This window comes from Homo sapiens, chromosome 4 (assembly GCF_000001405.40).
Source record: "Homo sapiens chromosome 4, GRCh38.p14 Primary Assembly".
Classification (NCBI taxonomy): Eukaryota; Metazoa; Chordata; class Mammalia; order Primates; family Hominidae; genus Homo; species Homo sapiens.
The window spans coordinates 59,843,468-59,915,556 of record NC_000004.12 but is presented as its reverse complement, the minus strand read 5'-3'; the positions used below and the strand labels follow the sequence as shown (position 1 = coordinate 59,915,556).

The window sequence follows — 72,089 nt, the reverse complement described above, 5'->3', positions numbered from 1 at the left end:
TATATGAGGATATATATGTGTATATATATATATGTACACACACACACATACACACACATACATATATGTATATGTGTGTATATATATACACACATATTTACAAGGTCTCACAATAAGCCATCTGAAAGCTGAGGAGCAAGGAGAGCCAGTCCAAGTCCCAAAACTGAAGAAACTGGAGTCTGATGTTCGAGGGCAGGAAGCAACCAGTGTGGGAGAAACATGTAGGCTGTGGGGCTAGACTAGTCTAGTCTTTTCCCATTTTTCTGCTTGCTTTATATTCTAGCCACACCGGCAGCTGATTAGATGGTGTCCACCGAGAATACAGGTGGGAATGCCTTTCCCAGCCCACTGACTCGAATGTTAATCTCCTTTAGCAACACCCTCACAGACAATCTAGGATCAATACTTTGCATCCTTCAATCCAATCAAGTTGACACTCAGTATTAACCATCACAAGTCCACCCCTTGTCAAAGGGAACCCATACACATCTCTTGAGAGCGTATGTAATCTTCAAATAAAGATGGTAATAAGGTCATAATTACACCTAACATAACACAACTATCCTTCGTACAACTGGAAACACACCAATCTCCAACCCAGATACTATAACCACAAAATTAACAATACCTAAATGCAGATATGAAGTCAATAATCTTATTTCATGTTGTAAAGGAAAAAGGAAATAAAATAAAGATATTTTCTTAGTACAAGTATATACATGCACAAACATGTTTTCAACAAAAGAAGAAGGAAATACTCATGACAATTACAGTCCTCATTTCTGCAGCTGGTCATGTGTTTTTAGCTGGTATTGATGATTACCTTCTTCTACTACTCATTCTGTATTCCCTTTGCCTTCAGCAAGCACTTCAGCAGGTCATGTTTTTTTTTTTTTTTTCCTGGTGGAGTGACCCAAATTTTCATTCCTGAAGGGTCTGGAATTTGTAGTCCTGCCTGGATTGGACTGTTGTAGTTTCTCATTGACTTTAATCACAGGGCATAGAAATACTAGGAGACTTCCTAATGGATCTCCTGTATTCCATGCATACTCTTCCTTAACTCTGTTGTGGGGTAGTAGACTGATTTCATCTTGATAGTCTGGACCAATTACCCCAGCCAAAAATGTAACTCCCTTCTTAGGTTGTTGGCTTAAAGGTAGGAAGAGCCCAAAGTGTCCAGGTGGCAATCGTAACTCCCAGTTTAATGGAATTGTTGTGGTGTCTCCTGGTGGTGGCGTCCCTCCCTCTGGAACTAAGACCTCTAGGCCAAGAGAACATAATGTCATGGAAACAGGAAGCAGAAATTTTGCTTGTGGATCACTAGGGGTGATGGTGTGTGGTGCCACTTCCACCCCTTGATTCCTGGACCCGTGAATCCTGGCTATGGGAGAGAAAGTAGCATTTATTGGATGCTAATTCAGAGCATACATGGCCTTCTGGAGAACTTTGCCCCTTCCCTGAAAAGTATTGTCACCAGTTGGCATTGCAATTGTGACTTCAAAAGGCCATTCCACCATTCTGTCAATCCAGCTGCTTCAGGATGATGGAGAACAAGGTAAGACCAGTGAATTTCATGAGCATGAGCTCACTGCCACACTTCTTTAGCCTTAAAGTGAGTGTCTTAATGAGAGACAATGCTGTGTGAAATACCATGACTGTGGATAAGGCATTCTGTGAGTCCATAAATGGTAGTCTTGGCAGAAACATTGCATTCAGAATAGGCAAACCCATATCTAGAGTGAGTGTCTATTCCAGTGAAGACAAACCTCTGCCCTTTTCATGATTGAAGAGGTCCAATATAATCAACCTGCCACCAGGTAGCTGGCTGATCACCCTGAGGAATTGTGCCATGTAAATGGCTAAGTGTTGCTCTCTGCTGCTGGTAAATTGGGCACTCAGCACTGGCCGTAGCCAGGTCCATCTTGGTGAGTAGAAGTCCATGTTGCTGAGCCCATGCATAACCCCATTCCTGCCACCATGCCACTATGTTCATGAACCCTTGGGTGATGTCAGGGGTGGCTGGGGAAAGAGGCTGTGTGGTGTCCAGCCAAAGAAGGGGTCATCCACATGATTATTAAAATCCTCCTATGCTGAAGTCACCTCTTGGTGAGCAGTCACGTGGGATACAAATATCTTCACAGTTTTTGACCACTCAGAGAGGTCCATCCACATACCTCTTCCCCAAATTACTGTATCACCAATTTTGCAGTCATGCTTCTTCCAAGTCCTTGACCATCCAGCCAAACCATTGGCTACAGCCCATGAATCAGTATATAATTGAACATCTGGTCATTTCTCCTTCCATGCAAAGTGCACAACCAGGTGCACTGCTCAAAGTTCTGTCAACTGGGAAGATTTTCCTTCACCTGCTGTCCTTCAGGGATGTCCTGGAAAGAGTCTGTAGTGCTACAGCTGTTTACTCTTGGGTGGTGCCTGCATCTCATGCAGAACCATCTATAAACCAGGTTCTAGTCTTCTCTTCCTTTGTCAACTGATTATAGGGAACTCCCCATGAGGTCATCAGTGCAGGCTTGGAGAAAGAAGGGAGGGTGGCAGGAATGGAGACCATGGGCATTTGAGCCACTTCCCTTGTAATTTACTTGTGCCTTTAGGATCTGCTTGAGCCCAATCACATATATACCACTTCCATTTAATGATGGAATGCTGCTGTGCATGACCCACTTCATGGCTAGATAGGTCAGAAAACACCCAGTTTATGATAGGCAGTTCAGGTCGCATGGTGACTTGATGGCCCATAGTCAAATGTTTACTTGCTACCAAAGCCCAGTGACAAGCCAAGAGCTATTTCTCAAAAGAAGGGTAGTTAACTGTAGAAGATGGCAGGGCCTTGCTCCAAAATTCTAGAGGCCTTCTCTGTGATTCACCTATGGGTACTTGCCAAAGGCTCCAAACAGCATCCCTGTCTGCCACTGACACCTCAAGCACCATTAGATCTGCTGGGTCATACAACCAAAGTGGCAGAGCAGCTTTCACAGCAGCCTGGACCTGTTGCAGAGACTTCTCCTGCTCTGAACCCCATGCAAAACTGGCAGCCTTTTGGGTCACTCGATAAATAGGCTGGAGTAACACACCTAGATGAAGAATGTGTTGCCTCCAAAATCCAAATAGGTTTACTAGGTGTTGTGCCTCTTTCTTGGTTGTATGAGGAGCCAAATGCAGCAACTTATCCTTCACCTTAGAAGGAATATCTTGACAGGCCCCACACCACTGGATCCTTTGAAATTATACTGAGGTAGAAGGTCCCTGAATTTTAGTCAGATTTATTTCCCATCCTCTGGCATGCAAACGTGTCCCCAATAAGTCCAGTATGTTTGCTACATCTTGCTCACTGGATCCAGTCAGCATAATGTCATCAAGTGTGATATCTTGAGGAAGCAAAAAGCGATTAAGGTCTCTCCAAATAAGATTATGACACAAAGCTGGAGTGTTGATATACCCCTGAGGCAGGACATGAAAGGTTGATTGCTGGCCTTGCCAGCTGAAGGCAAATAGCCTCTGATGAGCCTTGTGAACAGGAATGGGAAAAAAGACATTTGCTAAGTCAATGGCTGCATATTAGGTACCAGGAGATGTGCTAATTTGCTCAAGCAATGAAACCACATCTGGTACAGCAGCTGCAATTGGAGTCACCACTTGGTTAAGCTTATAATAATCCACTGTCATTCTCCAGATCCATCTGTCTTCTGCACAGGCCAAATGGGAGACTAAAATGGGAATATGGTGGGTATCACCACCCCTCTTCTTTCAAGTCCTTGATGGTGACACTAATCTCTGCAATCCCTCCAGGGATGTGATATTGTTCTTGATTTACTATTTTTCTAGATACAGGCAGCTCTCATGGCTCCCATTTGGACTTTCCCACCATCATAGCCCTCACCCTACTAGTCAGGAAGCCAGTGTTGTGGTTCTGCTAGCTGCTAAGTATGTCTATGACAATTATGCATTCTGACACTGAGGAAACAACCACAGGATGAGTCTAGAGACCCACTTTAAGTCAGATCAGACCTAAAATTCCATTAGTTACCTGACCTCCATAAGCCTCTACTTTAATTGGAGGATCACAATGATGTTTTGGGTCTCTGGAATCAGTGTCAGCCCAGAGCCAATGTCCAGTAGTCCCCTAAATGTCTGATCATTTTCCTTTCCCCACTGCATAGTTACCTTGGCAGAAGGCTGGAGGTCTCCTTGGGGAAGAATGAGAGAAATATTAACAGCATAAATTGTTGGTAATGTAGTGGGGTCCTTCCTCAAGGGGACCTGGCTGCCTCTTCATTCAATGGGTCCTGGGTCTGTAAACTGGCTCAAGTTGGGAAATTGATTGAGGGGCCATGATTCTCTGTTTTTATAATTCAAATTAGTCTTTTGTCCAATTGATTTTAAAGTTTTCTGTTTATATATTAAGTAGGAATGCAGTGAGTTTCCTGTCCATTTCACTTCTAGGAACACTGTGATTAATTTAGCTAATGCCATAGCTCTACATGAGTCAGATTGCTGCTTTGCCTCTGCTATGCATTACAATAGCTATGTCCACCTTGTCTTTGACAGTTGAGTGCTGCCATTTGGCTCCTGCCACCTCAGGATCCAATCACTCCCATTGTACTTAAATTATGTAGTTGAGTGATTGCAGTTTCCACTGTTATATCTGACATACAGAGAAGAACAATTACAGGGCTCTTCAATGTTGAGGTACTGCCCTCACAAGTCCGTTTTGCAAGGCATTGGTCAAGGGTATATACTCTGGACACTCCCAGCTGGGTGAGCAGGTCTAAAGTAACTAACCCACTCCACCATCCTAATCTCTCTAAGCCTTTGGATGCCTTCTTCTACATTAAACCAAGGGAGATCAGGCATTTCTAGCCCACTCACAGTGGGCCATCTTTTAATCTGTATTTCAGCTAACCAAGCAAATAAACTATTAGAACCTTTTTTAACTCCCTGAGCTCAATATTAAATAAAGGCTCCCTGTTTAGGGGCCCAAATCAATAAATTCAGTCTGATTCAACTCTGTGTTTCTTTCACCATTATCCCACACCCTTAATATCCATTCCCATGCCTGTTCTCCAGATTTCTGCTTATATAAATTAGAAAACTCAAGCAGTTTTTTTGAGTGTAGCGCACCTCCTCATGGGTCACACTCTCAACCTTACCTCTAGGGGCCCACCAGGACTTTAGTCTAGATATAGGTCTAGAAAAAAAAACAGGAGTATTAGTGGTGGCTCCTGAGAAGAATCAACATTATTTTCTTGGCAACTGCCTCAGGGGAGGCCATCAATTTTGCCTCAGGCAGAGCAGGGTTCATCTTCTCAGACAAAGCGGAAAAGACTGAGGGCAGCATAGGATGGCGAGGAGATATTGGCACTACTGGGGATGGGAAGCTATTTTTTTCTAGCAAGAAAAGTTCACCAGAGTTTACAAACTCAGTGTCCCCAGCTTCAACAGGGTCCTCCCACATGTCCCCAATCCAAGTTGCAGGGTCCCACTTTTTTCCAAATCAATGCCTTCATTTTAACAGTAGACAACTGGCGAGGCTGGGCATGCACCTTTTGTTGCATGTCCACCACTCACATGATAAAAACTTGTGTCTGTTTTTCCACAATTTCAGCTCTTTCTCTATAGGAGATAAGATACCCACTCAGGGCAATCTTAGCAGACTTCAGGCTCAGTATTTTCTTCTGAAGTAGGAGTTAGAATCTCTGAGTTCATCATTTTCTTTCATAACTTTGTTCACTTAACTTAGGAGCAACCAACTTGCTTCATTATGCTCCTTGGTTCTCCACATATATTTGAAGGTATTATGGATAGGGTCACTAAATTCCTGGCCTTTTACAAGCAACGAATCGGGAGTGTCAAATGCATTTATTTTGCATAACACTCTAAACAGTTCACACAAAGGACTATGAGTGATCTTCATACTATTAAAAATAGAGTCCTTAACATTTTTTGGGTCTTATCATATTAAGCAGCCAACTCCAGAATTATATATATATTATTTTATATATATATGTTTATATATATATTAGTTATATAGGTTATATATATATATTAGTTATATATAAATAGGATATATATTATATATGTGTGTGTGTATATATATATATATGTGTATATATATGTATGTATAAAAAGGGGAGTTTTTTGAGTATTAACTCATATGATTACAGGTCCCACAATAGGCAGTCTGCAAGCTGAGAAGCAAGGAGAGCCAGTCTGGGTCCCCAAAACTGAAAAAATTTGGAATCTCATGTTCAAGGGCAGGAAGTATCCAGCACAAGAGAAAGATATAAGCTGGCAGCCTAGGCCAGTCTAGTCTTTTCATATTTTTCTGCCTGCTTTGTATTCTAGATGTGCTGGGAGCTGATTAGATGGTGCCCATCCAGATTAAGGGTGGGTCTGCTTTTCTCAGCTCACTGACTCAAATGTTAATTTCCTTTGGCAACACCCTCACAGACACATCCAGGATCAATATTTTGCATCCTTCAATCCAATCAAGTTGACTCTCAGTATCAACCATCACAAAAATATACCCCCTACTTTCCCAGCCTCTTATTGACCCATGATACATTTTTCTTTGTGCATAAACTTTATAAGCCTCTCCAAACAGAAGAGTCTTCATTTGTCAGTTTGGCCTCTCCAGATAACTTATGTCACACAAAAACTTACAAGTGCATATTTACAGAAACTTTATTCAAAATTGTCAGAAAAACTAGAAACAGCCATGATATCTTTCAACAAGTGAATGGATAAATGTATTGGTACATTTATAAAACAAAATACTGTTTGGCAATAACAAGAATTATTATATGTAAAAAGATATGGATGAATCTTAAATGCATATTGCTAAGTGAAAGAATTATTTTAGAAAATACTATATATTGTATGATTCAAATTATATGACATTCTGGAAAGGCAAAACTCTAGCAACAGTAAAATAATCAGAGATTTCCTGAAGTTAAGGGTGAGGTTATGGTTGACTATGAAATACAGAGGATTTCTTACAGTGGTAAAACTATAGAGTGTGGTGCTTTAATTTTGAATACATGACATTATGCTTTTCTCCAAACCCATAGAAATTTAGAGCACAAATAGTAAATCTTTAGGAATGAAATTTTTAAAGATAATAATTTAGGAGATCTAGGAATCCCAGGATAGAGTACAGAATGTGACAAAGCAATCTCACTGTGGCTTAATACTACTTATACCTATTTTCTTACAACTCAGGGGTCAGAAGTCCAAAATCACTAGCCTAAATTCAAGGTGTTGGTAGGGCTGGTTATTTCTGGAGACTCTGAGGGCATACTTGGTTTCCTTGCTTTCATCGCCTTCTTATGGCTGCCTGTGTTCCCTGTCTAATGGCCTCTTTCTTCAACTTCAAAGTGCATCACTACAGTCTTTACTTCCATTACCACCACATCAGTTTCTCTTCTGACTCTTACTCTTCCTGAAACCCCTTATAGTGTTGTGATTACACAGAGCCCAGCTATATAATTAAGGATAATCTCCTCATTTAAATATGTTTAATTTAATCACATTTGGAAAGTTCCATTTTTCCATATAATATAATATTCATATGCTCTGGGGTAACTCCCAGAACTTGGACATATTTGAGGGTCAATTTTTCACCTTAGTGAAAAATTATATAGAGATCAAAATATATATAGAGAAAAATTATATATAGATCATTATATATAGAAGTATATATATGTATGTATAAATAAAAATTGTTGAAGTTACTAAACGTTGACCACTAATCCTCAATGATAATCTACATCATCACTTTCACTTTTTCCTCATCTCATTAGAGGAGATATACCTCCTACTTTCCTAAACTTTCATTGACCTATGATACCTTTTACTTTGTGAGTAAACTTCATAAGCCTTCCCAAACATAAGACTCTTCATTTGTCAGTTTGACACCTCTAGACAACTTACGTCACACTCAAACCTGCAAATACACATATGAAAGATCTTAGAAGCAATCATATCCCTGTATCAATGGTCATAACTGGCATAGATTTTGGTTTCTAATATCATAATTTTTCAACAAAAGAAATCAAAGATTTTTAGAAAAATGGCTTCTTGTAGGACTGGATTAGGAAATATATAAGAGGAGTCTGGAGCATGCTGTAGTATCAGAAAGTAAGACAGAGAGAGAGAGAGAGTGAAACAAAGACAACAACAACAATAATTTTTATATTTTACGTTGATGTGTGTATGTACAAGGGACACAAGAATCAACTGAAAGAGCTTCCAATATCTGCACCTGGAACAATTGGAGCAACAAATTAAAGTAGTATTGGATTATAAGGCAAAAGATACACTAAATATTTATTAGTCCACACAGATATAAATAAATAATTGAATAAATACATAACTAGGACAAAAAAAGCCACATGTGCAGAAGAACCTCAAATTATTTATATAGATACTCTACTCTCAAGGAAAAGGAAAATAGCTTTTCCCTTCTTAAGAATGGGTTGTACATAGTGATTTTTTTTTCAATGAATATAGCATAGAAGGGGACAGATAACTTTGTGGAGAAAACTGAGAAATATCTCAGTGACCAAGTTTAACATAATAAAAGATAAATCATGTTGATAATGTTACTGGTGGTAAATCTGTAGGGTTCTGCAGCAACCTCAACTTTTGCCTCCTCAGAAGCAAGAATTCTGGAAAGAATTTCCAGAAGGAGAGACTGAGGCAACTTTTAGAGCAGGAGTGAAAGTTTATTAAAAAGTGTTAGAGGCCGGGTGCAGTGGCTCATGCCTGTAATCCCATCACTTTGGGAGGCCGAGGCAGGCGGATCACCTGAGGTCAGGAGTTCGAGACCAGCCTGACCAACACTGTCACTACTAAAAATACAAAATTAGCTAGGCGTGATGGCACATGCCTGTAATACCAGCTACTCAGGAGGCTAAGGCAGGAGAATTGCTTGAACCTGGGAGGCGGAGGTTGCGGTGAGCCAAGATACTGCCATTGTACTCCAGCCTTGGCAACAAGAGTGAAACTCTTTCTCAAAAAAAAAAAAAAAAAAAAGTATTAGAGCAGCACCAAAAGGAAGTAAAGTGTACTTGAGTATACTTGGAAGAGGGCCACACAGGTGACTTCAGATATTCAAATGCACTGTTTGACCTTGACTTGGGGTTTTATGCGTTGGCATGCTTCGAGGGAGATTGTGTTCCTTTTCCCTCAATTCTTCTCTTGGGGTGGGCTGTCCCTATGCACAGTGGCCTGCCAGCACTTGGTAGGGTGTTCCTGCACAGTGTGTTTACTAGAGTTGCATGCGTGCTCACTTGAGGCAATCTTCCCTTACCAGGAGAGTGTTCCTAGAGGAAGATCATATACCAAACTCCATGGTTAAGACCATTTTGCGTCTTAGTACACATTGAGCCCACTCACCCAACTCCTGAGATCTTATTGAGAAGCTGCAGATCACCAATTTCAGATGTTTCTATCTATCGGGAGACTGTCTTTCCCTGGCGCCCACCAGCTGTGAGCAATGACTATTTTAGAGAGACACCTTAAAGACTGCCTGACCATCACCTGATGGTCACCTGACATTCCTGGTTGGAGGGAGGGGCTCTCCTGTCTGCTCCTGTCTGACTAGCTACCTACTGTAACAATGGTATGCATCATTAATGTGATGTAATACAAATGTCACTATTGTCTGTGTTCTTCTCCCAAAACACATAACCCTAGTCTAATCATGAAAAAACTATCAGACAAATCTCAATTGATAGACATTCTACAAAATACCTGACTGGTATTCTCAAAACTCTCAAGGTTTTAAAAACAAGCAAAGTCTGAAAAACTTTCACAGCTTGGAGGCAAAGCTTAAGGAGATATGACAACTAAATAGAATGTGATTACTTCCCTAAATGAGATTCTGGAAGAGTAAAAGAACATTAGATAACAATAAAAAATAATAAAGTATGAATTTAATTAATAATAATAATAAAATAACATTAAAAAGCTCTTTGAACAACACTTTGACTAGGATCTTCAGTTTGGAAAAGCCACAAACAAATTTTGAACTAGGTGTGTTTGTTGTGGTAATAAGGGCATATCTATTTTGACACTATAGCTGTGTGTTGTAGGGTAGAACAAATGAGTCAATATATTGATAATGAAGCCAGGGTCCTAACTGATTTTACACACACACACACACACACACACACACACACACACACATATGTGTATATATATGTATATGTGTGTGTGTATATATATATGTATATATGGTTTTATATATATGTAAGTTCCAGTGAGGACATTTGGAAAGACCATAATGTGTCTGAGGACATTGAGCCTCTAAATTCTGATGTAACATTTGCCAATGAAAGTGACTTCCACCCTGCAGTGGTAGCAACCTCCAGCAGTGGTACTGGCCTCTGCTCCATCTGAGGTTATTAACTCTGCATTGTCTGAGAAAACTAATGGCCCCTGCTGAGGCAGTTGCCATGCAAGACAATACTGATTCTACTCAGGAATCATCCCTATCACCCCTCTTTGCTTCTAGACCTTTAGGTAGATTTAAGTTTCTGCAGGACTGTAAAGATAAGCTACAAAAGGAGACCCATTAGGAAATGTGCTACACTCAAAAGAACTATTTGAATTTATTGGTTTATATAGACAGAAATCCAGGGAACATAGGTGGAAATGGATACTAAGGGTGTGGGGTAAAAGTAAAACCCACATAAAGTTTGATATTTTCCCTCAACCTTATGCTGTCTTGCTCTAGATGGAAAAATGCTTCCCCCAGGAGACACAATAATAACTTATTCGACCAGGAAGGTAAGACTGGCCACTCTGAATCAACGAGCAAAGAAAGGAGTTGCTGTGCTGACTGGGGTGATTGTCCCTGACTACTAAAGGAAAAATTGGACAGCTATGATGGCTACTCTACAATGGAGGTAAGAAAAAGTATGCCTGGAATGTAAGAGATCCCTTAGGGCATCTCTTAGTATCACCCTGCCTTGTGATTTAGGTCAACAGAAAAAAACAACTCAATACAGGTCGGCCCATTAGTGGCCAAGCCCTTTAGGAATGGAGGCTTGCATAACCCTGCCAAGTCAGGAACCACAACCGGCTCCAGTTGAGGTGCTTACCAAAGAAAAAAAGAACACAGAATGGAGAGTGGAAGAAGGTAGTTATTAATAATAGCAGCTACTGTGTGACCAGTTTCAGAAATATCAACTGTAATTATTATTTTCTACTTATTTTGTTATGAATACATTTGTATGTGTCTATTTTTTTCTTATTATCTTATCACATAAGATGTATTGACATATCATTGCATTTACTTATTATTTTACATCATATTATTCAAATTATGGTACACCAAGGAGAAAATTAAACACCACTCAGAAACTTTACCTCCTCTTCTAGGTTAATACATTTTTGGTTGTATGCAGGATAGATGTATTCTGTTAGGCAGAACTGTGACTTGTATATTTTCTTTATTTACAGAGTCATTGTGATTTAAGGAGATGTGTATGAGTGCCAAGTTGACAAGACAAAGCATGAACTTATGATGGTTAATTTACATGTCGTTTTGACAGGACACTGCATAACCAGATTAAAGATTATTTCTGAGTGTGTCTGTGAGATTGTTTCTGGGGGAGTTAGCATTTGAAGCTGTGAACTGAGTAAAGCAGATTTTTCTCCCAAATGTGGGTGGGCAGTGTCCAATTCTTTGAGAGCCTGAATAGAAGAAAAAGGCAGAGGAAGGGGAAATCTGTTCTCTCTGCCTGATCACGTGAGCTGGGACATTAGTCTTCTCCTGTCCCGGCATGAGGCTTGTACCAACAGCCCTCTTGTTCTCAAAAGTACACCACTGGCTTTCCTGGGTCTTGAGTTTACAGATGGAACATTCTGGGACCAGTTAGCCATAATTTCATCAGCCAATTCCTTGCAAAAAATTATATGCTTATATAGTTTCCTTGGTTTTGTTTCTATGGAAAACCCTGACAGACAATAACCATGTTCCTAAGAAATAGCCAGTGAAATATTATAGCATAAAGAGATATACTACTATATGCACTGTATTCTCAAATAGTCCAGAAAAAAATGTGAACATACAAACATATGTAGATATGCACACACATGTGTATATATGATATACATTTGTGATATATGATTATACATACTTATATTCATATAATTATAAACATTTTTGTGTGTTAAAAATTGAGGAATTTGGGAAACCAGGAATAGCTCTTTGAACTGTAACTGCAAGTTTCTGTAACATTGAAATAATTTCAAAATATATTTTAAAAATTAATTTAATTATTTCAGGTAATTTTACAACTGGAAAGTTAAGAAGTAAAAATCAAACCATATTTTTCTTGTTTGGTCCCAAGGCTGTTTCTGCTACACCAGAGTTTCTATGGTGAATTTTATACTATAGAAAAATTAGTCTAGGCGATAACAGCAAAAATGTTCTTAAGGATATTGATTTAATACCAGGTATTGAAGTGAAAAGGTAAGGAAGCTTTTTTAGATAGAACAGGACAAAAATATATTCAGAGTTGTATTGAGGTCAAACACACAGGCAATCTCTTCAAATAAGATGAAATGTATTTTCATGAAATAATAAAGCTCACCGTTGTTGAATTTCCACCTTGTATTTAGAATCTTTTAAATCCATGCAATATTTTTTGAAAAAATTTACCTAGCATAGCCTGAGCTGGCAAGGATGTGACTTGCTTCATGGGTAAGAGCTGAGAGTGAATAATTTACATCTTAAGAATATTATCTGATATAGAAAGTGGCTATGGAAACGAATAGTGATTTTCCAAATAGTTTTAAGATTGCATTTTTTAATTGAAAATCTTTGTATCTAACATTTGATCTTCAGACACCACCTTGTTATTTTGCTTAATGCCTAGTGCACTAGAATAAGAAAATTCCCAGGGTCATAAAATGCTTGATTTTTTATTTCTTTGAACGAAGAAAGCACATTGTTTACTCATTCTGCTAAGGTGGGGTGTAAAGAAGAGAGCAATGAATGGAACACCAAGGAATAGGAATAGAAACACCTGTGTCCTATTCTCAACATAGCTTTAAAAAAATTAGTTTAAGTTCTGCGATACATGTGCAGGACACGCAGGTTTGTTACATAGGTAAAAGTGTGCCATGGTGGTTTGCTGTACCTATCAACCCATCACCTAGGTATTAAACCCCACATGAATTATTTATTTATCCGGATGGTCTCCCTCCCCAAGCCCCACCAAAAGGCCGCAGTGTGTGTTATGCACCTCCCTGTGTCCATGAGTTCTCATTGTTCAAGGCCCACTTACAAGTGAGAACATGCAGTGTTTGGTTTTCTGTTCCTGTGTTAGTTTGCTGAGGATTACAGCTTCCACCTCCACCCATGTCCCTGCAAAGGACATGATCTCATTCCTTTTTATGATTGCATAGTATTCCATGGTGTATATATACCACATTATCTTTATCCAGTCTATCATTGATGGGCATTTGGGTTGATTTCATGTCTTTGCTATTGTGAATGGAGCTGCACTGAACATACATGTACATGTATCATTATAATAGAAAAATTTATATGCCTTTGGGTATATACCGAGTAATGGGATTGCTGGGTCAAATGGTATTTGTGGTTCTAGTTCTTTGAGGAATCACCACACTGTCTTCCACAGTAGTGGGACTAATTTACATTCCACCAGCAGTGTAAAAGTGTTCCTATTACTCCACAGGCTAGCCAGAATCTGTTGTTTCTTGACTTTTTAATAATCTCCATTTTGACTGGTGTGAGATGGTATCTCATCGTGGTTTTGATTTCCTCTTCTCTAATGATCAGTGATATTGAGCTTTTTTTCATATGTTTCTTGGTCACATAACTGTCTTCTTTTGAGAAGTGTCTGTTCATGTCCTTTGCCCACTTTTTAATGGAGCAAAATAAACTATCATCAGAATACACAGACAACCTACAGAATGGTAGAAAATTTTTGCACTCTATCCATCTGACAAAGGTCTCATATCCAGAAAATACGAGGAACTTAAACAAATTTACCAAAAAAAAAAACAAAAAACACACACAGCTTCTTTTACCTGTGAGACCCATGACCACTCAATCTCTTCTTTGAGATTTGCTCATTTAGAAAATAAAATGATAAGACTAAAAATGATCTTGACTGTGCATGTATTTTGTCTCCTCCTCCCTTTTTATTTATGCAAACAATTATACAAGGAAAATGGAGATTAGATTTGCAGTACGTGATCTATTAGAATAAAATGTAATATTCAGCTTTTCACTTGTGATACCTACTTAATTGGGACCCCTAAGAACAAGGATGTTGTTGGTATCTTCATGTGGTTTTTTCTTTTTTTTCCTACATGATGTGATTGATTTTATTAAAATAATTTAGTTGATTTTTATTTTATTCATATGAGTTAGGCAAATATATTATTCTATCTATTTGCATTTTGAGAAGCTGAAATAACAAGGAAGACATTCATGAATCTCTCATAATTAGTGCAGCAGACTTTGTAGTGACTTGAAAGTCATAAGGATGCCATGATATAACATGATGTGTATGTGCACATGCTCGAGTGCACTCCAGTGGATATATATGAAACTGGATATACAATATACATAAAGCTAGCAATCCGACTTCTTTTAGGGCATCATCTTTTAGGGCATGTCATCATTATAACAATGAGCAAAATACATACAATAAAATCATTATAAGCATCATAATGAAAAATAAATAGACTGGTATGAAGTAACTGGAAGTCTGCTTTATTTGGGTGACACTGAAAAATTTTTGTGAGGAGATGCCTTTAATTTAAAACACAATGGGAAAAGAGAATAGCCATGCAAAGATCTGGGTGGTATGGTGGGCAAAGAAGAGCATAATGCTGTATGAAGAGAAAACTGCTAAAATTTAGGTCTTATGGCTAGAATGAATAAACTGAGTAGGGTTAGGAGTGATTCAAGACGAAGGTGAAGAGATAGGTAGATCATGTACCACACTGAAAATTATACAAATTACATAATGTTTTAACTTCAGTATAATAAAAAACTTTTAAAGAGTGTTACTCAGCAGAATATTTTTGTATTCTACAAATATTTATTATTTACTGTATGCTAAACCTTGTTCTGGAAGTCAAGGATAAAAACTGGCCAAAATTAGGCCAAAAATTAAAAGACCTAATTTATGTCCTTAAAAGACTCCCTTGGCTGAGTTATAGCAAATGGATTTTAGGGTATTAAGAATGAAAAAACAAAAGACGTCATTTGAAAGATTTTTCAAAAGGTAAGTTAAGAGAGCCAATGGTGGTCTTCTGGGAGTGGTACAGATAAGAAAGCTTAATAAATGTAACACATATTTTAGATGGATTTGATAGGATTCTCCTTGGAACTCTGGGGAAACACAGCAATACCTTCTTAGATGGTTTGAAGAATGAAGAGACCACTGACTTGCTAGGATCAGTGTATGTTTTTCTTCCTTGCACAGGTAGCAACTTTCTGTCTCTTTCATGCATCAGGGGTTTACTTTTCAAGTTTACTTATTTAAAAGGTTTCTTTCAGATTAAAAAAAGCATAAGGACAAATAAGTTTATATATATACATATCTACATATATGTATATATACATATAAATATCTACATATATGCATATATACATATAAATATATGTATATATGCATATATACATATAAATATATGTATATATGCATATATACACATACATATATGTATGTATATATACACACATATATGTGTATATGTATATATGTATACACACACATACACATATACATGTATACACACATATACATGTACATGTATATACACACATATACATGTACATGTATATACACACGTACATGTATATACACACATATACATGTACATATACATACACATACATGCACATGTATATACACATACAGGTACATGTATATACACATATGCATGTACATGTATATACACATATGCATGTATACGTATATACACGTATGCATGTATACGTATATACACGTATATACATATACACGTGTATATACACGTATATGCGTATATACGTGTATATACACGTGTATACGTGTATATACACGTATATGCGTATACACGTGTATATGTATATACATACCTGTATATATACATATATTTGTATATATATACATATATGTGTATATACACACACACACACACACATATATATATATATATATATATATATATATATATGGAGAGAGAGAGAGAGAGAGTATCATCTACCATTGTGCCTGCATCAAAAGAACTCAAACCCTAAGCTCAAAATAATGGATAACTATCTTTTTCAACATTTTATAGGTAAATATTCCCTTTTATTCTTTCAATCAGAAATACGTGTTTCTTGAATCTTTAAATCGTTACCTTTATTTTCAAATATTTTGAGAACTAACTTCATTTCTCAGTAGAATTAGCTGTTAATTTTAAAGTTTTGTAGAGTTCAACTCTATTTAAATCAATCAGATGCTTTCCTTATTTACCCTACACCCCCTAGCCACCCACACACAACCTGCAGCACACTTCTTTATAGCTTATACAAGCTTATAGCAATTTTTCTCCAGTTTAGGCATAAGTGAACAGGTGTTTATGAATATTAAGTTTCATTCTAAAACATTGTATGTTGCTAAACCCAGATCTCCTTTTTAGACTGAATAAAGATTCCTCCAGCTGCTGAAGTTGGTTGTGGTTATGTCTTCAGCATCAGTCCTCTCTGAAAATTACCTTTGACCTTACAGAGCCCTTGGCTAAGAGTCATGCTGTCTTCTTGGATCAGTCAGCTTAAAATATTCTATCTGTGTAGGACTAGATAAGCTTTGACTACTTGTCCTACTATTTATAAATATCTGCTATGGTATTAATGTTTATCCCCTCCACAACTTATGTTGAGACTCCATTGTCATTATAACAGAACAAAGAGGTTGGGACTTTAAGAGATGATTAGGCCTTTAGGATGCCACCTCTATGGGTGAGTTTAATGACTTAATAAAAAGGTTTTGGGTAATGAGCTGTCTCTCTTGGCCTTTCTGACTTCCTGCCATGTGAGGATCCTCCCATCCAGAGGATGTAGTGTGCAAAGTACAGTCTTGAAAGCAGAGAAACCTAACATGCTGGCACCTTGGCCTTAAGTATCCAGCCTTCAGAACTGTAAGCCAATACATTTCTGTTTATTACATATTACCCAATACTAGATATTCTGTTGTAGCAGCAAAACCAGGCAACGACACCATCTCTATATAAGACCTAAAATGATGACAGGTCTTTAAACTAAAACAGTTCCTAAATGCTAAACTGAGATAGTGCCTCCCCCACATTTGATGCAATTTTGAGTATGAACCATCTGTCAAGACAGAAGTCTCAGTATATTCAGGTTTTATTATTATTATTATTATTATTATTATTATTATTATACGTTAAGTTCTTGGGTACATGTGCACAATGTGCAGGTTTGTTACATATGTATACATGTGCCATGTTGGTGTGCTGCACCCTTTAACTCATCATTTACATTAGGTATATCTCCCAATGCTACCCCTCCCCCACCCCAAACCCAGGACAGGCCCCAGTGTGTGATGTTCCCCACCCTGTGTCCAAGTGTTCTCATTGTTCAATTCCCAACTATGAGTGAGAACATGTGGTGTTTTGTTTTCTGTCCTTGCGATAGTTTGCTGAGAATGATGGTTTCCAGCTTCATCCATGTCCCTACAAAGGACATGAACTCATCCTTTTTTATGGCTACATAGTATTCCATGGTGTATATGTGCCACATTTTCTCATTCCAGTCTATCATTGATGGACATTTGGGTTGGTTCCAAGTTTATGCTATTGTGAATAGTGTGAACAGTGCCACAATAAACATAAGTGTGCATGTGTCTTTATAGCAGCATTACTTATAATCCTTTGGGTATATCCCCAGTAATGGGATGGCTGGGTCAAATGGTATTTCTAGTTCTAGATCCTTGAGGAATCATCACACTGTCTTCCACAATGGTTGAAAAAGTTTACAGTCCCACCAACAGTGTAAAAGTGTTCCTATTTCTCCACATCCTCTCTAGTACCTGTTGTTTCCTGACTTTTTAATGATTGCCATTCTAACTGGTGTGAGATGGTATCTCATTTTGATTTTGATTTGCATTTCTCTGATGACCAGTGATGATGAGCATTTTTTTATGTGTCTGTTGGCTGCATAAATATATTCTTTTGAGAAGTGTCTGTTCATATCCTTCACCTACTTTTGGATGGGGTTGTTTGATTTTTTTCTTGCAAATTTGTTTCTTTGTAGATTCTAGATATTAGCCCTTTGTCAGATGTGTAGATTGTGAAAATTTTCTCCTATTCTGTAGGTTGCCTGTTCACTCTGATGGTAGTTTCTTTTGCTGTGCAGAAGCCCTTTAGTTTGATTGGATCCCATTTCTCAATTTTGGCTTTTGTTGCCATTGCTTTTGGTGTTTTGGTCATGTAGTCCTTGCCCATGCCTATGGCCTGAATGGTATTGCTTATGTTTTCTTCTAGGGTTTTTATGGTGTAGGTCTAACATTTAAGTCTTTAATCCATCTTGAATTAATTTTTGTATAAGGTGTAAGAAAGGGATCCCATTTCAGCTTTCTACAAATGGCTAGCCAGTTTTCCCAGCACCATTTATTAAATAGGGTATCCTTTCCCAGTTGCTTGTTTTTGTAAGGTTTGTCAAAGATCAGATGGTTGTAGATGTGTGGTATTATTTCTGAGGGCTCTGTTCTGTTCCGTTGGTCTATATCTGTGTTTTGGTATCAGTACCATGCTGTTTTGGTTACTGTAGCCTTGTAGTATAGTATGAAGTCAGGTAACGTGATGCCTCCATCTTTGTTCTTTTGGGTTAGGATTGTCTTGGCAATGTGGGCTCTTTTTTGGTTCCATATGAACTTTAAAGTAGATTTTTCCAATCCTGTGAAGAAAGTCATTGGTAGCTTGATGGGGATGGCATTGAATCTATAAATTACTTTGGGCAGTATGGCCATTTTCACGATATTGATTCTTCCTATCCATGAGCATGGAATGTTCTTCCATTTGTTTGTGTCCTCTTTTATTTCGTTGAACAGTGGATTGTAGTTCTCCTTGAAGAGATCCTTGACATCCCTTGTAAGTTGGTTTCCTAAGTATTTTATTCTCTTTAAAGCAATTGTGAATGGGAGTTCACTCATGATTTGGCTCTCTGTTTGTCTGTTTTTGGTGTATAGGAATGCTTGCTATTTTTGCACATTGATTTTGCATCCTGAGAGTTTGATGAAGTTCCTTTTCAGCTTAAGGAGATTTTGGGCTGAGATGATGGGGTTTTCTAACTATACAATCATGTCATCTGCCAACAGGGACAATTTGACTTCCTCTTTTCCTAATTGAATACCCTTTATTTCTTTCTCCTGCCTGATTGCCCTGACCAGAACTTCCAACACTATGTTGAATAAGAGTGGTGAGAGAGGGCATCCCTGTCTTATGCCACTTTTCAAAGGGAATGCTTCCCAGTTTTGCCCATTCAGTATGATATTGGCTGTGGGTTTGTCATAAATAGTTCTCATTATTTTGAGATACGTCCCATCAATACCTAGTTTATTAAGAGTTCTTAGCATAAAGGGCTGTTGAATTTTGTCAAAGGCCTTTTCTGCATCTATTGAGATAATCATGTGGTTTTTATCTTTGGTTCTGTTTATATGATGGATTACATTTATTGATTTGCATATGTTGAACCAGCCTTGCATCCCAGGGATGAAGCCAAGTTGATTGTGGTGGATAAGTTTTGTGCTGTGCTGCTGGATTTGGTTTGCCAGTATTTTATTGAGGATATTTGCATCAATGTTCATCAGGAATATTGGTCTAAAATTCTCTGTTTTTTGTTGTGTCTCTGCCAGACTTTGGTATCAGGATGATACTGGCCTCATAAAATGACTTAGGGAGAAGTCCCTCTTTTTCTATTGATTGGAATAGTTTCAGAAGGAAGGGTACCAGCTCCTCTTTGTACCTCTGGTAGAAATCGACTGTGAATCTCTCAGGCCCTGGACTTTTTTGGTTGGTAGGCTATTAATTATTGCCTCCATTTCAGACCCTGTTATTGATCTACTCAGGGATTCAATTTCTTCCTGGTTTAGTCTTGGGAGGGTGTGTGTGTCCAGGAATTTATCTAATTTTTTAGATTTTCTAGTTTATTTGTGTAGAAGTGTTTATAGTATTCTCTGATGGTAGTTTGTATTCCTGTGGGATCGGTGGTGATATCCCCTTTATCATTTTTTATTGCATCTATTTGATTCTTCTCTTTTTTCTTCTTTATTAGTCCTGCTAGCAGTGTATGAATTTTGTTGATCTTTTCAAAAAAACGGCTCCTGGATTCATTGATTTTTTGAAGGGTTTTTTGTGCCTCTATCTCCTTCAGTTCTGCTCTGATCTTAGTTGTTTCTTGCCTTCTGCTAGCTTTTGAATGTGTTTACTTTTGCTTCTCTAGTTCTTTTAATTGTGATGTTAGTGTGTCAAATTTAGATCTTTCCTGCTTTCTCTTGTGGGCATTTAGTGCTAAAACTTTCCCTCTACACATTGCTTTAAATGTGTCCCAGATGATTCTGGTATGTTGTGACTTTGTTCTCATTGGTTTCAAAGAACATCTTTATTTCTGCCTTCATTTCGTTATTTACCCCATAGTCATTAAGGAGCAGGTTGTTCATTTTCCATGTAGTTGAGTTGTTTTGAGTGAGTTTCTTAATCCTGAGTTCTAGTTTGATTGCACTGTGGTCTAAGAGACAGTTTGTTATAATTTCTGTTCTTTTACATTTTCTGAGGAGTGCTTTACTTCCAACCATGTGGTCAATTTTGGAATAAGTGCATTGTGGTGCTGAGAAGAATGTATATTCTGTTGATTTGGGGTGGAGAGTTCTGTAGATATCTATTAGGTCCGCTTGCTGCAGAGCTGAGTTGAATTCCTGGAAATCCTTGTTAACTTTCAGTCTCATTGATCTGTCTAATGTTGACAGTGGGGTGTTAAAATCTCCCATCATTATTGTGTGGGAGTCTAAATCTCTTTGTAGGTCTCTAAGGACTTGCTTTATGAATCTGGTGCTCCTGTATTGAGTGCCTATATATTTAGGATAGTTAGCTCTTCTTGTTGAATTGATCCCTTTACCATTATGTAATGGCTTTCTTTGTCTCTTTTGATCTTTGTTGGTTTGAAGTCTGTTTTATCAGAGATTAGGATTGCAACTCCTGCTTTTTTGTTTTGTTTTGTTTTCCATTTTCTTGTTAGATCTTCCTTCATCCCTTTATTTTAAGCCTATATGTGTCTCTGTATGTGAGATGGGTTTCCTGAATACAGCACACTGATGGGTCTTGACTCTTTATGCAGTTTGCCAGTCTGTGTCTTTTAATTGGAGCATTTTGCCCATTTACATTTAAGATTAATATTGTTATGTGTGAATCTGATCCTGTTATTATGATGTTAGCTGGATATTTTGCTCATTAGCTGATGCAGGTTTTTCCTAGCATCAATGGTCTTTACTATTTGGCATGTTTTTGCAGTGGCTCGTACTGGTTGTTCCTTTCCATGTTTAGTGCTTCCTTCAGGAGCTCTTGTAGGGCAGGCCTGGTGGTGACAAAAATCTCTCAGCATTTATTTGTCTGTAAAGGATTTTATTTCTCCTTCACTTATGAAGATTAGTTTGGCTGGATATGAAATTCTGGGTTGAAAATTCTTTTCTTTAAGAATGTTGAATATTGGCCCCCACTCTCTTCTTGCTTGTAGAGTTTCTGCCAAGAGCTCCACTGTTAGTCTGATGGGCTTTCCTATGTGGGTAACTTGACCTTTCTCTCTGGCTGCCCTTAACATTTTTTCCTTCATTTCAACTTTGGTGAATCTGAAAATTATGTGTCTTGGAGTTGCTCTTCTTGAGGAGTATCTTTGTGGCGTTCTCTGTATTTCCTGAATTTGAACATTGGCCTGCCTTGCTAGGTTAGGGAAGTTCTCCTGGATAATATCCTGAAGAGTGTTTTCTAACTTGGTTCTATTCTCCCCGTCACTTTCAGGTACACCAATCAGACATGGATTTGGCCTTTTCACATAGTCCCATATTTCTTGGAGGCTTTGTTCATTTCTTTTTACTTTTTTCTCTAAACTTCTCTTCTCGCTTCATTTCATTCATTTGATCTTCAATCACTGATACCCTTTCTTCCACTTGATCAAATTGGCTACTGAAGCTTCTGCATGCATCACAAAGTTCTTGTGCCATGGTTTTCAGCTCTATCAGGTCATTTAAGGACTTCTCTACACTGGTTTTTCTAGTTAGCCATTCGTCTAATCATTTTTCAAAGTTTTTAGCTTCTTTGCGATGGGTTTGAACATCCTTCTTTAGCTCGGAGTAGTTTGTTATTACCAGTCTTCTGAAGCCTTCTTCTCTCAACTCGTCAAAGTCATTCTCCATCCAGCTTTGTTCTGCTCCTGGTGAGGAGCTGCATTCCTTTGTAGGAGAAGAGGCACTCTGATTTTTAGAATTTTCAGCTTTTCTGCTCTGGTTTTTCCCCATCTTTGTGGTTTTATCTACCTTTGGTCTTTGATGATGGTGACATACAGATGGGGTTTTGGTGTGAATGTCCTTTCTGTTTGTTAGTTTTCCTTCTAACAGTCAGGAGCCTCAGCTGCAGGTCTGCTGGAGTTTGTTGGAGGTCCACTCCGACCCTGTTTGCCTGGGTATCACCAGTGGAGGCTGCAGAACAGCAAATATTGCAGAACCGCAAATGTTGCTTCCTGATCCTTCCTCTGGAAGCTTTGTCTCAGAGGGGTACCTGGCTGTATGAGGTGTCAGTCGGCCCCTACTGGGAGGTGCCTCCCAGTTAGGCTACTCAAGGATCAGGTACCGACTTGAGGAGGCAGTCTGTCCATTCTCAGATCTCAAACTCTGTGCTGGGAGAACCACTACTCTCTTCAAAGCTGTCAGACAACGATGTTAAGTCTGCAGAAATTTCTGTTGACTTTTGTTCAGGTACGCCCTGCCCCCAGTGGTGGAGTCTACAGAGGCTGGCAGGCCTGCTTGAGCTGCAGTGGGCTCCACCCAGTTCGAGCTTCCTGGCCGCTTTGTTTACCTACTCAATCCTCAGCAATGGTGGCCGCCCCTCCCTGAGCCTTGCTGCCACCTTGCAGTTGGATCTCAGACTGCTGTGCTAGCAGTAAGCGAGGCTCCGTGGGCGTGGGACCCTCTGAGCCAGGTGTGGGATATAATCTGCTGATGTGCCATTTGCTAAGACCATTGGAAAAGTGCAGTATTAGTGTGGGAGTGTCCCGATTTTCCAGGTACTGTCTGTCACGGCTTCCCTTGGCTAGGAAAGGGAATTCCCAGACCTCTTACACTTCCTGGGTGAGGCAATGCCCTTCTCTGCTTCAGCTCATGCTCCGTGGGCAGCACCCACTGTCCAACAAGCCCCAGTGAGATGAACCCGGTACCTCAGTTGGTAATGCACAAATCGCCTGCCTTCTGCGTCACTCACGCTGGGAACTGTAGACTGGAGCTATACCTCTTCGGCCATCATGGAACCTCTCTCCTCAGTATATAGAGGTTTTCATAATGGGAAACCAGTAACCTAGGGATTTGTGTATTCACAATAACAGGAAACCAATAACTTAAGGACCTGTGCATTCACTTTTACTCTGTCTTTTTTGGTGTTCTTTTTCTCCCACACGGAGCCTGCAGGCTTGCTGAGGTCTAAATGCTTATTTTCTCTTTTCCCAAAAGGATGAAAATGTTGATAAAGTACCCTTTGTGCTTGCCTGGGAACACAAATATCTTCTTGTCCCTTGATCCTAAGAAATGGATGAAGAAACTCCAGGGTGAATGCATAGAGTGAGTGTTATTTTTAACAGAAAGCAAGATTTTTTAACTTATTTCCTGTGTCTCTGTTTATTGGTTAATTGTTGAATAAAAATTACGTAAGTAAAATAATTATTTTTTTGACATTAGACACAAATCCCCCAAAATGATGATTAAACACTCTACAAGATATTTAACACAGAATATTTTTCTTAACTTGAACACTACTTCACTAGATGCATATATTTTTCAATGTTGAAGGTAAAGTTATTTCATACAAATTCTCCTGAGCAAATGTCTAGCTAAAAAACTAACTGAATTATATCAGCATATCTGACAAAATGCCTGTATCTACATGTTTTCTACTATATGGTGAAAGCTGCCAAAATCAGGACTAGAGGGGGAAAAGATCTACAAATTTAAGCTGGGTTTAAACACATGCAGTGATACAGCTTGAAATTTAACTTCAGGAATGTTGATAAAAATATACCCAAGGTAGATTTGTATCTCCAGAATCTATAAGAATCAGTCTTTTGTGGATAATATCCTTCTTTGCATAAGTATCTCTTCTGAAAAAAAAGTGTAAAAGACTTAATCTGCCTTTCAAAAAAGAGAAATGGTAGTACATACACTGTTTAGTAAGCTGTTTTATATTCCATGACAATTGAAGTTTAGCAGTAACCATATTTGTTAAAAATTGTGAAATGTTTCTTGGGGCAAATTTCAATTAAACAAGTACCTAATTGGTTGTATAATTACAATCAGTTAAATAATGCCACTCAACTACCATGAATAATTCAGTCTCCTTTCATAAGCAGTGAAATAAAGTGATTTTCCCTGACTTCTCTCTGTAATCCAGTATTTGGTCAGCTATGGGAAGTTTCAAAAGATTATTCAGATTTTAATTTAGAAATAAGAACAATGCTGGCCAGGCATGATGGCTCATGCCTGTAATCCCAGCACTTTGGGAGGCCGAGGCAGGCAGATCACGAGGTCAGGAAATCGAGACCATCCTGGCTAACACAGTGAAACCCCATCTCAACTAAAAATACAAAAAAAAAAAAAAAAAAAAAAAATTAGCCAGGCATGGTGGCGGGCTCCTGTAGTCCCAGCTACTTGGGAAGCTGAGGCAGGAGAATGACTTAACCCGGAAGGTGGAGTTTGCAGTGAGCCGAGATTGTGCCACTGCACTCCAGCCTCGGCATCAGGAATGAAACTTCATCTCAAAAATATGTATATATTTTGCATGTAAAGGCACTCACATTTCTTTTCAGAACTATTTATTCATGTTAGCTTCAAAGATGATGACTCCTGAAGAATTATGATTCTGTCTATAGATGCAATGGTATACTCACTTGTTGGCTGTAACCTCTGAAAGCTGGTAAGAAAATATTTACCAAAATAATTAAAATAGTTATCTAAAACAATTGATAGTTTTGCATCTTTTGAAAACAGACAGATTTCCTGGAATGTCTTAGAAAAAATACTGGAAGAGCGGATCAATATTAATATTCATGGAAGACCCTAAATTGCACATCAAGCCATCATCATTTCTTGTCTTTCATATGCTTTCTCTCTCTTTCTCTCCTCCCTTTCCCTCTCTTTCTGTCAAAACAGACACAGAAATACACTCCACATGACTAACTGGTCATTAATTTAAAAATGATATTTTGAATATGGAGGGCTGAAACAATCAGGGGTACTAAGTTTTTATTTCAACACAAACAGAGCATATTTGAAAAGATGGAATTGTATGACACATATATATTAAAAACTAATTTAAATGCATCAAAATATAATAAAAACTCTAAAGATTAGTCAAAATAATTTGTCAAATCACTTATCTTTTCCAGAAAGGTATGCTAAAAAATGCACATTATTTTATCTGGTTGGAATTGAGTCAGAAAGTAAAATATGCAAGGTTTAAGGATAATGAACATGACTAATTTCTCATTAGCATCTTTTTTTTCTCTAAAATACTATAATTTTCTTCTGTCTTTCCTCATATATAACAATTTTTAAATCTGTATGAGTTTTATATAGATTACCCTTGTCATTTACTCTTGAAGCTTTTCCAGCAAGGTATTCAAATAATATTAGGGACACTTGAGAACTTAACAAAAAAATCAATTAATAATCATCGAATATACTATGCCAGATAACATCTTTGTTCATTTATTTTATGTAAATTCACTTCATGTTCTAATTCATGACAAAATTGTAATCAAAGTTGTAGGTGTGGATCCATGGATCCAAAATTCATTTTCGTGAAATGTATCCTATATTCTTCTTTGTTTTGCATTCTGACTCCCCCCCAATTAAAACAAATTATCTTACCAGAAATAATATTATTTTGCCTTTTCAATGGAAAATGTAAAACATATATAAATATACACACACACACATACACACAAGAAAAAGAATAAAATAATACCTATGTACCCCTTATAAAACTTAAAAACAATATCAATTTTAAAACAATCTACTTTTCCCTTTACTACCACCCATATGACCTTCCATGTTCTTTTAAATCAAATTTCAGAAATTATATCATTTTATCTATAAATTAGGTGTTACGCATTTATGAGTGACAAGGACTCTACTTTTACACATAACTCCAATGCTACTGTGGCCCACATCCCAAATCAGTACTAAAACAATAATACCTTAATATTATCAATATTCATATTACTCAAATTTTTTGATAAAATTTACTTTTGCTCCATTTGTTAGGAGTATTTTGTCTCAAAGACAGTCTTAATCTTTTGTGTTTCCCTCCATCTTTTTTCCCTTGCAATTTTTGTTGCTGTTTTTATTACAAAGAAAAAGGTCGTTTTTCTCATAAGGTTTCCTATGATTTGGAATTGCTTCCCTATGTTGTGGCTTAACATATTTTTCTCTTAATGTGTCTCTTGAAAATAGGTATTTATATCCAGAGAATCACTGAGGTTGATTTTTGGCAAGACTACATCATAGGAGGTATTATATATTTCCATCATAAAATATAAAATGCCTTGTTATTCCTTTATGTGTTTTTAGCAGCCTTTTATGACTATTGTCTGCATTCATTCATTTTTTATGTGTCACAAAATTCTTTAATTGTGAAATAGAACATTTTTATATTTAAAAATCCTCTCTTCTATTGTGTTACCCTAGGTAAAATTCATAAAGAAAGGGTAAGATAAATGGTTGATTCTTTTCAATCATTTCTCAGTTTCCCAAATAATCAGTTAATTTCTCCATACATTTCAAAAGCAATCAAGGAGTGTCTTAGTATCATTATAAATTTACGCGTTTACCAAATTTAATGCACTTTAACCCATTGTACTTATAAACCTTATTGGTGTTCAAAAATGTACCTTTTTAAGTCAGTAGGAAGGGATCCTGTTTGAATCTTTTTAAACTGCTTCAGAAAAGAACATAAGAGTTGAGGGAGTGAAAATTTAAAACTAAATAATTATTGAAATGCCCTGACTTAAAAAAAAAAAAAAAGTTGGGATTCAAAGATAATGAAAGAATGCCTTGGGTCATTCTGAAGACAAAGCCAAGATATAATGAAGAGAATTTAGTCTAACCCTTGATATTTCTCATTGCAACAGTCAATGCTGTGAAACATAGAGTCCTTAAGTAAAGAAAGTGACCCCAAAACTGTATCCGTATGAACTATCATTCATTTAAGAGATGAATATATGCATATCCTCTTCACATATTTCGTGAATAAGATGAGGATGTAGTTTTCTCCTGAATTCTTTTCGAAGAAATATTTTCTTTGAAAGGTGAGCTAAGGCAAGGAGGCCGGGGTCACACGAAAGCAACTTAGAGTAGTAAATAAGACAACTCAAATGGGACCAAAATATTAATAATATTGTTACATAACAGAACTTAATATTAAGACACTCAAATAATAGTAATAATAATAAACTATTAATTCAAAAATTCACAGATGGGAAAGTTAATGTGTGAGGTAGTATGTGATAGTTTCCTAAATTATATCGCTAAAAAAGAATTTTTCTAATAGTACATATCGATTATATTGGAAAAAATTAAATTATGAGAGGCAAGATAATCAAATAAATTTGTAATTTTGCAAAAGAAAAAGAAATAAGAATACAGTAAAGGAGAAAATGTGCTAGCTGTAACAGTGCTTATTTGAAGACAGATTAAAAATGCTGTCTAAAGAAATAGAAGATTAACAGGTAACATGTAAAATTGAGTTTGTGAAATTAACTACTAGAAAACAAACATTACAAACTCAATATTCAATCAAAATACATGTAAACATACACACAAAAGACAAAGCAATAAATATTTTATGATTTTTAAAGGTTTGAAAGTTGAGATTCTAATAAACCTATATGGCAAAAATAAGACTCTGTCAAAGAATATATGTGGTCTGAACTCATCTATTAAAGGTAATTTTATTCTATTGCATCTCGAAACAGAATATTAGTCTTCCTCAGGTTACAAACTATATTAAAGTGTTTTAGAAAATATTGAAAATGTAAGGATTAGGATTAGCATGTGAGACAAATGTTTAAAAAAAACAGAAAACAAAGCAAAATAAACCATTATTATTCATTATGCTAAGATTAAATTCATTAGGCTAAGATTATTCATTATGCTAAGTAAGTTATAAATTACTTTATAATAATATTAGAGGGTCAATTTTCAATGTGGTGACATAGTCAATGATATCTATGCAGCATACTTGAAATCACTGAATATCATGACAAAAGAAGACAAGAAGTAAAAAAGGAAATAGAAACACATTACTAAAATTTTTAAATACCCATCTTGATTCTTCATAGACCAAACGGGTTAAAATGAATACAATCTAAAGAACATACATGACCGGACGTGATGGCTCACGCCTGTAATCCCACCACTTTGGGAGACCAAGGCGGGTGGATCACCTGAGGACAGGAGTTAGAGACCATCCTGACCAACATGGTGAAACCCTGTCGCTCCTAAAAATACAAAAATTAGCTGCACGTAGTGGCAGGCGCCTGTAATCCCAGCTACTTGGGACGCTGAAGCAGGAGAATCACTTGAACCCAGTAGGGGAGGTTGCAGTGAGCGGAGATCACACGCCATTGTACTCCAGCTTGGGCGACAAGAGCAAAACTCCGCCTCAAAAAAAAAAAGATAGTAGTGTTCACTTAATTAAAATATAGTGACATACGAAACTTGAAAAAAGAAAATATATAATTTCGTTCAGTCATAAAACACTAACAAAACCCTCAATAAATAGCAAAACTTAGAAATTATGCAGATGGAATTCTTTGATGACAACATAAAAAAGTCCGTAGCTACAAAATCAGTGGTTGTCTGTCTTTTTGTTTTGGTTCAGTATCCTGGATCCAAAAGGTTTTCCTAGCCCTACTTTGTGGGGGTGGGGGTGGGGGAAGGCTTTTGATTTTTGCTTTTACCCTAAAAGCAATCGAGTTATGCCCTGTTCCTTGGGGACAGAATAACCAGGTTTATTTTTTTTCTTCTTGTCATTGGGATGGTCATGCAATTCTTGAGATTTCTACATCCTAAGCAGAAGCAAACCTCTTAAGCAACTAAGTTTGGTGTGTTTTGGAAAAGTAAGTGACAGAAACAGTGTTGCTAAAAATAGAGAATGAAGAGTGTCATAATGAACTATTTTGGCTAATACATTTGCCTTAATAGGATATTCTTCCATTTTTTGTTCATTCATGCTGTACTGATTCTGCGAAGTCGGGATAGATCCCCACGACTCCAAATTTAGTAAGCTGTCAAGACTGATAATACCACACATGCACCAACAGAGTATGAAAGTTTATCACTCACAAAATGAGGCTTGCTAGGGAAAGCAGGGTAGGCTTCCAAGCAGGTTTGAAAACCATTTGAGAGACCAAGGAGAGAAGATTGGCTTTTTTTTTTTTTTCCTTAGGAGATAGTGTTGATGAGGGTTTTGCACGCATGGGCTTGGATTTGAACAGTTTGAACTTGTCACCAAGGGAAGGGGTATTTTGGCTTTCTCATCAGCTTGCCCAGATGTGGAGCAAGAGGTTTGAAAATGTAGTCAAGTAATTTCTGTATAGGCTTTTATTTTCTAGCTTAAACCAGAGGGCATCAAGTAAACGACATCACAAGGATCTAAGACTCTTTATAAATACCTCCAGAAATGGCTTCAAGAACTGGTAACACTTTATTATGATATCTACCTGTATACAAGAGCACTTGAACATTTTTATAAGCATCTTAGGAACACCAGAATTCTTCCATATACAGCTGTAATATTTCACTGATATACTGCAGAGTGGGGTTTACATAGATGGTATTAGAATACTGTGGAGATGCTTGAAACTTATGAAACAGTCTATGTGTTCAACCTAAATGATTGCTACCATACATTCCCATGGGAAATCTAAATCCTAGTATAATTCTGCTTCCTAAAGTTGTCTGACTTAAAGTAATGCTGCTGTTCTGACATGACAGGTTTATCGTTAGTTTTTTAGTTGTTTTAATACAAGCATATTAAAGAGGCATAAGTGGTAACACTCAGCCCATCATCTCACTTCTGTATGCCTCATATTTACTCCGCTTTTAAGGTTTTGCCATTATTTTATTACCATATAAATACATATAAACTAAAAGCTTAAATAAATGAATTAATTTGCCAATTTTAATACAGGGACTTGAGTTAAACTTGTTTCCTGATGTTGCTTATAAATATTCCTTATTTATAATTACCATTTAATACTCCAAAGATTTAGAGATGGTTGTTTAACTTATAACCTTAGAAAGATTTCAGCATGCCTACATAAATATAGCAAGTATAAAAATTATTTAAATATAAGTCCATCTGTTTCCCAGGCAGGAATTGTGTGAAGGAGCTCAAACAATCAGACAGAGAAAATGAATGATTATTAACATAATGTTCTTTAGAGATACATAAGCTATGAATACAGTTATGATTTGTTATACTGTTGCCCTCACATTTGGAAATAAGTTTAGTGGTTTTGTTCACTGTATTATCTCTTGTTGCTAAACATAATTATAACTTTGAAACTTTTCTAATCTCAGTATTGTTTGGGCTTGCTCATTTCAGTGCACTCAACTCTATTACTATTTTGAATTACAATGCATTTACCCAAAAGTCCGTGAAACCAATTAATTTGAGAAAACTTATATTAGAGCTCATGTAAGAAAGTATTTTTAACATTGCAAGTGCAAAATTTAGAGGGGATGTGTTTATCTTCTTAAACACACAGGGCAGGATGTGAACTACCTAGCAAATGATAATATCTCCTTCAGTGTATTCTCAATCTACATCAAAAATATAAGTTTTTCTTTTTGTTACAATGCAGCCCTAATAAATGACACATTTCATAATGTTTGTTTCCATGTGTTTAAGGCAAGTTTGACAGTTTTTTTTAATGTCCCTCTGTTATAACTATTTCAACACTCTCCAGCTATTAATAGATCTTACCATTCATTTTATTTCTTCTTATTTGAGTACTGCTGAGTATTGCTGGAGGATCACATGAAACAATTTAATTTTACCAGAATAACTTTATACTTACTGAAAACAGTCACTTTCCCATCAGCCCAAAAGCTTCTAGGTGATTTTTTTTTTCAGTTTGTTTGCCTTTATTTAACTCTTGTTCATGCTTTCTGCAGCATCTATTTCTCTTCCCCCCGACTTCATGATCCTTAATCTTGATATCTTCATTTGTTAAAGATGTTGATTAAATTCTGTATAAGCATGATCCAATATATGTGTGTGTGTGCATGTGTGTCTGCGTATTCTGATCACTTCCTATTCACAATGTTGATGAAGAAGGAATTTCTTTGCCCTAAATGGTATAAGATGGCCAAACATACAAAAACCCACATTGGACAGATGAGATTGAGAGCAGTGTATCAGTCACATATGCTCATAGCCTGGGGAGGAGGCCACTGCATGCCACTCAGGGGCATAGAGTGTTGCAGTTAGGATTAGAGTGAGCCAGCAGGAACTGTGAGAAGGAGTCTTTGTCATAACAAGGCATTGGTTTGCACCCTGTATCTTGAGTGGGGGTATGATTGCCTTGAGTGGAAAATTTCATGGGCTGGCAGGCAAGTAAAACCTATTTGGTTGGCTGGGTGCAGTGGCTCATGCCTGTAATCCCAGCACTTTGGGAGGCTGAGGCGGGTGGATCACGAGTTCTGGAGTTCAAGAACATCCTGGCCAGCATGGTGAAACCCCGTCTCTGCTAAAAATACAAAAAATGAGCCAGGCTTGGTGGCACACGTCTGTAGTCCCAGCTACTTGGGAGGCTGAGGCAGGAGAATTGCTTGAACCTAGGAGCGGAGGTTGCAGTGAGCCCAGATGATGCCACTACACTCCAGCCTGGTGACAGAGTGAGACTATGTCTCAAAAAAAGAAAAAAAAACCCAAAAACCTATTTGGCTAAAAACTAGGTGAGGTAAGCCTGGTTCTTATGATAGGGAACGTAGTCTGGTGGAGAGTCTTTCCCACAGGCTAGGGGACATTACTGGTGGTAACATCGGAACTCATGGTTAGACTTTTAGGGTTATTTGAGGGCTCAAAAATGTCAAGGCAGCTCACAGAATTTTAGGCCTTATGTTACTGTAGCGTGTGTGTATTTTCAACTATTCCTTGTTTTAATTTGTGCACAGATAAAAAGGTGTTCCTTTATTTAAAATCTAAGCCCTTTAATATTCCTCTTCTTCATTCTTTACCAAATCTTCTGAGTCCACTTTTCATCAATTAACTCAGCTCTCTTGCATTATTAGTCTCTTCAGGATTGGAAGTATAACCACATTTCTTCCACAACTCTACTACTGCTTTAAGAGCAAGTAAAAAAAGCTTAAGATTTAAATTCAGAAGACCAACTTTCATCAAACAGTTCCATAAATTAGTAGGTATGCGAACTTATGTTTCATTATTCCAGCAAACTTTGGATATCCCTAGGTGTATTAGTAAGAGTAAATAAACTGAGCTGTCACAACAACGTAACAAGAGACAATTCAGTGCCTTAAAACAGAAAAAATTACCTATCCCTTATGAAAAAATCAGGTGCGATTTGTTGGAGTTCTCCACGCAGTGATTTAGGCAGTCTAGACTCCTTCCATATGTCCGATTTGACATAAGATTTATTGACTTCATATCAGCATTTAAGTGTTGTTAACTTTATGTAATAGTATTTAGATTAAGGATAAGTGCACTTCTAGTTGTATGAAGGATAGCTGAATTACATTAGGCATAATTATGATCTTATTGTTGTCTTTATTTGAAGATTATGTATGATTTCAGGAGACATGTATGGGTTCAAGTTGACAAGGGGTGGACTTGTGATGGTTAATATTGTCAACTTGATCAGATTGAAGGATGCAAAGTATTGTTCCTGAGTGTTTCTGTGAGAGTTTTGCCAAAGGAGATTCACTTACGAGTCAGTGGACCAGGAGAGGCAGACCCACCCTCAATCTGGTTGGGCACCATCTAATCAGCTGCTAGTGTGGGTAGAATAAAGGAGGCAGAATAAGTTGGAAAGAGCAGCGTTGCTGAGTCTTCCAGACTTCATGTTTCTCCTGTGTTGGAGGCTTCCTGCTCTCGAACATTAGATTCCAAGTTCTTTAGCTTTTGAACTCTCATACTTAACACCAGTGATTTGCCAGGAGCTCTTTGGCCTTTGGCCACAGACTGATGTAGGAGATCAGTCAGAGTGGTGGGAGAAACTATAGGGAAAGGAGCAGGCCTTCTCAAAGGTCAGAAGGCTCTGCAAAGCTTCAGGGAAGGTAGCCATTCTATAAGCCTGTGGCAGAGGGCAAGGAGTAGGTACAAGGGAATGTAGAGGAATTTATCTTGAACCAGCTTGTTTACTTATGCTGACCAGGAACTGACCTTTCATCATCCATGTGCATGACATTCCCTGAAAGGGGAATAATCAATGTTAGTTACCTACAGGTTGTTTGTGCTCCAGGCTTTCAGCATTATGCCTGCACTGAATAAAAGCAAGCAGCTCCAGCTTCTTGGGGCTGCTGCACTTTGGCCACTAGAACCAGGCAGTCCCCTAGCTGCTTTTACACTGCATACCTGTGTCTGAGTACTCCTTCCATCCGTCGGTTGGCCAGAGTCTGCAGGACAGACCTGGCAGACTGAAGGCTGCACTGTTGGCTTCCTTACTTTTGAGGTTTTGGGAGTCAGACTGGCTTCCTTGCTTCTCAGCTTGCAGACAGCCTATTGTGGGACTTCACCTTGTGGTCGTGTGAGTCAATACTCCTTAATAAACTCCCTTCATATATACATCTTTCCTATTAGTTCTTTCCCTCTAGAGAACCCTGACTAATATAGATTTTGGTACCAGGAGTGGTTCCCCTTCATATACACATCTATCCTATTAGTTTTGTCCCTCTAAAGAATCCTAATACAGGGATCTCCACTTAGTGATATAGGTAGTCTAGGCTACCTCTATCTACTCTGTCTCAACATGTGGCCTCTATCTTGTCAAAACAGTAAATGAGAATAATAATAATAAAAGAAGTCAAGTCTTAAAAACTCTTTCTTCTGGAGAGTGACACAGTCAAATGGCACACCCAGTTCATTTGCCCAATCCCATCCTAACTGGAATAGAGGTTATAATATGAGAAGACACATGGACTACTTGTTGAGGAGTAAAATTGCATTATTTGTTTTACTAAAAGGAAAATGCAACTCTAGAGATCATCACATACCTATAGATGTTGCATCTTTATGTGATTTTTATAAAATAATATTTTTTATTAACTTCCACAAAAGCATAAAATCGTACAAGATTTTTTTTGAATTTTTCTAAAAGTCTAAAGTTTACTTATTTAATTAAGAGAACCACATAATAAGCTGTCTGGAAAAGGCTTACCTTAAAATAATTTTTAACACAAATGTTTTCAATAATAATGAAAAACAAATGCTTTTCAGGGGAAAGTATGAGTTATTACCATATTGATGCTTGGTTTTGTTCCCTGACCTACAAATCACATGTTGGATTATTTTATTGAGTATGATTAATTTGAATGTGGACATTGTGGAGAAATCTAGAATGATTGTCCTTGTCACAAATTTCTTGACTGTCTGGAAATTTCAAAGATAGCCTTTTTATCACAATGTTTGAAAAAACAAGGCTACATTCACATAAAGGAACTGCTTTCATGAAGCAAAAGATCTCTACATTTCATACTTCATGCCGAGAAAGCTTTGTTCCTCAAACTGATTTTGGAGTTATTCATTCACCAATTTTCTTTAATTTACCACTGGGTCAAACATTGTGGGCTTAAAATATAGATATTTGAAATTATTCCTTTTTCATTGTGGTTTGGGCAAAGACAGAGCCTCAGGGGGCATATAGATATCCATCCAAATCTTGTACTTAAATACAACACATCCTCGTACAACATCTACAAACATTTTGCTAAAATAACTTAAAATAAATAAAGACCAACTGTCAGTTGCTCAATTGCACATGCTGTTTGTAAGTGGACCAATGCAATTAAATATCCCAAATTATCAGGGTTTTGGCACACCATTGAATGAATAAAACATAACTCTCAGAGAAGTGATTCTTTTGATGAAACTGGAAAGTTTTCTAAATATAAATCCTGTTGCCGAGTCAACCTATATTGCATATAGGTTATGTCACTCAATTGAGAGATGCTCACTGTGTTTTCAGATTAATTGCTTTATTTATCCTAAATTAGTCTGCGCAAGGCAAACTACGTGTTTTTGCAATCTCCTTATAATAATATATACATCGTTTTTTAAAAAATATTATTTTTTCTTGTTTATTATCTTTCTCATCCCCTAAAGTATTAGCTCCATGAAAGCAGAGCTTCTCTCTCAGCTTGCTTCTGTATCCCAGGACCTAGAATATATACTTTCCAAAATTTTCAAATTGCATGTTTATGTAATTTTTTTTTATATTCCACTAACATTTGTAGTTTATTTATTATAGACGGTAGTCCTCCCTGATTAATTTTTTTTCTTTTTTTATTTTATTATTGTTATACTTTAAGTTTTAGGGTACATGTGCACAATGTGCAGGTTAGTTACATATGTATACATGTGTCATGCTGGTGTGCCGCACCCATTAACTCGTCATTTAGTGTTAGGTATATCTCCTCAAGCTATCCCTCCCCCCTCCCCCCACCCCACAACAGTCCCCAGAGTGTGATGTTCCCCTTCCTGTGTCCATGTGTTCTACTTGTTCAATTCCCACCTATGAGTGAGAATATGTGGTGTTTGGTTTTTTGTTCTTGCGATAGTTTACTGAGAATGATGATTTCCAATTTCATCCATGTCCCTACAAAGGACATGAACTCATCATTTTTTATGGCTGCATAGTATTCCATGGTGTATATGTGCCACATTTTCTTAATCCAGTCTATTATTGTTGGACATTTGGGTTGATTCCAAGTCTTTACTATTGTGAATAGTACCGCAATAAACATACGTGTGCATGTGTCTTTATAGCAGCAAAAGCATTAGGTGATATCAGATGATAACCAGTGCCGTGAAGAAATGCAAGCAGAGACTGGAGCTCAGTGAGTAAGGAATGAATGGTTTGAGATGGGACTGGAGAGACAGCTCCAGCTGGGTCATGGACAGCCTGGGAGGCAGAGTGGGCTGTATTGTGCCATGTCACCATAGACAAGAAGTACAGTCTTTTCAGTGCTCTGTTTCCCTGCCTATAAAAGGGAGATAGGAATATTTGCCAAACTGACTTTGTAAAATTTGTTGTGAATATCAGCCAAAATGAAATATGAGAATTTTGTAAAGCAAAAAAATAAAAAAAATAACTGAATTCCCAATATGGAGAGACAGTGGCGAGGGAGAGGACCTGCATCACCCAGCTCTTAAATCCTACATCAGTACCTATTCCTAAAGCCACCAATGATATCCAGAGACCTTCCTATCTGAACCTATTGATGTTTATTTTTTTCAAGACTTTAAGACCTCTCAAAAAATAAAATAAAAAATTTAACTTAGAAAAAAATATATATTATTTTTTCTTGAAATGAACAGTTTAAAATGGATTGCCATGCAGGTTGGCTAAGTAATAGTGAAAGTTTACTCTCAATTACAAAACTGATGAACTTTCAGTTTCTTATTTTCTTAAAAGTTTATAATCAATTAATTTGGTCATGCTATGACTTAAAACATCTGTTAGAGCAAATAATAGTTTCAACACTCTTTAGTTGGATTTTTAATAACATAAACTTATTTTATCAGATTAGATATTTACAATGTAGAGATATTTTGCTTTATGAAAGCAATTCCATTATGTAAATGTGGGCTTGCTTTTCTAACATTGTGATAAAAGGTTTTCCTCGAAATTTCCAATCAAGAAATTTATGAGAAGGACAATCATTCTGGATTTCTCCACAGTATTCCCTGTATACTTAGTTATAGTGCTGATTTTTTTGTGTTCTCTACAAGTCAGTCAAGTGTCTTTATTCAAAATTAGAGACTTGGAAAATACCTAGTTCATTCAATTTACTTAAATGTTTTAGAATATACAATTTCTAAGGTACTTTGTGATGAGCGGGAAATTTCAGATATGTATGGTATATCATCAGAATCCTTAAAAAAACCACTGTTTCGTGTGAGACATGCTTGTAAGCAAATAATTGCAATAAAGTGTGATATGTTCTACAATAGCATTCAGGAGAAACTTTTTTTTTTTTTTTTTGAGACGGAGTTTAGCTGTGTCGTCCAGGCTAGAGTGCAGTGGCGCATTCTCGGCTCACTGCAAGCTCCGCCTCCCAGGTTCACGCCATTGTCCTGCCTCAGCCTCCTGAGTAGCTGGGACTACAGGCGCCTGCCATCACGCCTGGCTAATTTATTTGTATTTTTAGTGGAGAAGGGGTTTCACCGTGTTAGCCAGGATGGTCTCGATCTCCTGACCTCGGCCTCCTAAAGTGTTGGGATTACAAGCGTGAGCCACCGCACCTGGCCCAGGAGAAACTTTTATGATAGTACACAGAGGTGATGTTTAATCTGTTCACTAAGAGATAATGCATGATTTTATTTTAGAGGATGCAGAGTGGAAGCTGATCATGCTTACAAGATGCAGAGGTATTTTGCTCAGGAAGAAGGTACTTATAAGATGTCATAAAAATGTGGCACATATACACCATGCAATACTATGCAGCCATAAAAAAGGATGAGTTCATGTCCTTTGTAGGGACATGGATGAAGCTGGAAACCATCATTCTCAGCAAACTATCACAAGGACAAAAAACCAAACACGGCATGTTCTCACTCATAGGTGGGAATTGAACAATGAGAACACATGGACACAGGAAGGGGAACATCACACACTGGGGCCTGTTGTGGGGTGGGGGGAGGGGGGAGGGATAGCATTAGGAGATATACCTAATGCTAAATGACGAGTTACTGGGTTCAGCACACCAACATGGCACATGTATACATATGTAACTAACCTGCACGTTGTGCACATGTACCCTAAAACTTAAAGTATAATAATAAAAAAATTAAATTAAATTAAATTAAATTTAAAAAAAAGAATACCATAGCACGGAGAATAGGGATTGGTACTTATTGAGAACTTACTGTGTTTTGTCATTGTTAACTCATTTAATTGTCTCAGGAACACCATGAGGTTTCTTGTTTTTGTTTTTTACTTTAATTTCTGGGATACATGTGCAGAACGCACAGGTTTGTGACATAGGTATACACGTGCCATGCTGGTTTTATCTACATTTTAGAAATAAGGACTGAACTCAGGAAGTTTTAAATAATGTTCCCAAGATTGCATGGCTAGTAACTGTTGGTTGAATACCCAACTCCTCAGGCTTTGACTGCAATATGCCTACCGTTCCACCCTGCTTCCTTCTGGGAATAGATATTTTTTGTTCTAATCAACCAAGCATTTGCAAATATGTTTTCTTATTTAATGGCCTTAGCACTCTTTCACAAGGTGATCACTTATGTTTCCTTTCAATCTGGGGCTACTTCTCCATTTGCATCTGAGGAAAGGCTGCCAAATACTGAAGAGGCCAATGGCTGTCATATTCCTGGGGCTTCTGTCACATGATCTGAATTTTCTTCCAGTTATGGCATATATTTCCAAATTTATGCTGCATCATTCCTGCCATCTTAGTCCACAACTTAAAACGGAAACCCTCAGTTCATCATCTTCTGATAAACAATATGGTTACTCTTGCCTATACTTTTATTGCACCATTTCTTTCTCATTTTGCTGCACTGTGCCATCTGGAACCTTCAATCCATCCTGAAATTGTGAACATCCCATTCCTTTTCCCAGTGCCATTCCACTAATTGCTTGTACTAAATCTGACTCTCCTCCAGGATACTTCTTTTCCCACACATCTGAAAAGGCTAATTACTTTCTTAGAGGTCTCAGTAAGAATGGAGCAGGAGGTTTAGCAACATTTTATTTATTTTATGATTTTATGCCACTCACATTGCTACTGCAAAGCACTCTGCAAAGTGTGCTACATTTTTGACACTCAGACCATCTTATGTTCTCTCCTAGGTGATATAATCTTCATATTTTCTTTCTTTTAACACACTGAGTAGTTCAATACACAAATTTTCAGTGTTCTTAACCATCATCCTTTATCATCTACCCTCTATTCATGCATTCTCTTTCATTTCTCACCAATCAGCTTAATCTATATCTTCCAAAACTTGTCTATCTAAATCAACTATTCCCTGCATGATTTCCTACATTCATTCTTATAAATATTTTATACAAAAATACATTTTTAGCAGACAGAGAAGAGTTGACATTGTTCATATTTTACTTTAAAGAGGGCCAAGGAGGAAATAAAAAAATACATGTTTGTATATGGAATTGTATGTACTGCACTGTTCAGGAATATACCATTTGTTTCAGGTAAATTTATATAAAATTTAGTTTTTATTCTCTCATACCATCTGAAAATAAAAGGAATAATATAAAGACAATAAATCTTACAATGTTAGTTTTTTTACAACAATCTGTCTATACAGTTTCTTTGTGACTCTTGAAATACTGTCTTCTGACGATTTTCCTTTTTGTCTACTGTGATTTAACTCCCATATTCCTATGTGTATATAGTATCTGATAAGCTGTTTAAATAAAGAATAAATTCTTAAAATACATTATGAGTAAATGCTTAATAAATGCACATAACATTTTAATTAAAATATGTTGGAACTTAATTATTTTAATTTCAACTAATCTTCATGCTAAATCCTCTATCTCAAAAAAATGAACTATCTCATTTCTCTTAAAATAATTAATAGCTTTTTGTTACTTGAAATTTTTGTATTCTGAACTTTATTAAATTTATACACTATGCTACAGAACATTAATTGATACATTATGAAATATTATCATAAGTAATTAAAACTAAATAAAAATAAAAACATAAAATCTATTTTGTAATGGTGTTTCCTTTTTCATATTATTGCTTTTATCTTACTAATTCTAAGCTCTCCTATTTTTCTATGAGACTCCTAAGAATTAAAGACAATTATTCACATTTCATTGGATACTTAATTATCTGATTTCAGGTCCATTTTCTTGCTACCTGCTTAATTTGTCTACTGTTCAGTTTTCTGACTCATTAAATGAGCCAGATAGGGTAATTAAAAAAATCTTTCCACTACTTATGAGAGTTTTGGGACACAATACTTCATTGTTACATGTGCTTTAATTTCCCCACCTATATATAATACATCCCTGTTATCATAATTGTGAATATAAAATGATCAAATATATACTAAGATACATGCTTATAACAGAGCTTGCAAAAAAGTCAGCTCTTGACGAGTATTTTTTCTTATAAATATCAGAAAGAAAAATAACTTACTGAAGCATGAAGCCAGACGATAACAGAGATAGGACTGAAACTCATGTCTGACCCTTCCATGTCCAGGTACTTTTTACTAATTCACAAATATTTACAATCAATGGTGAATATAAGTGGGGTCATAGATCAACACAGAATTACACCTTTATCTATTAGTTATAATGTATCTATTTACAAATATGCAAATAAGGACCTAAAAATTATTGGATTGACTTGGTTAATGTAATTCATATCACTTAAAATCCCTATGCAAGAGTCAAATTGACCTCAGTGCTCTAACATGAAAATTGCAGAAAGTATGTTAGCATTTTGGGGTTCCTTTTCACTTTTTAGGCATCAGACTTATTGTGTGCAAAGAGGATCACATTTTAAATAATTGGTTTAGATCAGCTTGTTCAAAATGATAAAAATAATTGCGTAGGTAGATGTGACATAGTAATATATTAAAACATTCTTCTTGACTATTTTCCCATTTCATTCAAATAAAGAGAAGTCCTGCCAGTGTACTCTACCAGAACCTCTATCTCAAAGATGCATAGATTTGTTACATTTGCAATAATTATGTAATATAGACCCCACTCTAGAAATCTTAACACTTTTTTATTTATTTAAACTATAGTTCATTTATTTTAGGTGTAGACCATCTATCAAATATACAACTTTAATTTAAATATAATAAAAATATTTATTGAAAAATTGTACAGATTGTATATTTCAATTCAATTATTCAAGTGTTTCAAATGCACATTATCACATATCTGTGCACACAAATTCTTCACTATAATGGGAGGTTCAGGCTGGTTTCTGTATAGCACTCACAGTAGTTAATCTGACCTGTTCTGTCTAGTACAGTTTTACTCCTACTTCTCAGGAATAAACATTCTGTGGCCACCATCACGTTATCATTGCTACCAATATACGTAATTTTTATGGAAACTTAAGCCTTCAGTTCCTTTAGGTCACCAACATTATTTCCGTTTTCTCCTATCATAAACACATATGATTTTTTAAAATAAACTGGAACATTACTTTTGAAACTGGTTTAATATTTAAAGTTCTACTCTAGTTGGATGATCAGCAGCTGACTTCCTTGATAGAATGGCATGCTTGTCTGCCTTCCTGGAATCCAGATGATGCAGTTATTTGGCTTACCGTGGCAATACTAAATGATAACTTGGACTGTAGCTTGTTGTAAAAATAATGTGTGAACAGTAATTTGCAAGTGATCTAATTTTTTGTTGTTGTTTGTATTTCCAGCACTTCAGATGCATTAGTTTCTGTAGAATCACCTTTAACTCATAAAAATGAATAATTTATAAGCCTTTATACCCCAACCTGATTTTTAAAATGATAGCAAACATTTACTGAGCACAGCTATGTGTCTGACTTCAATTTTGATTGTTTTATTGTCTTTTTTACAGTAACCCAGTGAGATAAGTAATGTCTTCCTTTTCAATTTATAAATTAAACATCTGAGTGTTAAGGAGGTTAAAGAGCTTAATCAATATCACACAGCTAGAAATTTTCAGAACCTGGATTTCTATGCAGGCAGTCTAACAGAGGCTTCTCTCTTAATTATTTTGCTGCAAATAATCAAGTGGGACATTATTACATCCCAAGATATCAAGGTAATAATGTAATAGGTTTAGCAATAAGCCTTTGTATTTTATACATGGATGTTTAGTTGCATTGTATAAAGTACTTAATACTGTACGATTATTACTTAGCATAAACTATTAATACTTGGGTCGTGTAATTACAAAAACTCCATGAAAAAGCATTTATAAAAATAAGGTTTGTAAGAGAACATGTTGTTGGGTAAAATGCTGATTTTTTCCACTGGACTCATGTCTTTCCACTTTTAATATACAGTTATTCATAGAAACATCAATGGTCACTATTTATGGAGAAGTTTTAGAGAGATATTTTAGAAATGCTAAATGTCATTATAATCATTTACTCCCATTAGACTTGAGCTTTCAGAAAAAGAAGGAAAGCAAAGGTTACTTAGAGTTTATAAATGGAACAAAATATGCTGCTTAAAATATTGGAAAAGGAAATGCTTACATTTTAAGTTTATTAAAATGACTGTGTAACTTGAAGAATATGTGTCTGAAAGTGAACTGCTATCATTACAGCTATCTTGAATCCATTTTCAAGCAGTGTACACACTACTCTGAGCATTGGGCAGAAGCCATTGGAAAATGTTCTTCCTGTTATTTTCTTCTGCTTCCCAACATTTCGTTCTATCTTCAATGTTATTGGAATTGCAGAAATTTAATATGTTGCATGGCTTTCTTTATTCTGTGTTTTTAACTAAGGGTTAAATAAGACATAGGAGATGGGCAAATGGTGATAAACTATCAGACATCATTTTAATAATCTCACTGGAGACCAGTCTGACCAACATGGAGAAACCCCATCTCTACTAAAAATACAAAATTAGCTGGGTGTGGTGGCACATGCCTGTAATCCCAGCTACTAGGGAGGCTGAGGCAGGAGAATCTCTTGAACCCGGGAGGCGGAGGTTGCAGTGAGCTGAGATCGTGCCATTGCACTCCAGCCTGGGCAACAAGAGCAAAACTCTGTCTCAAAAAAAAAAAAAAAATCTCACTGGGGAATACAGCTTACTTTATGGGTAAAGGGTTGGTTACTGCTACCTGATTCTCATGCCTCCCTTCAATCTAGACATTGGAGTAACCCACCCAAACAAAAGCTTGCATCAACAGAGCTAAAAAATTTAACCTGAATCACTTCTGTATTATAAATAGAATACATACTGTTATGATTTGGATGTATCCCCCAAAGTTTACGTAAATTTAATACTCAATGCAACAGTGTAGAGAGATGAAACATTTAATAGAAGATTAGGTTATGGTGGCTCTGCCTCCATACTAGATTTATGCTATTATCTTAAGAGTGTATTTGTTATAAAAGTAAGCTCAGTCCTTTCTTGATCTATGTCTCATGTATGCTCTTTTGCCCTTCTGCCCTCTGTATTGGATGGCACAGCATGAAGGCCCTCACAAGATGCTGACACCATGCTCTTAAACTCTCCAGCTTCCAGAATTGTAAGCCAAAAATAATTCTATTTATTATAAATTATTCAGTCTGTGGTATTCTGTTACAGCAGCATAAAATGATAAAGTCAAATGTCAAATGATAAAGAGAGAGTGAGAGAGCAAAAACAGGACATTCTGGCAGGGCAAGGTGGCTCACGCCTGTAATCCCAGTACGTTTGGAGGCTGAGTTGGGCAGATCACCTGTGGTCAGGAGTTTGAGACCATCGTGACCAACATGTTGAAACCCCATCTCTACTAAAAATACAAAATTAGCCAGGCATTGTGGTGCATGCCTGTAATCCCAGCTACTCAGGAGGCTGAGACAGGAGAATTGCTTGAATCCGGGAGGTTGGGGTTGCAGTGTGCCAAGATTGTGCCATTGTACTCCAGCCTGGGCAACAAGGGCAAAACTCCGTCTCAAAAAGTAATAAATAAATAAATAGGACATTCATTTTCTAAAAAAGTGCAAGGTTTTCATTCAACAAATAGAGTTGGAGGGAGTTGGTGCAGTGTGGTGAAGTTTGCTATGGTAGTATGAATGGAAGCAAATTTTGTTGAATTAGTTTCTGGAATAGGGACAAATGAGTAGGCACTGGCTGAATATTTTAAAGTATATTAAGATTAATGAAAACTAAGTTATTCCTCGTTTTATTAGTTATTAAGAAAAGGGAAAGTGTGAGTGCCTAACATAGAAACAAATAAATGACTATAAAACTGTCTAATTTTTAACATCATACTAAGTTCAAAATATATGTTTGAACCTTCACCGATATTTTAACAAAAAAGCTCTTATGTTGAAACTATGAAAATGGGCTGAGATAGTGCAATTTATTATCATTATAATGATACAAAATAAATATTTTTCTTCAAATTAAATTTTATCTCTTTTTTTCTTTAAAAAGATATCCAAATTATCTGTTTATATTATAACAAAATGATTTTATGGGAGTTAGGTGAATTGGTCAAAGTACGTCAATCCATTTTGGTAAGCAATTTTCCATTTGTGAATTTAGTTTGGTATTATGCTATAACTGGAAGCTTCATTTATTAAAAAGGTAAAAAGCTAAAGTAATATCAAAAATGCAGACTGGGAAAAATATATTTAAAAATTCTTTGAAACTGGAGCAAGCTTTGTAGATCATTGAAAAGTTAGAGTATCATGGAGAAATGTTACACAATGCACTGGTTATTAAGAGTTTTCATCACTCAACTAAATTTAGCAGACATTTTTAAGCATTACTAGGTATCAGACACTGGGTATTCAAAGAAGGAAGTACACTGTAAGAGAAGCAAATGCCTATGTCGAGAGGGAATAATGAGAAAGGGGAACAATGGAAGAAGTTAAAACCCCAGGTTTCTGGTCTGAATGTGTCATGGTTCTACTATTAACAGTAACAAACAAAAGGAAATATGGAGGATTGTAAGGGGGCAATACAATGAGTTCAATTTGGACACAGTAAGTCTAAGATGCCTTTAGACATCTGTGTTAAGATATCCAGTAGGCAGTTTTTAAATTCAAGATAAAAATCAATTATAAATATTGATCTGGAGTCATCAGCATAAGAATTAGAAGAGTGGGAGAGGGTATGAATATCTAGGATTAAGAGGGGAAAGAGAATCTATGAATACTAAATTTTTAGGAGAAAGTATTCAAAAGAAAAATGCAGAGAAAATCTGGGGAGAGTGGTGTCACGAAAGTCAGAAGGAACAGTTTCAGAAAGGAAAGTTTAAGAAATTCAAGTTGAGAGGCAATTCAAGTTGAGAGGCAAGTCAAGTAAGACAAGAAAGGGGGAAAATGTCCATTGTATATATGAATTAATTAATTACTGGCATTGCAAGTTCTAATTTGGAATCATGAAAAGGCTCTCTGTGCTGTGGTTACACTCTAGCACAGATGTTTAATCATGACTGCGTTTTCCTGTGCAAATAAGATCATTTTGTTTCCGTGTCCAAAATGGACAATAGAATGTTCTATATTAGAAGCAAAACACAAAACATTTTCTAACTATTTTGTAAAACTGATAGATTAGCATTTGGAATGATGTAGGGTTTTGCTGATGACGGCATTTTATTGTAATATCTGGAATAGAGGCTCAGTTTACTTCAATTGTCCTCATTGCTTTTACCTATCAAGTAGTCATGACATTTGCCCTTTATGTTTTCTGAAAGTTTTATGAAGATTTTAAATGATCATAATGCAGCCAAAGAATGGCTTGTAAAGAACAACTAAAATAATTTGAGATTTTAGTGGGTAAAACCGAAAGTGATCATTTAAGGGGAGAGTAAAAGGATTTATCTATTCTTTTTGAAAGAAAAAAGGATGCTAATCAACAGGAGAACAATACCTAAAAACAGAAAAATATCCATTGCACAAAATATTTGTTTACACAGCAGGTAATAAGATTGCAGAGTACGTTACCCTAAGAGGTATTTTAGCAGAAAATTAGAGGGGGAATCATGTCCATTTTAGGTGCTGTCCATTTATTGCCTGGAGTCATGCGGAAAGTCCAGCACATGGCCAATGATTAATTAGCATTTGTTGAATGAAAAGGTTGATATGCTTACTGACCCAAGAGGGTACAACAAAGTCTATCTGTCCTGTGACAATCAGGATTAATCTTATTATACTCTTTACCCCTGTCAATCCCCATTCTCTGAACTATCATCCCCATAAGACTTCGTTTATTTATTTACTTAATTTGCAACTCAACTCCCAAATCTCCTATATTAAAAAAATTTCTACCATGCCATCTGTAACTCAGGGTATATTTTTATAGCAAAATATCTTATATACATTCATTCTTTTCCCTGAAGGCTTTCTTCACCTTATTACTCTGATTGAACCATGTCTCTCCTGTGAGAACATGACTACTCATGCAGCCCTCTCAAGTAATGAATATTTTTCTTTTCACACATCTTGTTGCACTGAACCTCATTTCCACCTCTAGAATCTAGAACTTTCTCTCTTTGCTTCCTAAAATTTCCTATGTTTGGATTTCATGGCAGCAGACTATACCACCCATTACCCACTATAGAGGATACTCATCTATTCTCATTGTGGCAATTCCTCCTTTATCTCTAGCTCATTCTCCTTCTAGCTCATTCCCTAAAACTATTTTTGATATTACTCCAATATTCCTCAACCATTCATTCTCATGAGCAGCTCCTAAACCTGCACTGCCAAATTTATTAACCTATAGCTATAGGCAGATTTTATAAATTAAGTTTATTAAAATGAGTTAATTTCTTAGTTGCAGTAGCCACATATCAGAAGGACATTAGTTATATGTGGTAGTGGCTATTGTGGCTATATTAACATTCTTATCATCACATACATTTTTATTGGAGAGTACTTCCCTAAATCTCTTTATTTCCAGTAACCGCATCCCCTTCATACCTCAAATTTAATGTTCAAATCCCCAGTTATTTATTTGTTTCTATCTTATTTCTTCTAGTCACATGACTTTTATGATATATAACTCATTGATGAAACCAAATGTTTCTTTCTGATACACAGTATATTCTCATTTACTTGTGTGCCCAGGTTCAGCAATATAATCACACCCTTACAAGCACCATCAAACTACTCATTCTTCTCTGGCATGGTCAAACTCAGCTGGTAAAACTTCAAAGACAAATACCAGCTATTTACAGGGCTTGTGCAACTGAACATGGTTCGCTGACAAACAAAATTATACTGAATAGCCTCACGTTATATACATGACTATCAACCTCAAGTGGGTCCTTTGGGTTGCCTGGTATTTATATTATATTTTTAAATCCTTTCAGTCTATTGTTTCTTGAGATGTTAATTTCTTAACTTTCCTTCTCATATCTTCCCTTTTCCTCTGTTAATATGAATGGGGACTGTTCAGGTACCCAGGTTATGTCACCCTGTATTCAATTCTCACACTGCTATGAACAAATATTCCAGACAGGGTAATTCATAAAGGAAAGATGTTTAATTGACTCACAGTTCTGCATTGCTGAGGAGGACTCAGGAAAATTACCAGCATGGTGGAAGGCAAAGGAGAAATAGGCAGCTTCTTCACAGGATGGAAGGACGGATTGAGTGTAAATAGAAGAAATGCCAGATGCTTATAAAACCATCAGGTCTCATGAGACTTACTCACCATTATGAGAACAGCATAGGAGAAACTGCCCCCATAATTCAATTACTTCCACCTGGTTCTGCCCTTGACATGTGGGGATTATAGGGATTACAATTCAGGATGAGATTTGGGTGGGGACACAGAACCAAACCATATCACACGCTTCTACTTATATGTCATTTCCTCAAACCAAATCAAAGACATTGCTTCAGTACTTCTTATTGCTATTCTCTCTCTCCAGAGTAAACATTATTCGCATATAAGACCACAAGAAATTCGGCCTTTCTTAAACAAGCAAAAACCAAGCAACAAATAAAACCTGTTCTAACTTCATTTCTCCATTCTCTTTTAAAACTTGCCATCTTTGAAAAATATTAACTCCTGTCTTCCAGTTTCTCCCCTTTCATTTTTTCTTGAATGTGATAAATTCTGGCTACTGTGGCCATCATTTCTAGAAACTGCTCTTCTCACTCTTATTCATCACATTGCTAAATACAAGGGTAAATTATAATGGTAGTATTTCTTAGCCTATTAACAACTTTTACAATATTTCATCAAGTGAAACACTTTCAGTATTTAAATTTTGGATCAAAAATCTCTCCTTTTTGTCTCTCCACTTCTTCTCTTTCCCTATTGAAGGTTTCTGCTCATCTCTCAGTCCTCAAAACTTTGAATTGCTCCAGCTCCAGTCCTTAAAGCATCTGTTTTCGTTATTTCATACTTTGTTAACATATAGGTCAATGGCTTTAAATATCAAATATATAATAAGAAGTCATATTTTATAGCTTACTAAACATCTCCTCTTGCATGAGTAATAGGCAACTCAAACTTAAGATACATAAAAGATGGACTACTGATCATTTTCCCCAATCCTGTTCCTCATATTATTTTCTCAGTTTTAGAAAAATTAAGCTCACTTATTTGGGCAGCATTTTCCTAAATCTTATTTCCAGAAACCACCTCGCCTCAATACTCTCAAATTGAAATGTCCACTTCTTCAGTCATTAGCTTATCTTTATTTCATTTGTCTTAATGGTATGACTTCTGTGAAAGGAAAATAAATCTTTGGACCCCAAAATTACTAAGCTAAAGAGAAAAGTCAATTGGAAACTGCATAGGGCAAAACTGCCTCCCATTCTATCAAAAGTCATCCCTCTGCTCACTGAGATAAAAGGAAACCTGATTGCTTCTTTTGGAAAGGCTAATCAGAAACTCAAAGGAATGCAACCATTTGTCTCTTGTCCACCTATGACCTGGAAGCCTCCTCTCCTTTTTGAGTTGCCCCATCCTTCCAGACTAAACCAATGTACATCATACATCTATTGATTGATGTCTCCTGTCTTTCTAAAATATATAAAACCAAGCTGTTCCCCAACCACCTTGGACACATATTGTCAGGATCTCCTGAGGCTGTGTTGCTGTGTTACGTGTGTGCATCTTTAACTTTGGCAAAATAAATTTCTAAATTGACTGAGACCTGTGTCAGATATTTGAGGCTCACACTTCTACTACATATAGCTCATTGACCAAACCAAATATTTCATTGTAACATATATCATGTCTTATTTTCCTTATGAAGAGCCACTTTCAGTTGTGCTGGCCAAATGACTGTCGTTTTTGATTCCTGATTTCTTTTTTTTTTCCACTTCTCACATCCAAATAGCTTATAATTTTGGCACTATTTAAAAAATATCCAGAATCAAAACAATTCTTGCTACTTCCATTGCTAATATCACAAGCCAAACTACTAAAATATCTTAACTGAATTATTACAATAGCCTCTTAATAATATCCATTTTCACATACTTGCTTCCTATTCTACCACCAACACCAAATCTATAAATAACATGGAAGTCAGAATAATATGCTGCATATGTTAGGTCATTGTTACTCTGTTCTTCTTTTACACAAAATGCTAATGACCTATAAGGTTCTCATGTTATAGCTGCTGTTGACTTTTTAGCTTTATCTTCCACTACTCTTTCTCTTCCTTCATTTTTTTTCCAGCAATGCTGATCAACTTGCTGCTATTGAACATACCAAGATCTCTGCTTCAGAGATTTTGAATCTGCTGTACCTCTGTTTGGAATACCATTCTCCCAGGTAACTACAGGAATTGCTGCCTAATTTCCTGGAAGTTTGCTTCAATGCTGTCTTCTCAGTAGTTATCCTCCAAGCATCTCATTTTAAATATAAACTCTCCTATTTCTTTCTCATCAGCATCATTCATACTTTATTTTGTCCCAATGACTTTTTACAGTCTGACACATTATATGTTTAACTTATTTATTTTATGTATACCTCCCTTTAGAATATAAGATTTATGAAAGCAAAGTTTTATTTTATTTTTCTTTATTTTGTTCTCTTCACATGAAATTGTACCAGGGGAAGAGAAAGTGGTGCAAGATTGCCAAATAAAACCATCCAACAATCATCCCCCAAAAGGAACACCAAATTGAACAACTATCCATAAAAGAAAGCACCTTCATAAGAACCAAAAATCAGGTAAGAAATCACAGAACCTGGTTTTAACATCATACCAAGGAAAAAGGGACTGAAGAGGGTAGAAAGACAATCTTACATTGCCTACATAATCCTTTGCCCATCCCTTGGCAGTGCCTCAAGGAGAGAGAATCTGTGTATTTAATGTGGAGGGAGAGCCAAATGATTCTGGGATTTTGCATTGGAACTCAGTGCTACTCTGTCACAATGGAAGGCAACACAGGGCAGAATTTCACCAGAGCCCATGGAGAGAGCATTTAAACCAGCCCTTACCGGAAGGGTATCCTCTGTCTCAGCGGAAGGAAGCTAAGTTTCAGCTAGCTTCACCATCAATGGACTGAAGTGCCCTGGGGTCCTGAATAAATTTGGAAGACAGGCCACAAAGGACTGCAGTCCTTGGTGAAGTCCTCATGCTCCTCTGGCCTTGGAGCCAATGGATGTGGAGTGCCTGTGACACGGAGACACCAGTTGTAATGGCCAGAGGAGTATTTTCATTGACCCTTTTCCAACTCCAGGCAGCACAGCTAAGGGAGAATTATTATTATTATTATTTTTCCACTTGGGGAAAGGAGAGGGAAGAGTACAGAGGGCTTTTTGTCTTAAAACTTGAGTACTGGCTAAGCCATAGTAAAATAAAACACTAAGCAGACTTCTGAACTTCTCAATTCCAGGTTCTAGCTCCTGGATGGCATTTTCTAGATAAACCCTTAGCCAGAAGGGAACTCACTGCCCTGAAGGGAAGGACCCAGTTCTCTCAGGATTCACCACCTGCTGACAAAAGAGCCTTTGGGCCTTGAATAAACATTAGCAGTAGCCAGGTAGTAGTCCTCACAGGACTTAACTGATACCCAGTACCGTGGTGAACTCAAGTTGATCCATCACAGATCCAGTTGCAGTGGCCACAGAACTGCTTGCATCACTCGTTCCCTAACTCCAGACACTGTGGCACATACAGAGACAGACTTCTGTTTGGAGGAAAATGAGGGAAGAAAATAAGAAACTTTGCTGTGTAATCCAGGAAATTATTTTGGATTCTATCCAAATCCACCAAGGTAATACATCTAGGGGTCTGCAAGAGCCACAGCATTACGTGGCCTAGGATGTCCCCTAGAGCTGATATGGCTGCAGTGACCAAGAGTTAACTCACATTGTTCAATTTATTTTGAATATCTGGAAAGCCTTTTCAAGTAGGATGAGTACAACTAAGCCCAGACTAAGAATTAGAGTAAATATCTAAAACTTCAATGCTCAGATATCAGTGAATATCCACTAAGCATCAAGAACATCCAGAATACAAAGGACCTCCACCAAATGAATTAAATAAGGCAACAGTGACCAATCCTGGAGTGCTAGAGATAAGTTGCCTTTTAGACAAAGAATTTTAAATATCTGTTTTGAGGAAGGAAGCACAAAGAACTTGAAGATAACATGAAGAATGAATTCAGAATCTTATCATTGAGATTTAACAGAGATTAAAACAATTTTTTAAAAACCAGCAGAAATTCTGCAACTGAAAAACTCAATTGGAAAAGTACGAAATGCTCAGGACTCACTCAGCAGCAGAAGAAATAATAGGTAAACTTGAAGACATGCTATATGAAAATACACAGAGGAGAAAAAAGAAAAAAAGAAAAAAATAATGAAGTATGCCTACAAGATCGAAAAAACCTTGAAAGGGCAAATCAAAGAGGTATTGGCTGTACTCTTTAAAGAGTATATATATACACATATAGATATATATAGATATATCTATATATATACACATATAGATATATATAGATATATCTATATATATAGATATATCTATATATATATCGAGAGAGAGATCAGGTAAGAAAATGTATTCAAAGAAATAATAACAGAAAACTTTTCAGTTCTAGAGAAAGTTATAAATATTTAGATACAAGAAGGTCATAGAACCTCAAGAGACCTTAACACAAATAAGGCTACCTCAAGGCATTTAATTATCAAAGTCCTAAATGTTAGGTATAAAGTAAGGATTCAAAAATGGCAATATAAGACAACAAATGACATAAGAAATATCTCCAGTATGTTGACAACAGCCTTCTCAGTGGAAACCTCACAGGCCAGGAGAGAATGACATGACATATTCAACTTGTTAAATAAAAGAAACAAACAAACAAAAAACACTTTTTTCTTCTAGAATATTATATCTAGAAAAAATATATATACATATATTTCAAATATGAAGGAGAAATAGTCTTTCCCAAACTAATAAAAGCTGAGGAATTTCATTAACATCAAACCTGTCCTATAAGAAATGCTAAAGAGAATGTATTAATCTAAAAGAAAAGGATGCTAATGAACAATAAGAAATCATCTAAAGATACAAAATAGACTGGTAGCAGTAAGTACTTGGAAAAATACAGAATATTTTAACACTGTAATTGTGGTGTGTAAACTACTTACATCTTGAGTGGGAAGAATTAAAAAAACATAAAATACAATAATTACAATAACTTCTTAAGGGATAGAGACTATAAAAAAGCATAAATGGAAATAAACAAGAAGTAGGAGGAATGGAGTTGTGTAAAGTTTTAGTTTTCCCTTTGTTGGTTCAATTGTTTGCTTTTTGTAATCAGAGTTGAGTTGTCATCAATTTAAAATAAATGGTTATAAAATATTACTTGCAATCATGGTAACTTCAAATTACAAAAAAGTACAAGAAATACACAAAAATTTAAAAAGATAGAAATTAAACATACTGCCAGAAAAAAAATGTTTACAGAAAAGAAGACAGAAATAAAGGAAGAAACAGAGAATCAAAAAATAACCACAGAACAATAGCAAAATGGCAGTCATAAATCCTTATGTATCAATAATAACATTGAATGTAACTGAACTAAATTATCTAATCAAAAGATAAAGTGGCTGAATAAATTTTTAAAAAAGAGGTCAAACAATACGCTACATACAAGAAACTAATTTCAACTAGAAAGACACACATAGACTTAAAATAAAAAGATGAAAAAAGATATTCCATGCAATGGAAACCAAAACAGCAGAAGTAAGTATACTCATAACAGATAAAGATATTTTAAGATAAAAACTATCAAAAGAGACAAAGAAGGGTAAAATTATATCACTGTGATAATAAAGTGACCAACTTATCAAGAAGATATAGCAATTGTAAATATATATGCACTGAACCCCGGAGCACAAAGATATATAAAACAAATGTTAAAATTAAAGAGAGAGATAGACATTAATACAATACTAGCTGGACACCTGAACACCCTAATTTCTGCAGTGAAAGCTCATCCAAACAGAAAATCAACAAAGAAATATTGGATTTAATCTGCACTATAGATCAAATGAACCTAGTAGATACTTTTAGAATACTTCGTCTAACAGCTGCAGGATATACATTCTTTTCCTCAGCACATGGATCACTCTCAAATACAGACCATACATTAGGTGATACAAAATATTCAAAAAAATAAAATTAAGATATGTGTCTTTTCTGACAATGGAATAATCAGTAACAAGAGGAACTTTGAAAGCTGTACAGAAACACAGACATTACACAAAATGTTCCTGAACGACCAGTAGGTCAATAAAGAAATTATGATGGAAACTAACAAATGTTTTGAAAAAAATAGTAATGAAAAGACAACATATCAGAACCTATGGGATACACAAAAATCAGTACTAAAAGGAAAGTTTATAGCAGTAAATGCTTACATCAAAAGGGAATAAAAACTTCAAATAAATAACCTAACAATGTGTTTTACAGAACTAGACAAGGAAAAGCAAGCCAAAATTAATAGGAAAAAATAAATAATAGAGATCAGAGCAGAAATAAACAAAATTCTAAAATAGAAAAGATTATTGAAAAACTTGGTTTTTTGAAAAAATAAACCAAATAACCCAAACTTTAGCCAGACAAAGAAGAGAGAAGACCAAATAAAATTAGAGATGAAAAAGGAGATATTATAACTGATAACCTAGAAACTCAAAAGATCATTAAAGATAAGCAATTATATGCCAAAATTGAAAAACCTAGAAGAAATGAATAAATTCCTAGACACATACAACCTACCAATATTGAACCATGATGAAATCTAAAACCAAAATTAACCAATAACAAGTAACAAGACTCAAGTCATAATAAATCTCCCATCAAAGAAAAGTTCAGGACCCCATGACTTCACTCCTGAATTCTACCACACATTTGAAGAAGAACAGATACTAATTCCACTGAAACCATTCCAAATAATCTAAGAGGAGAAAATATTTTCAAACTCATTCTATGAGGCCAGTATTTTCCTGCTACCAAAACCAGACAAAGATACAACAACATCAATAAAAACTATAGGCCAGTATCTCTGATGGAGACAGATGCAAAATTCTCAACTGACTGCAGCAAATCAAAAGCAACAACACAATAAAAAGATCCTTTATCATGATCAAGTGGGATTTATCCAAGGATGTTACCACTAGAGCAATTAGACAAGAGAAAGAAATAAAGGTATTCAAATTGAAAATAAATCAAATTATTCTTTTTGCAGATTATATGATCTAATGTCTAGCAAAATCAAGACTCCTTCAAAAAACTATCAGAACTGATAAATTCAGAAAAGTAGTAGGATACAAAATCAACATGCAAAAATCAGTAGCATTTCCATATGCCAAAGAAAAAATCTACAAAAATTATAAAAGTAACTCAACTTATAAAGGCTACAAATAAAATAAAATACCTAAGAATAAACTTAACCAAAGATGTAAAATATCTCTACAATATAAACTATAAAATATTGATAAAAGGAATTAAAGAGGACACAAAAATGTAAAGATATTCTATGTTCATGAATTGGAATAATTAATATTGTTAAAATATCCATACTACCCAAAGCAATCTACAGTCAAAATACCAATGATATTCTTCACAGAAATAAAAAAAGTGTCCTGAAATTCATATGGAACCACAAAAGACCCGGAATAGCCAGAGCCATCCTGAGCAAAAAGAACAAAACTGGAGGAATCACATTACCATCTTTAAATTATACTACAGAGCTGTTTTAACTGAAATAGCACAGTACTGGCATAAAACAGACACATTGACCAATGGAACAGAATAGAAATTCCAGAGATAAATTCATACATCTACAACATTTTCAACAAAGGTGCCAAGAATATACATCAGGGAGAGGACAGTCTCTCCAATAAATGATGAGAAAACTGGACATCCACATGCAGAAAAATGAAACTAGACTCCTATCTGTCATCACATACAAAAATCAAATCAAAATTTGATTAAGGACTTAAATCTAAAACCTGAAACTATGAAAGTATTGAAAAAAATAGTGCAGAAACTTTCCAGGACATTGGTCTGGACAAAGATTTCTTGAGTAATATCTGAAAAGCACAGGCAACAAAAATAAACATGGACCAATAGGATCTCATCAAGCTAAAAAGCTTCTCTCCAGCAGAGGATACAGTTAATAAATTGATCAGACAACCTAAACAATGAGGGAAAATATTTGCAAACTGCCTATTTGACAAGGGTTCAATAACCAGAATATACAAGGTAGCCCAACACCTCAATAAGAAAAATAATATACTGGGCAAAATATGTGAATAGACATTTCTCAGAAGGAGACATATGGAAAGGCCAACATGTATATAAAAATGTGCAATATAATTATCAGATAAATGCAAATCAAACCTACAATGAGATATTATCTTATCCCAGTTAAGATGGCTTTTATCAAAAAGTCAGACAATAATAAATGTTGGTGAGGATGTGGAGAAAGAGGAAACTTCATACACTCTTGGTGACAATAAATTATTACAGCCACTATAGAGAAGCAGAATGGAGGTTTCTTAAAAAACTAGAAATAGAACTACCATGTGATTCAGCAATATCACTGATAGGTATATACCCTAAAGAAAGGAAATCAATAAATTGAAGAGGTATCTGCATTCCCATGTTTATTGCAGCACTATTCACAATAGGCAAGATTTGGAATTAACCTAAGTTTCCATCAAAAGATGAACAGATAAAGAAAATATGATACATAAACCCAGTGGAATATTATTCAATCATAAAAAAGAATAAAACCATGTCATTTGCAACAGGATGGATGGAACTGGAGGACATTATGTTAAGTGAAATAAGCCTGGCAGAGAAATACAAAGTTTATATTATTTCACTTATATGTGGCACTAAAAATTAAAACAATGGAGTCATAGAGTTTGAGAGTACAATGATGCTGACCAGATGCTGGGAAGGATAGCAAGGAGGAAGAGAGAAAGTGGGATGTTTAATGGGTACAAAAATGTAGTTAGAAAGAATAAGGTCTAATATTTGATAGTACTGACAAGGTAACTACAGTCAATAATTCAGAGTATGTCTTAAAATAATGAAAAGGGAAACACTATAATGTTCTTAACTCAAAGAAATGATAAATGCTTTCAGTGAGGATACCCCGTTACCCTGATTTGATTATTACATGTTGTATGACTGTATCAAAACGCCACATGTACTATATATACATATATATGCCTATTATGATAAAAATTAAAAAATTAAAATTGTACCTGGTATAAAATAGGTTCTCAGTTAATATTTATTTTAAAAGTAAATGAATTTATAAATAACACTGGTGTAAATATATAAGAGAAACAGAAATCTATGTAATATTTCAAAATGGATGTAAAATCATCCCTTGAGGGAAACTCATGTCTCTCAGCTTTATCACTTGATTTCCAACCTGCAAAAAAATAAAAAAAAAAAATAAGTTGCTGAAGTTCCATAGTCCTAACCTATGTCCATGAAAAAACATAATTTCTCCCCAAAACATGATTGATGATGAATAAATTTTCATGTAATGCAATATGATTTAACTCATATTCTCTTTAGGTTTAATTAAAAACAAATGTAAGTGCATAATAAGCACAATGTTGTACAAATGTTTGCTGAAATAACTTTTTCTTTCTTTACTTTTTAAACTTCTATTTTCACATAAATCTATAATTCAATGTAGGAGTCACCTAATCAAGGTTTAATTGGGCACTATTTTTAAACATGTTATGACAATTAAGGATGACATATAATACATGTAATATAATCATTAGTATAATTACTACATCGATTTTTTTCAGCTTTATTAAGTTACAATTGACAAATAAACATTGTATATATTTGAAATGTAAACATGACATTTTAATGTACATATATATTATGAAATGATTTCCATAATCAAGCTTATCAACCTATCCATCACTTCACATATTTACTTTTTGTGTGTGAGAACACTTAAGATAAATTTTTAGGCAAACTTCTAATGTATAATACATTATGATAAACTGCAATTAGTACTACATAGTGATAATAATTATAGTATATTTATGTTTCAATGAATTCAAACAGACATAAAACCTATGAGTATCTTGATTAACTTCTAAGTAAGATTTTGGAAGCTTCTTTTTTGTATTTTAGAATATATATGCTAAAATTTCTATTTTAATGATATCCTTCTCCATTTTCACATGTGAAAATGCCACATCGTTGAAAAATCCTTTGTTTTCTAATGGTCTTCTTGTTAATGTTGTTACTGACTTCTCTGATTAAAACAAATTAAACAACTGTAGTTATTTCAGAATGTCCCTACAACTTTTGTAGCTTCATTCCTTGTCGTTTTTAGCTTTTAAACTTTTCAAACCTGGTTGATGTCAATAAATAGGAATCAAATCATAAATGTCTTTATATCTAAACATAAATTTCAACATACATGAGTGTATAATCTTACACGTAATTATAAGTGCCACATGTCACCACTAGTTATGTGCCTTTTGAACTAAGTAGCTAATTGCAAAATCTCTCCATGAAGAAACATCTTATTTAATAAAGATAATCACTGTTAGTTATTTTATCAGCCACCAGTTTTCTGATATTAAGGTCTAACAGTACCAATTAAAAAAATTCACTAATAAAGATATTATGGATATAAATTTTTATTGTAGAAATTACTTAAAATCCGTATCCTGAGGTAATTACATAATAAATGACATACCTTCTAAAGGTCAATGAATATAAATAATTAAATGTCTACATCTATAGATAGATGGGGAAAATGTATAAGAAGAAAGGAAAAAGAATGGAAAAAAAGCAATGAGTAATTTCCATCAAGATATTTCAGGCAGAAGAAAGTCAGTTGAAAGGGTTTGAAATTCATAAAAGAAGATAATACTTGGGAAATGAATTGTAAACAGGAGACTCTGTAGGAGACTGTAATAGTAGTTAAAGTGATGAAACATTTATTTAAATCTGTGAGAGGGAAGATGAAGTCAAATTGAACAATTTGAGATATTTTTATTTAATATAATTGAAAGAAAGATGGTCAAGAATGACTCTGGACTTTCTAACTTTAGAAATTTAGTAATATCATTTATAGAAATAAAGAGGAAAAGGAAAGATTTGAGACCATTTGAATCTCATGTTTTTCTTATCTTTTTAGGTTAGGTTTTTGTGCAGCATCCTGATGGAACTTCAATACACACTTGATACTGTGAGCATGAAATTTTCAAGGCAAGTTGCATCTGCTGATTACTTTCTTAGCAATATAACCAATCCATACCTTATTTTCAACTCAAGAAATTTATATTCCACTGCTTATTGGATATTTTCACTGAGATGTCTCACAGACATCTAAAACTTAACATTCGCCAACTTGGAATTTATTACCATTGCTCGAAATCTACTCCTTTCCAATATCGCTTAGCTTGAAAATAACACTACCATCTCTCAAACACATTTAAAAAATGCTATGGATGGCAGCAGTGGTCTGTTTGGTGCTGCTGCAGCCATAATGCTGGCTTCAGTGAGAGACGTGCAGTAGAGGCTGTGCACTCCATGTAGCCAGCGAGCGCCCTGCCCGCTTCTGAGTTGGCAGAGCGGGAGCCGGGTACTCCCTGGGTGCAGCTGCTGCTGCCTAGCCACGGATATGGACCGGGGCATCCCTATGCTCTTCGGGCTGGGAGCAGGCAGGAGCCCCACCCTCCTGAGTGCAGCTGCAGCTGTGGAATCAGGCACCTCTGCACTCTTGGAAACGGACTGGAAAGGACTCACTTTCCTCTCAGGCTCAGAGGTGCCTGCTCCCACTGCCTGCCCTTTCCCCACTCCCAACACCGACTCTGATCTCATAGCAAATTTGAGGCCAAGATCAAAGCTGTTGCAACCCGGCCAGGTGTGAGCAAGCTCCGGGCAGTGCTGACTCCAGACTTTGGGTGCTGACAAGCACAGGAGGGAATCCTGGGCACCATTATCAGTGGTAGAAGGCAGACAGACTCCTTGGCGGAAAGGGGTGGGTCCCTGGTGAAACCCCACCTTTAAGCGGGAGAAGGCCTGAATCCTGGGGGCCAGGCTGCCAGTCCCCGGACGGGAGTGGAAACTTACTCTGCTTTTTCTGGGCCTGCCCATGGCCACCCAGGAACCAGTCAGCATGCACTTCCCTCTGAAGCCCATAAAAGCCCTGGATTCAGCCAGACTTGAAGAGACATTGGGACGGCCAGCTGCATAGTGTACCTACCCATTCGTGTCTCCTCTCTGCGGAGTGCTGAACACTTGTCAGGACACCCTGGCTGTGGAGAGGAGCTACCCACTGCAGGTGTCCTCTGAGCTGTTCTATCACTCAATAAAGCTCCTCTTCACCTTGCTTACCCTCCACTTGCCCACATACCTAATTCTTCCTGGGAACGGGATAAGAACACGGGAACTGCTGAATAGTGGGGCTGAGAAAACTGTAACACAAATAGGGCTGAAACATGCTCCTTGCTCATCACCTTTCTAGCAGCACGAGGGAGAGAAGAGCTGAAGCCCTTCAGGGAGCCAAGACGTAGGAGCTCCCTGAGCCAGGGCTGTGACACCTTGTTTGGGACTCAATTATACTCTGATTACACTTAACTAAAATTACTGAGAGTTTAGAAGTCCAGATGTCTTTAAGAAATTTATTTCTACTCCCTTTTGCATGATTTAACAATTCCTCTTTCTCTTCTTTATATCTTTTTCTTTTTAATATTTATAGATACGTAATAGTTGGAAATTCTTCTTTGTACCTTGTCTCTTGACTTTTGTAACAATGTTGCTCTCTCATAATTTTTGTCTTGCCTATTTATTTCTAACTCATGGATGGCACCTGGAAGCTTGATTAAAAAGAAAAACAAAGATATAAAGAAGAGAGAGAGGAATTGTTAAATCATGCACAAAAGAATATAAATCAATTTGTTAAAGACAGTTGGACTTCTAAACTCTTAGTAATTTTAGTAAGTGCAATCAGAGTATAATTGTGTAGAAAGATGTCAGCATGTAATGAGTTATATAAAGAAGATGAAATAAAAGCTAATTTATCAAGAAACAAGGCAGAGAAGAAATAAAAGAGAATAAAAATTGTGACAAGATTGGAGCAAATATTGATAAATTTATGGATTAGATAAATTTGCAGAGGTCATTATTAACAGTGTCTTTTTCTATAAAGTAGCATAGATTTTCTTAAGAATTATGAAATTAATTGTAGAATAGGAAATTAGAGATAGCAGCTTAGGTTTTAAAAAGCCTTCAATTTTTCAAAAATGCCATCTGAAATCAGGGTTAGTATATTATTTCATGCAATTATAGCGTACTTAAAACTAACTCTATAGAAATATTTCTTCTAATCTTACAAATCTCTTTCAATGTATATAGTATCAGGTTAGTACAAAGTACTTGTGATTTTTGCCATTGTAATTAATAGCAAAAAATTTTGCACCAATCTAATATATCCCTCATAGGACCGGTGTATTTTGTAACTTATCACTACTGAATCCCTAGTGCCTAACATCAGGTTCCAAGTAAATTTTTATGAACAAAAAACGATGTAGATAAGCCTCCTCAGTGGGTATTACCAACATACTGGATTTTAACTTATTATCTAGTTCAAAAATGTTCAGTGGTTTCCCAGTGACTTCAAATTTCTAGGTTTAATTACATTTATAAAACATTACTCCTTGGCCTAGACTTTAGTTATAATATTTTTTTCTTCAGACAGTATTATTTTCCCTTTTATCAAAATCTCACTGTCATCTCTATTCTTTTTAATTTAATGTTGCCTTACATTGTTGCTTATCTCATTTGTTTATGCTCTGATTATATATGTAGATTCAGATTCAGCTAAAAATTTTGGAATATCTACTATGTGTTAGATATAGCTCTCTGAAGATTTAGATCACTTAAAACTGTAAGATAATAAATCACAAGTGCTGTAACTTTGTTTTCCTCTATTGAAATTTAGCTCAAAATTTACAAAGACACTATTAGAACCTTTAAGGTCTCAGACCACTTTGCAGTTATGGAATTTCAAGCCAATGACCGACAAAGATAGAGAGAAAAGGTGGCAGCAGTGCCTATGGTAAATAATGATGGGCTTGTGGAACCACAGTAACCCAAGGTGCCTCAAAACTGTAACAACTGTACTTAAAGAGATTCAGAGATTCCTGTCAGAGGCCATACAGTATCTGGTTTCTGTAATCCTGAATGTTTATAGATTATGCTTTCTGCATTCTCAGGACATTTCAAGTTTTCAAAAGCAACTGGTTGAGTGAAAGTTAGTGCATTGTTTATTTATTATCACTGATAACTATCATAGTGAGGTACTAAATCAAAATGGGTTACATTACATCAACTCTGGGTGAGATATATAGAGGGAAATTTCATTTCTCTTAAACATTAAAATGTTTAGAGACACATATCCCAAAATATAACCCTAACATGTAGATGATAATTTGAACCTAGATATTATGTCCAATGGAGCTTGTTAGATTATTAACTAGTTTAAAAAATACCGTAGTTTATAATTATTTTATTAATACTCTCCCCATACAAAATACAATATGAAGTATATAGGATAGATTTAATACCTAGCTATCAAGTTGAACAGATGTTGACATGTAAGATCTATCAGTAGTTTTCAAAGTGAAATAGATAATATGCAATAGAAAATCAGTAAAAGAGTAGGCAAAATGTTCTTTTATGTTATGCTCTTCAAGAGCATAACTGAAAATATTCACAAATCCTATGAAGTCTTGGTGTCTTATTATACTATTAATTTAAGAGTCAGCTTGTCTAATATTTTTTAATGGCAAAACTGCAATTACTTTTGCACCAACTTAATAGGAATAACTAGAAAAATAAATAGATGCAGACCTGACATTATAACTACTATAACAATTATAACTACTATAACAATTGTAACTACGATAGCAATTAGAATGTCAGGTCAGCATCTATTTATTTTTCCAGTTATTACTACTAGGTTGGTGCAAAAGTAATTGTGGTTTTGCCATTAAAAGGAAAGGTTAAAGCAAGTCTGAAAAGAGAAAGTATAAAGTATAATTATTAATTTAGAAAGCAAAAATATTAGACACTGGAGAGACACAGTTATGATTCTTTTGTGAAAAAAAGGATCACAGAATTATTACTATAAAAGAATATCTTTATTAATTTTATTATAACAAATATTGTCAATTATCATAGGTAAACAGAAGAAAAGCCTTGTCATAGTAAACTTGGAAGAATATAATAAATTGGAAAGATTATATCACATACACACATCTATATTTATACATATATACATGTGTATATTTATATGTGTATATAACTCCATATACAATGAGACATATTTCATTTTAGGAGTAGTCACTATGCATTTCCATAAAGATATAAAACAAACAGATTATGACTGTGTCATTTCAGTTATCTTAATATTCATCATCTCACAATAAATAATTGACATTCAGATAACTGAATTAGAAACTGGAGTTAGAATCCAATAATCTGTGAAAATCTGTACTTCAAAAACCCTTGCAGTGTGTGATGACAAGGCATACTAAAGTTTGAGAACCAATGTTATGTAGAAAAAAAGTATAATCATGCCATTTCACTTGTTAGAACTGCTTTCTGGATATTCAATCCTGATTCTCCATGTAACTTGTATTTTTCCACAAATATCAATCACACTAAAATAGTATTTTTGCTTTTCTTAATTCATATCCTTTATCTGGGAGAATTCATCCACTCTCTTGGATTCAATATTCATCAGAATCTGTTTCCTTTAGATATTTTCCCTACTTCTTCTTTCTCCATTCTTTCATCTCTGTAAATAGCACCTACATTTTTCAGTTGATCAAGCCAAAAATCAGATAGAGAGTATTAACTCTTTTCTGTCTTCTTCCATGTCTCTTGTGGCCTACATATGTTAAAAAAAGGAAGTTTTAATGATTTTCTATTTTTTAACCTTAATATAGTTCCTTATTTCCTCAGGCCTGGGATGCACAAAAGATATTACAAAATATTTAGTCTTCACCATTGCTAACATTCAAAAGCTTTTAATTACAGGTAAAATGTACACCAAGTGAAATGCACAACTTAATTGTAAAATATAAGTAGATGTAGCATAACACTGTCTTATCAATTATAGCACTTTTCCCTCACTCCCACATATTTCTCTTTTGCCCTTTTCTGTCAATCAGTCACACTTCTAGAGGGTATTTGCAGCTATCCTCCTCGAGGGTACAACTGTTCTGATATTTTGTTTTTCACACCAAATTAATGATGTCCCTTTAGAACTTCATATAATTAGAATTTTACATTATACACTCTTGTTTTTGAGATTCATACCTGGTTTTGCATGTAGCAGTAATTTGTTCCTTTTATCTCTAAGAAATATCACATTGTATGAGTATACAACATCCTCCCCACCTTCACACTGCAACCAGAACCACAAATAATGCCAAAATGTCACTTTAACTTTTTGTCCTACAAGCATCTGTGGTGTTCGGTAATTGCTTCATCCGAGTACTTTTCCGCATATAATGGAACCCAGTATGACATAATGATTAACTGCATTAATCTGGGAAAAGAATATCTGAATTTGAACTCTGTTTCTCCAATTCAATTACCTCTATGATCTTAGACAAGTTATATAAGTTGTCTGTGTCTCAGAATTCTTAACATTAAGATAGATATACTAATAAGTACCTCGTTAAATTACTGGAGTTTACAAAATTAACAAAACCATAAAGCAGTTAAATAGCATGACACATATATGGACTCAAAGAATTAGCTACATTATTATTTTTACAGTCTACGTATCTGTGTTTAACACTGTTTAATAAGCTTCCTCTGGGCAGGAACCACTGTTTTTACATAACTTGATGTGGTAGATGTCAATACATGTTAATTCAAGGAATGAATGAATTACATTATTATGGGGAGCACACTATTATACAAATTATTGCAACCCAGCATGTATTTCTCATGTTTCACTGTTGAGAATGGAATTTATTTAACTTATTGTGACAAATACTCTAATTTTCCCTCAATACCCATTCTCTCATTCTTTGTTTTGGCCGTATAATCCCCCAAAGTTTCTGACATAGCACACAGTACCCATTTGGCACTATATTTCCTAACTTATCTTTCAACAGTTGAAGCTTTATGACTAAGTAACTACCAATGAATTCTAAAAGAATTGTGAATTGCAACTTTTGCATGCCATCCTTACAAGAAGATTGCTTGACCTCTACCTCCTCTTTCTCAGTGTCACTGGTTTGAATGTGGATGAGGTCCTTGTGAACTGTTTTAGCCTTGCAGATGAGGTCAGTAAGTTAGGGGAGTACAGATCAACAGGAAAAATGGGAACTGGGTCTCCGCATGACCACTTAGAATTTTTTTTTTTTGTGGGGGTGCAACTTGGTCTATTTTTCAAACATTTAGATTATTAGTTGAAAGATGAAATGCTGGTTTACTTTGACTGAACCATTGTTTTTTTTTTATTTTATTCTTAAAGCAGCTTAGTCTGTACCTTAAATAGTGCACTAATTCCAGAAGAAAGGAATATAAATGGCCAAAAGAATCACCAAGGCTTCTGAACAAATGCACTATAGATTTAGTTGTCAGGACTGACTTTTAAAATGATGCTAGGGAATTGAGCCACTGAAGCATTACTGACTTTTCTATAATCAGAAAACTACCTATGGAAATGACAATTGTAACCATAAGTCCTAGCTCCAGATCCATGGGCAGATAAAGCTATAATCAGAGAAATTCACAACCACGAAGCTGTTATTATGAAGAAGTTGACAATGAAAACTCAGATGTCCTCACACTGGACTTGCCAGCAGTAATTGAATAATTAGCAGAAGAGTGACATCTGCTTCACTCTGTATTCTAAATCGCACTTGAATGTCCCTGAGGGTGAACACTTAATTATCCATAACTGTTGCTGCAAAGGTGTCTGCAGAATTTTACATTTATATTTTCAGCCTCTGCAAGGCAAGAGGGCCCTTGACATTGAACAGAGTTTGAAAAAAATGTTGAACACCAATGCACTTGATTCTGTGCATAGGGTATGAGTTTCAATTGCAGAATTTTACACCGTGTTACCATAGGAGTGTGACTGAACTCTCTGAGTCTAAAAGATAACTGTCTAATGTCATAATAATCCCAATGTAGTGAGTGATTATTGCATATGGATAACTTAAAAGAATTATAGAAATGACACAGGGAACAGGGGAAATAATTTTAAGTACTACATTATATGTGAAACAGTGTATAGAACTTCAAGTGGACTGGGAAATCTTTACACCGGAAAACTTAAATACCCAATAATCACTTCCCTTAACATGAGAGGACATATTCTGTGTGATTTTATTTTTTCTAAATTAATTGAGACTTTATGGCCCAGCACACAATTTATCTTGCTGACCACTCTGTTATACTAGAAAATAATTTGTTGTGTAATTATTGTTTGCAGTGGTTTATAAATATAAATTAATTTGAGTTAGTTTTTCATCTTCTTGAAGTTTTCTATATCTTACTCATTTTCTAGGTTCATACATATTTATATCTACAAAACATGTTTTTGTTGCTGATGGTATGATTTTATTATGATTATTACTATGAAATGCCTTTTGTTATGTCTGATAATACTGTACACCCTGAAGGCTAGTTTGTGTGGTATGATGTCCAGATTTCTAATGATTAATGCTTTCAGGGTAGTCTTTTTCAATATTTTTGCTTTTATCTTTACTTCATTTTCAATGCATATCTCCTCTTAATGACACATTGTTTAATTTTATTTTTTAATTCACTTATTTCTCTTAATTGAAGCTCTTCTCTATCTGTATTTAATATAATTTATATGATTGAGATTAACTCTGCCATATTGCTATATGTTTTCTATTTGTTGCATCAGTTGTATTTTTCCTTTTTCACCTTGATGGTTAATTTTAGGCACTAACTTCATTGGGACATAGGGTTCCCAGCTATGTTGTCAAACAATATTTTTTGTTTCTGCAAGGATTTTTTCCTGAGATTAATAATTAAATTCAGTAGAATGAGTAAAGTGAATTGCCCTTCCTAATGTGAATGGGCCTCATTCAATCAGGTGAAAGTGTGAAGAGAACAAGAAAAGCTGATGCATGCCCCAGTAGGAGAGCATTCCTCCTGCCTGACTACCTTCTAATTGGCATATCAGCTTTTTCCTGCCTTCAGACTGATATTGAAACATCGGCTCTTCCTGCCTCTCCAGCCTGCCAGACTTCAGACTGGAACTACGCCATTGGCTCTCCTGGGTCTCCAAGTTGCTGCCTCACCCTGCACACCTTGAGACTTGTCACCTCCACAATCTTGTGAGCCAATTATTTGTAATAAATCTCTCTCAGGTAAAGAACAAAAAAGAAAAGAAAAAAGAAGTAAAGAAATTCTATTGATTCTGTGTCTGGAGAATGCTAATACACCTATACTATCTGCATTTGAATTATTTGATAAATGTTTTAGTGTTGAAGTGTATTTCCTTTACAACAATTTAGACCAACTGTATCTATCTATTTATATATTTATTCCAATGGTTGCTATACATTCACAATAAACATCTGGTAGATTCTATTCATGTTACTGAAAGTTTTAGATGTTTCTTCTCCCTCTTTCTCCAGTTTTAACTAAACCTTCCTAATTTCCTTCTCCTTCCATTTCTGGATCACCGGCAATATTAGTAAGTCTGGACTTCCCTCCTTTAAGGAGCTGAGCCTTTGTCATTCCAGATATCATCCACACATAGTGTTATCAGGCCAGTTGAATAAATATTTTCTTCATCTATTAGAAATGCGTTCTCATATTAATTTCCCAAATTTTAGTGAATCATTTAAAATTTTAACTATTCTTTTTTTAACAATACTTTAAGTTCTAGGGTACATGTGCACAATGTGCAGGTTTGCTACATATGTATACATGTGCCATGTTGGTGTGCTGCACCCATTAACTCGTCATTTACATTAGGTATATCTCCTAATGCTATCCCTCCCCCCTCCCCCCACTCCATGACAGGCCCCAGTGTGTGATGTTCTCCACCCTGTGTCCAAGTGTTCTCATTGTTCAATTCCCACCTATGGAGTGAGAACATGCAGTGTTTGGTTTTCTGTCCTTGCAATAGTTTGCTGAGAATGATGGTTTCCAGCTTCATCCATGTCCCTATAAAAGGACTTCATGTGAACTCATCCTTTTTTATGGCTGCATAGTATTCCATGGTGTATATGTGCCACATTTTCTTAATCCAGTCTATCACTGATGGACATTTGGGTTGGTTCCAAGTCTCTGCTATTGTGAATAGTGCCACAATAAACATACGTGTGCATGTGTCTTTATAGCAGCACGATTTATAATCCTTTGGGTATATCTCCAGTAACGGGATGGCTGGGTCAAATGCTAGTTCTAGTTCTAGATCCTTGAGGAATCACCACACTGTTTTCCACAATGGTTGAACTAGTTTACAGTCCCACCAACAGTGTAAAAGTGTTCCTATTTCTCCACATCCTCTCCAACACCTGTTGTTTCCTGATTTCTTAATGATTGCCATTCTAACTGGTGTGAGATGGTATCTCATTGTGGTTTTGATTTGCATTTCTCTGATGGCCAGTGATGGTGAGCATTTTTTCATGTGTCTGTTGGCTGCAAAAATGTCTTCTTTTGAGAAGTGTCTGTTCATATACTTCGCCCACTTTTTGATGGGGTTGTTTGATTTTTCTTGTAAATTTGTTTGAGTTCTTTGTAGATTCTGGATATTAGCCCTTTGTCAGATGGGTAGATTGTAAAAATTTTCTGCCATTCTGTAGGTTGCCTGTTCACTCTGATGGTAGTTTCTTTTGCTGTGCAGAAGCTCTTTAGTTTAATTAGATCCCGTTTGTCTATTTTGGCTTTTGTTGCCAATGCTTTTGGTGTTTTAGTCAGGAAATCCTTGTCCATGCCTATGTCCTGAATGGTATTGCCTAGGCTTTCTTCTAGGGTTTTTATGGTTTTAGGTCTAACATTTAAGTCTTTAATCCATCTTGAATTAATTTTTGTATAAGGTGTAAGGAAGAGATCCCGTTTCAGCTTTCTACATATGGCTAGCCAATTTTCCCAGCACCATTTATTAAATAGGGAATCGTCTCCCCATTTCTTGTTTTTTGTCAGGTTTGTCAAAGATCAGATGGTTGTAGATGTGTGGTATTATTTCTGAGGGCTCTGTTCTGTTCCATTGGTCTATATCTCTGTTTTGGTACCAGTACCATGCTGTTTGGTTACTGTAGCCTTGTAGTATAGTTTGAAGCCAACTTTAGCTGATGCCTCCAGCTTTGTTCTTTTGGCTTAGGATGGTCTTGGCAATGTGGGCTCTTTTTTGTTTCTATATGAACTTTAAAGTAGTTTTTTTCCAATTCTGTGAAGAAAGTCATTGGTAGCTTGATGGGGATGGCATTGAATCTATAAATTACCTTGGGCAGTATGGCCATTTTTCACGATATTGATTCTTCCTATCCATGAGCATGGAATGTTCTTCCATTTGTTTGTGTCCTCTTTTATTTCCTTGAGCAGTGGGTTGTAGTTCTCCTTGAAGAGGTCCTTCACATCCCTTGCAGGTTGGATTCCCAGATATTTTATTCTCTTTGAAGCAATTGTGAATGGGAGTTCACTCATGATTTGGCTCTCTGTTTGTCTGTTATTGGTGTACAGGAATGCATGTGATTTTTGCACATTGATTTTGTATCCTGAGACTTTGCTGGATTTGCTTATCAGTTTAAGGAGATTTTGGGCTGAGACGATGGGGTTTTCTAAATATACAATCATGTCATCTGCAAACAGGGACACTTTGACTTCCTCTTTTCCTAATCAAATACCCTTTATTTCTTTCTCCTGCCTGATTACCCTGGCCAGAACTTCCAACACTATGTTGAATAGGAGTGGTGAGAGAGGTCATCCTGTGTTGTACCAGTTTTCAAAAGAAATGCTTCCAGTTTTTGCCTATTCAGTATGATATTGGCTGTGGGTTTGTCATAAATAACTCTTATTGTTTTGAGATACATCCCATCAATACCAAGTTTATTGAGAGTTTTTAGCATGAAGGGCTGTTGAATTTTGTCGAAGGCCTTTTGCGCATCTATTGAGATAATCACGTGGTTTTGTCTTTGGTTCTGTTTACATGATGGATTATGTTTATTGATTTGTGTATGTTGAACTAGCCTTTCAGCCCACAGATGAAGACAACTTGATCGTGGTGGATAAGTTTTGTGATGTGCTGCTGGATTCGGTTTGCCAGTATTTTACTGAGGCTTTCTGCATCGATGTTCATCAGGGATATTGGTCTACAATTCTCTTTTTTTGTTGTGTCTCTGCCAGGCTTTGGTATCAGGATGATGCAGGCCTCATAAAATGAGTTAGAGAGGATTCCCTCTTTTTCTATTGATTGAAATAGTTTGAGTAGGGATAGTACCAGCTCCTCTTTGTACCTCTGGTAGAATTTGGCTGTGAATCTGTCTGATCCTGGACTTTTTTTGGTTGGTAGGCTATTAATTATTGCCTCAATTTCAGAGCCTGTTATTGGTCTATTCAGAGACTCAACTTCTTCCTGGTTTAGTCTTGCGAGAGTGTATGTGTCCAGGAATTTATCCATTTATTCTAGATTTTCCAGTTTATTTGCGTAGAGGTTTTTATAGTATTCTCTGATGGTAGTTTGTATTTCTGTGGGATCAATGGTGATATTCCCTTTATCATTTTTATTGCATCTATTTGATTCTTCTCTCTTTTCTTCTTTATTAGTCTTGATAGCAGTCTTTCAATTTTGTTTATCTTTTCAAAAAACCATTTCCTAGATTCATTGATTTTTTGAAGGTTTTTTTGTGCCTCTATCTCCTTCAGTTCTGCTCTGATCTTAGTTATCTTTTGCCTTCTGCTAGCTTTAGAATGTGTTTGCTCTTGCTTCTCTAGTTCTTTTAATTGTGATGTTAGGGTGTCAATTTTAGATCTTTCCTGCTTTCTCTTGTGGGCATTTAGTGCTATAAATTTCCCTCTACAAACTGCTTTAAATGTGTCCCCGAGATTCTGGTATGTTGTGTCTTTGTTCTCGCTGGTTTCAAAAAGCATCTTTATTTCTGCCATCATTTCGTTATTTTCCCAGTAGTCATTCAGGAGCAGATTTTTCAGTTTCCATGTAGTTGAGCGCTTTTGAATGAGTTTCTTAATCCTGAGTTCTAGTTTGATTGCACTGTGGTCTGAGAGACAGTTTGTTATAATTTCTGTTCTTTTACATTTTCTGAGGAGTGCTTTACTTCCAACTATGTGGTCAATTTTGGAATAAGTGTGATGTGGTGCTGAGAAGAATGCATATTGTTTTGATTTGGGGTGGAGAGTTCTGTAGATGTCTATTAGGTCTATTTGGTGCAGAGCTGAGTTCATTTCCTGGATATCCTTGTTAACTTTCTGTCTCATTGATCTGTCTAATGTTGACAGTGGGATGTTACATCTCCCATTATTATTGTGTGGGAGTCTAAGTTTCTTCATAGGTCTCTAAGGACTTCCTTTATGAATCTGAGTGCTCCTGTATTGGGTGCATATATATTCAGGATAATTAGGTCTTCTTATTGAATTGATCCCTTTACCATTATGTAATGGCCTTCTTTGTCTCTTTTGATCTTTGTTGGTTTAAAGTCTGTTTTATCAGAGATTAGGATTGCAACCCCTGCTTTTCTGTTTGTTTGTTCTCCATTTGCTTAGTAGATCTTCCTCCATCCCTTTATTTTGATACTATGTGTGTTTCTGCACATGAGATGGGTCTCCTGAATACAGCACACTGATGGGTCTTGACTTTTTATCAGATTTGCCAGTCTGTGTCTTTTAATAGGAGCATTTAACCCATTTACATTTAAGGTTAATATTGTTATGTGTGAATTTGATCCTGTCATTATGATGTTAGCTGCTTATTTTGCTCATTAGTTGATGCAGTTTCTTCCTAGCATTGATTACAACTTGGCATGTTTTTGCAGTGGCTGGTACCGGTTTTTTCTTTCCATGTTTAGTGCTTCCTTCAGGAGCTCTTGTAAGGCAGGCCTGGTGGTGACAAAAATCTCTCAGCATTTGCTTGTCTGTAAAGGATTTTATTTCTCCTTCACTTTTGAAGCTTAGTTTGGCTGGATATGAAATTCTGGGTTGAAAATTCTTTTCTTCAAGAATGTTGAATATTGGCCCCCATTCTCTTCTGGCTTGTAGAGTTTCTGCCGAGAGATCCGCTGTTAGTCTGATGGGCTTTCCTTTGTGGGTAACTTGACCTTTCTCTCTGGCTGCCCTTAACATTTTTTCCTTCATTTCAACTTTGGTGAATCTGACAATTATGTGTCTTGGAGTTGCTCTT

The 72,089-nt window shown here is 35.9% G+C and overlaps 1 annotated feature.

Annotated features, from left to right (window-relative positions):
- Positions 59,491-59,992: an enhancer, noted in NCBI's record as "H3K4me1 hESC enhancer chr4:60721283-60721784 (GRCh37/hg19 assembly coordinates)". NCBI's record gives its function as "activates a minimal SCP1, AML or CMV promoter by ChIP-STARR-seq in primed H9 embryonic stem cells {active_cell/tissue: H9 hESC(primed)}" and the evidence as "EXISTENCE:reporter gene assay evidence [ECO:0000049][PMID:30033119]".